The sequence below is a fragment of the Coregonus clupeaformis genome, chromosome 3 (assembly GCF_020615455.1).
Source record: "Coregonus clupeaformis isolate EN_2021a chromosome 3, ASM2061545v1, whole genome shotgun sequence".
NCBI classification, from domain to species: Eukaryota; Metazoa; Chordata; class Actinopteri; order Salmoniformes; family Salmonidae; genus Coregonus; species Coregonus clupeaformis.
Window position 1 is genome coordinate 43,534,952 of NC_059194.1, and position 58,753 is coordinate 43,593,704.

General features: G+C 44.2%; 1 protein-coding gene across 2 annotated transcripts; it reads right to left on the reverse strand.

Annotated features, from left to right (window-relative positions):
- Window positions 1-27,868: 27,868 nt before the first annotated feature.
- On the reverse strand, window positions 27,869-58,220 carry LOC121580111 (retinaldehyde-binding protein 1). 2 transcript variants are annotated; one of them, XM_041895163.2, is made up of 8 exons: window positions 58,132-58,220; window positions 57,182-57,222; window positions 53,666-53,794; window positions 48,349-48,553; window positions 42,927-43,105; window positions 42,257-42,415; window positions 40,643-40,753; window positions 27,869-29,242 (listed from the first exon to the last, which is right to left on the reverse strand). In XM_041895163.2, the coding sequence occupies exons 2-8, from the start codon at window positions 57,188-57,190 to the stop codon at window positions 29,096-29,098; spliced, it is 939 nt and encodes a 312-aa protein (XP_041751097.1). In that variant the 5' UTR covers window positions 57,191-57,222; window positions 58,132-58,220; the 3' UTR covers window positions 27,869-29,095. The 2 variants fall into 2 exon arrangements, with proteins under 2 accessions (XP_041751097.1, XP_041751098.1); XM_041895164.2 differs by having other exon boundaries at window positions 58,127-58,194.
- Between the last annotated feature and the right edge of the window lie 533 nt (window positions 58,221-58,753).

Below are 58,753 nucleotides of genomic sequence, written 5' to 3' on the forward strand. Positions count from 1 at the left end.
GCAGACTCTGGCCGTCTGAGGCGCATCGTAGGCCTGGTGCGTGGTGCCGGAACTGGAGGTACCGGGCTGAGGACACGCATCTCAGGGCTAGTGCGGGGAGAAGCAACAGGGCATGCTTGGCCCTGGGGACGCACAGAAGGCCTAGTGCGGAGAGCAGCAACAGGGCATGCTTGGCCCTGGGGACGCACCGTAGGCCTAGTGCGGAGAGCAGGAACAGGCCGGGCTGGGCTGGCGACGCGCACCGTATCCCTGGTGCGTGGAGTAGGAACAGGCCGGGCTGGGCTGGCGACGCGCACCGTATCCCTGGTGCGAGAGGCCGGAACAGGCCGGGCCGGGCTGGCGAAGCGCACCGTATCCCTGGTGCGTGGAGTAGGAACAGGCCAGGCTGGGCTGGCGACGCGCACCGTATCCCTGGTGCGAGTGGCCGGAACAGGCCGGGCCGGGCTGGCGAAGCGCACCGTATCCCTGGTGCGTGGAGTAGGAACAGGCCGGGCTGGGCTGGCGACGCGCACCGTATCCCTGGTGCGAGTGGCCGGAACAGGCCGGGCCGGGCTGGCGAAGCGCACCGTATCCCTGGTGCGAGTGGCCGGAACAGGCCGGGCTGGGCTGGCGACAGCGCACCCTAGGCTTCGTATGAGGCTCAGGAACAGGCCGGGCTGGGCTGGCGACGCGCACCGTACACTTAGTGCGAGGGCCGGAACAGGCCGTACCGTACTGGGGACACACACTACTGGCTGTACCTCGGGATTAGGAACGGGCCGGACCGGACTGGATACACACCTCAGTCTCTCACGCCGTGCCTCTACATCTCCTTTCCCTACTTTGGCCAGTGACCCCCTTAACCTGGTAGCCTCCTGAATCCGTCCCTTCTCTGCCTCCGTCAGCCCCCTTAACCTGGTAGCCTTCTGTATCTGCCTTGTGGCAGCCTCCTGCTGCTCAGTCGCCCAAGCCATGTGCCCCCCCCAAAAAACTTTTTGGGGTTGCCTCCCGTCCTTCCGACGATGGCCCTGCTGACGCGCGTTGCTCCTCTCGCCGTCGCCTCTCCACCGTCTCGCTCCATGGACGGCGATCCATCCCATCGAGGATCTCCTCCCAAGTCCAGGACCCTTTTCCGTCCACCAGTTCCTTCCATGTCCAGACCCTTTGTTCCTGGACGCGCTGCTTGGTTCCTTTATGGTGGGTTATTCTGTCACGATCGTCGAAAGGAGCGGACCAATACGCAGCGCGTGGAGTGAACATGATTACTTTATTTATTAAAGCAACCACGAAAAAACAACAAACAAATGACGAAGTGAAGTCCACAGTCGCAATGACTGAAACATGGAACAAAAACCCACAACCCACATGAGAACACAGACAGAATAAATATGGCTCCCAATCAGAGATAACGAGCCGACAGCTGACACTCGTTACCTCCGATTGGGAGTCACACGACACCACAATTAACACACCCAAAACACAACCAACCGAATACACCCTTACAACCAACCCCACAACAAATACCCAACAAAACAAACACACCCTGGTTCATTCACAACGTCCCGGAACCAGAGCGTGACACCTTCAAAAGGTTGGTGCTGGCTCATAAACTCAGTGACTCACAGATTAAGTGTTTAGATTAATTTACCCTCAACTTGTTAAACGAAAACAACCTTCAATCATTACTCATCGTCCGTATCTACAGGGGGAAATGGGAGCTCATCCAGAGATGGCAACTCATTAGTTTCACCATCGTCTGGAGGAGCAGAAAACATGATAGCTGCTGAAATCTTACCAGCCAGAGAGGCACAGATCTCCTTACAGCATGTTAATAACACTATTAAGCAAACTAAACAAAAAACACACGCTGCCGCCCATTGGCCAATTTGGGATCCCCAACTTCCAAACAGGGATTCCAACCAAGTAGCAACAGTTGCAATGTATTCGGCGAGATTACATTTTTTTACATTTACGTCATTTAGCAGACGCTCTTATCCAGAGCGACTTACAAATAGGTGCATTCACCCTATAGCCAGTGGGATAACCACTTTACAATATCTTTTTTTATTTTTTATTATTTATTTTTTTTTTTTGGGGGGTAGAAGGATTACTTTATCCTATCCCAGGTATTCCTTAAAGAGGTGGGGTTTCAAATGTCTCCGGAAGGTGGTGAGTGACTCCGCTGTCCTGGCGTCGTGAGGGAGCTTGTTCCACCATTGGGGTGCCAGAGCAGCGAACAGTTTTGACTGGGCTGAGCGGGAACTATGCTTCCGCAGAGGAAGGGGAGCCAGCAGGCCAGAGGTGGATGAACGCAATGCCCTCGTTTGGATGTAGGGACTGATCAGAGCCTGAAGGTACAGAGGTGCCGATCCCCTCACAGCTCCATAGGCAAGCACCATGGTCTTGTAACAGATGCGAGCTTCAACTGGAAGCCAGTGGAGTGTGCGGAGGAGCGGGGTGACGTGAGAGAACTTGGGAAGGTTGAACACCAGACGGGCTGCGGCATTCTGGATGAGTTGTAGGGGTTTAATGGCACAGGCAGGGAGCCCAGCCAACAGCGAGTTGCAGTAATCCAGACGGGAGATGACAAGTGCCTGGATTAGGACCTGTGCCGCTTCCTGTGTAAGGCAGGGTCGTACTCTCCGAATCAGTCATATTAGAAGAGTGATCTGGGAAAAAAGTACAACATTCATTGCTAATAATTGCACAAGTGCCCCCTTGACCTGCCAAAAGATAGTCAAGAGCCTCTCTGTTTTGCAAAGCCAATTTACACAATTATTTTAACATTGCCAATTTTCTCTACTTTTCTAGAGATCTCCCGAATTTGGTCTAGGGCACATGCATATTGACTTTCACAGGGAAGAGAGAGAGAACACATATTATAACAGTTTCACACCAACCTTGATAAGAATGAGATTGGGGCAAGGTTTGCCCAAGCTACAATCTAGTGGCTCTCCTCACAATTTAGGGGCATAGCTCTGTCTCTAGAAGCCTTGCCTTTCCAAATCAAAATATAACTATTGATAAATTATCCAACCCAAATTTAGAATGACAGTCCTTAGTGCTTCATGTTGGTTCTATCACTTTAATTTAAGACCCTCAACTTAGCACACACCGATGCTGGCAGAATGTACATTTATATTGATATACAGTATATTGATCTTATATCTTTAGCGTTAACTATTCTCATCACTTGTGGTAATGACAGATTGGTGTCTCAATGCATTCTCAGTCTAAATTACAATAAGTTGCGCAGTGTGCTGACCTCCACAATCAACCTGATACCCCAAATAAACAATTTTGGATAAGCCTAAATCAATTATGGGCACGGTTGACCACCCCCCTCACTCACGGAACTCATCCTTCTGCCGTTTCTTCATGTTCTTCTTCAGATAGTGTTTCAGTTCGTCCTCTCAATGGCACATGTTCAAAGTGGGTGGCCCTTGATAATGTCTCTCACCTGAGGCGCCACTGTCCTTTACAGTCCATTATGTCTTGTCCATTTTCCTACCAGTACACCAGCAGCATGAGAGAAGTTTGGATGGGATCTCTCTCCATGCTCATTCCACGTGGACTCATGTCGCACTCCTGAGAGAAAAGGCATAAGAGAAAAGGCAGTTGATAGCTTCGACTGGATGCTATGTACAGGTCGCTGGCTTGGACTCAGTTCTCAAGGTAGAAGTGGTGAAAGACCATATTGAACGCCATTTTCGCCATAACTTCAGCCGGTTAGGGGGGGTTGAGGTTCACACTGTTCTTGGTCAAATTATCCCTTCCATGCATCTAGATACCATCTGTGGTCATCTTCACCATAACCTCGAGATAGGACAGACCAGAACAACAGTTTAGTTTAGGGCATATCTGATTCAGGAAATCCAGACAAATGATTTACTGTATGACAAATTATTACCACTACCTGATTCAGGAAATCCAGACAAATGATTGATGTCCATCCAGTTTGCTTCTATATGCCATATCTTTCTAACTGTGCTCTTTCCCAAAAGCTCCCAACATACAACCTATATACTTATTATGGACACAGTATGCTTACATTATTAGTTATCTTGTTATTATTTGTTGTTATTTGTTATTAGTCCCATCCTTCAACTCCATTCAACACCTCCCATCTATCTCTTAACACCATCCATATAGGATTTATATTTGCCATATATATTTCAACTGTACTGTGATGTTTTACAAAAGTTCTGAACCTTTCTATTCTCATTGCTTCTACAAATTGTGAATTAAAAATAAACATTTTTGCTAAAAGTATTATTATATTATTGATTGTTTGATTATGACTTTTCAGATCACCCAGTAATGCTATCTGCAAGGTTAGCTCCAAGTAAATATTGCAATCCTTTAGCCATTCCTGGACCTGTGTCCAAAAACAAGCTACAAATGGACAGAACCAAAACAAATGATCTAATGATTCTGTCTCTTCACAGCAAAATCTGCAGAGCTGGGAAGATTGTATCCCCCATATAAATAACATTCTATTGGTAGCAAGAATTTTATATAATTTAAATTGAAAGATTCTAATTTTTGAATCCGGTGTCGTTTTGCGTGTCAGTTCATAAACACTATGCCATGGGATCGGTATGTCAAAAATCTCTTCCCAACTATTTTGCAATCTATATGGGACGGCTGTCAATCCTTTGGTCCTTAAATGAAACTGATATACTTTTTTTATTTATTACAGTGTTCCTTAACCAATTATGTTCTTTAATGCAAGGCCGACAGACAAGTTCCTTACTTTCTCCCCCTTCCACTTTTGTCACGCGTGCTGTAGGTGGGTGTAGTGGTGGAATCAAACGCAGAACACCGAAGGATAGTCCAAACAACTTTAGTAACTCTCCAAACAGGAAAAATGACAACACTTGCCCGAAGGCAAAAGTACGCACAAAGGCGAATAAGCAAAAAGCGCACTAACAGGTGCGTAACGCTCCAACGCAGTGGAGGAAAGCTCAACCGAGCGAAAGGGCGACAATAAGCCCAACACACGACAGACCAAAATCAATAACACACAACACTAGACAAACACAACGAGAAACTTATAGGACACTAATTACGCTAAACGAGAACAGGTGTGACAACAAACAGACAAAAGCAAACGAACATGAAACATACAACGGTGGCAGCTAGTATTCCGGAGACAACGAACGCCGAAGCCTGCCCGAACAAGGGAGAGAGGCAGCCTCGGCCGAAACCGTGACAGTACCCCCCTTGACGCGGCTCCAGACGTGCGCCGACCCGGCCTCGGGGGACGACCCGGAGGACGCGGAGCAGGGTGCGTCGGGTGCCCACGATGGAATTCCGTCAGGAGAGACGGGTCCAAAATGTCTCTCCTCGGCACCCAGCACCGCTCCTCCGGACCGTACCCCTCCCACTCCACTAGATACTGGAGACCCCCATCCGACGTCTCGAATCCAAGATGGACCTCACGGAGTACGCCGGTGCCCCTCGATGTCCAATGGGGGCGGAGGAGTCTCCCTGATCTCACTTTCTTGGAGTGGGCCAGCTACCACCGGCCTGAGAAGGGACACATGGAACGAGGGGTTAATACTTTTATATTCAACAGGTAGTTGTAATTTATAACACACCTCGTTCAACCTTCCCAGGACTTTAAATGGCCCTACAAACCGCCGGAGGGGCAGGTTTCTGGTAGAGCGCCAGACTCGATCACCAGGTGCGTACACCGGTCCCTCACTGCGGTGGAGATCGGCGCTCGCCTTATGACGTCGGAGGGCCCGCTGCAGGTGGACGTGTGCAGCGTTCCATGTCTCCTCCGAGCGCCGCGCCCACTCATCCACCGCAGGAGCCTCGATCTGGCTCTGCTGCCAAGGTGCCAGAACCGGCTGGTACCCTAACACACATTGGAAAGGGGTTAGGTTAGTGGAGGAATGGCGTAGGGAATTCTGGGCCATTTCGGCCCAGGGAACGACTTGCCCACTCCTCCGGCCGGTCCTGGCAGTATGTTCTAAGAAACCTACCCACATCCTGGTTCACACGTTCCACTTGCCCATTACTCTCCGGGTGGTAACCCGAGGTGAGGCTCACCGAGACCCCCAACCGCTCCATAAAAGCTCTCCAGACTCTGGAGGTAAATTGGGGACCTCGATCAGACACAATATCCTCGGGTACCCCGTAGTGCCGGAACACATGGGTGAATAGGGCTTCGGCAGTTTGCAGGGGCGGTGGGAAGGCCCGGCATGGGGAGCAAACGACAGGCCTTAGAAAACCGGTCCACAACGACCAGTATAGTGGTATTCCCCTGTGAAGGAGGAAGGTCAGTAAGGGAAATCCACCGAGAGGTGGGACCATGGTCGTTGTGGAACGGGCAGGGGTAGTAACTTACCCCTAGGCAGATGTCTAGGCGCCTTACACTGGGCGCACACCGAGCAGGAGGAAACATAAACCCTCACATCCCTTGCCAACGTGGGCCACCAGTACTTGGCACTAAGACAGTGCACTGTCCGGCCGATACCCGGGTGTCCAGAGGAGGGTGACGTGTGAGCCCAATAGATCAATCGATCCCGAACCTCGAGCGGAACATACCTCCGACCCTCCGGGCATTGTGGTGGACTAGGGTCGGTGCGTAACGCCCGCTCGAGCTCAGCATCAACCTCCCACACTACCGGTGCCACCAGACACGACTCCGGCAGTATGGGAGTGGGCTCCACGGACCTCTCCTCCGTGTCATACCGCCGAGACAGCGCATCTGCCTTACCGTTCTGTGACCCAGGGATGTACGTGATCTTAAATGTAAACCGGGTCAAGAACATATTCCATCTAGCCTGCCGAGGGTTCAGCCTCCTCGCTGCCCGGATGTACTCCAGGTTACAGTGGTCCGTCAAAATGAGGAAAGGGTGTTGAGCCCCCTCAAGCCAGTGCCTCCACACCTTTAGGGCCTGTACCACGGCTAACAGCTCCCTGTCCCCTACGTCATAGTTTCGCTCCGCCGGACTGAGCTTCTTGGAATAGAAGGCACAGGGGCGGAGTTTAGGTGGCGCGCCTGACCGTTGTGAAAGCACGGCTCCAATACCCGGCCTCAGACGCGTCCACCTCTACCTGAAATGGTAAAGAGGGATCCGGATGCGCCAGCACTGGAGCCGAGGTAAACAGGTCCTTCAGCCTCCCAAATGCCCTGTCCGCCTCGGCAGACCACTGCAGACGCACCGGGCCCCCCTTCAAGAGAGACGTGATGGGAGCTGCCACCTGTCCAAAACCCCCGGATAAACCTCCAGTAGTAATTCGCAAACCCCAAAAACTGCTGCACCTCCTTCACAGTGGTTGGTGTTTGCCAATTACGCACGGCTGACACCCGGTCTACCTCCATCTTCACCCCTGACGCAGACAACTGATACCCCAAAAAGGAGACCGACTCCTGGAAAAACAGACACTTCTCTGCCTTAACATACAGGTCGTGCTCCACCAGCCTCCGCAACACTCTGCGCACCAGGGCCACATGCTCGACACGGGTAGGCGAGTACACGAGAATGTCATCTATGTACACCACGACCCCCTGCCCCTGCATGTCCCTGAAGATCTCATCCACGAATGATTGGAAAACTGACGGAGCGTTCATCAACCCGTATGGCATGACAAGATACTCGTAATGGCCCGAGGTGGTACTAAAGGCTGTCTTCCATTCATCGCCCTCCCTGATGCGTACCAAGTTGTACGCGCTCCTGATATCTAATTTAGTGAAGAAACGCGCCCCATGCAAGGATTCAGTCATGGTCGCAATCAGCGGGAGTGGATAACTGTACTTCACCGTGATCTGATTGAGACCACGGTAATCGATGCACGGGCGTAAACCACCATCCTTCTTCTTCACAAAAAAGAAACTCGAGGACGCAGGGGAAGTGGAAGGCCGTATGTATCCTTGTCTCAGAGATTCGTCTATGTAAGTCTCCATAGCTTTCTTCTCCTCCTGAGACAGAGGATACACATGGCTCCGTGGGAGCGCAGCTCCTGCCTGGAGGTCTATCGCACAATCTCCCTGCCTATGGGGCGGCAACTGCGTCGCCCTCGACTTACTAAACGCAATAGCCAAATCCCCATACTCAGGGGGAACGTGCAATGCGGGCACCTGGTTTGGACTCTCCACCGAGGTAGCCCCTACGGAAACGCCTAAACATCTACCCACACACTGGGCAGACCACTCCATCAGAGCCCTCTCCTGCCACGAAATAGCTGGGTTATGGGTACTCAACCAGGGCATGCCCAGCACCACCGGATACGCAGGAGAGTCAATCAGAAATAGCTGAATCATCTCCTGATGACCCCCCTGCGCACACATCCTAAGTGGCGCAGTGACCTCCTGATCAAGTCCGCACCCAACGGATGGCTATCTAGGGCATGAACGGGAAAGGGACATCAACAGGAAGAAGGGGAATCCCTAAAGCTAAACAAAACTTCTTATCAATAAAATTCCCAGCCGCGCCTGAATCTACCAGCGCCTTATGCTGGGAATGAGGTGCTACCTGTGGAAAACTCACAGGCATACAGAAATGTGCAACAGAGAGCTCTGGGTGAGTGGGGCGCCTACTCACCTGGAAGGAATCCCCAGTGCGGGACCTGTCGTCCTCTCCCCTAGGAGGCCATCCCCAGCACCTAGCCGCGGTGTGTCCTCCCCGACCACAGTTGGTGCAGGGGGTGGACCCCCTAGTAAGCCGACCCCTCCTCTCTCTAGCGCCAGCGCCCCCGAGCTCCATGGGACACGGCTTGGAGGCGCTGGAGGGTGAAATGGACGGACCCCCTCGGGACGTCCGCGGGTAGCTAGTAGGTTATCCAGCCTGATGGACATGTCGACCAACTGGTCGAACGAGAGGCTGGTGTCCCTACAAGCCAGCTCCCGACGGACGTCCTCTCGTAGACTACATCTGTAGTGATCGACGCGAGCCCGATCATTCCACCCTGCATCTGCCGCTAGAGTACGGAATTCGAGGGCGAACTCTTGGGCACTCCTCCTCCCCTGCCGGAGGGAAGACCAGACGCTCCCCGCCGCTCTCCCCTCCGGGGGATGGTCAAACACCGCCCTGAAGCGGCGGGAGAACTCGTCGTACGTGATGGTGTCCGCGTCGATCTTCCTCCACTCCGCGTTGGCCCATTCCAATGCCTTCCCGGAAAGGCAGGAGATCAGGGCAGACACGCTCTCATGTCCCGAGGGCGCCGGGTGCACGGTGGCCAGGTACAGCTCCACCTGGAGAAGGAATCCCTGACACCCGGCCGCGGTTCCATCGTAGGCCCTCGGGAGCGAGAGTCGGACTCCTCAGGGTTCCGGTGCGGGAATGGGCGGACTGGCCGATGGTGCTGGCAGGGAGGGTGGCGGTGGAGGCGTTCCCCAGCCTCGGATGGTGGTGATCACCTCCTGCAGTGCAGTCCCCATCTGCAGGATCTGGTCCCGTTGTTCCCGGACCTGGTCCTCCAGCGTCGTCTGGGCTGCTGCGGCTCCTGCTGATTCCATTATTGGTGTGTTATTCTGTCACGCGTGCTGTAGGTGGGTGTAGTGGTGGAATCAAACGCAGAACACCGAAGGATAGTCCAAACAACTTTAGTAACTCTCCAAACAGGAAAAATGACAACACTTGCCCGAAGGCAAAAGTACGCACAAAGGCGAATAAGCAAAAAGCGCACTAACAGGTGCGTAACGCTCCAACGCAGTGGAGGAAAGCTCAACCGAGCGAAAGGGCGACAATAAGCCCAACACACGACAGACCAAAATCAATAACACACAACACTAGACAAACACAACGAGAAACTTATAGGACACTAATTACGCTAAACGAGAACAGGTGTGACAACAAACAGACAAAAGCAAACGAACATGAAACATACAACGGTGGCAGCTAGTATTCCGGAGACAACGAACGCCGAAGCCTGCCCGAACAAGGGAGAGAGGCAGCCTCGGCCGAAACCGTGACAACTTTCCTCTTCCATTTTTGCGGTAAGGCTGCAATTATTTGGTTGTAATTTTGGGTAGAGCAGACATTTCCATATGTTTTTGTTAGCTGCATGTGTGACATAACTCCACCAGTCCTACCGATGATATCATTTATGAAGATTATACCTTTTTTAAACATTTTGTCAAAAAATAAAGGTTTTTTGTCAATTAGTATATTTGAATTTAACCACAATATTTGTTGCATTATTTGTTCTGTCGTTTCTGGAGGATTAAATTAAAATTGCACCCAACTTTCTATGGCTTGTTTTAGAAATAGTGATATTTGGGAGATGATTTCCTTTTCAAATAACTGAAAATGAGTGGTTGTAATCTGAATAAAATAAAAAAGGACATTCTTGAATATTGGGTGATACAATCTTACTAATTTGCTTGAGAACCAGTTCGGATTTATGTATAACTTTTGTATGACTGAAGCGTTTAGTGATAGGTCTAATGCTTTAATATTTAATAATTTCTGTCCTCCGAATTCATATTCATTATAAAAATAGGCCCTTTTAATTTTGTCTGGCTTGCCGTTCCAAATCAAATTGAATATTTTTTTCTCATATAATTTAAAAAACTGCATAGGCAAGACCATAAGCAAATAGGTAAACTGGGATAATACTAAAGAGTTAATTAGGGTGATTTTTCCACAAATTGACAGGTATTTACCTTTCCATGGTAGCAAGATCTTATCTATTTTTGCTAACTTTCTATTAAAATTTATTGAAGTGAGATCATTTATTTCCTTTGGGATATGTATTTAGAGTATAGCTACATCACCATCAGACCATTTTATTGGTAAACTACATGGTCATGTAAAAATTGTATTTTTTAGTGATCCAATACGTAATATAGTACATTTGTCATAATTTGGTTGTAATCGAGAGAGATTAGAAAATGTATCTAGATCCTCTATGAGGCTGTGGAGGGATTCTAGTTGTGGATTTAAAAGAAAACATGAATCATCAGCATACAATGACACCTTTGTTTTTAAGCCCTGGATTTCTAATCCTCTGATATTATTATTGGATCTGATTTTAATAGCTAACATCTCGATGGCCACAATAAATAGATATGCCGATAGTGGACAACCTTGTTTCACTCCTCTTGACAGTTTAAAACTTTCGGAGAAATAGCCATTATTTACTATTTTACACCTAGGGTTACTATACATGATTTTGACCCATTTTATAAGAGATTCTCCAAAATTGAAATGCTCCAGGCATTTAAATATAAACTCCAGTCGTACTTTATCAAATGCCTTTTCGAAGTCTGCAATGAATAGCAGGCCTGGTTTCCCATATTTTCCATAGTGTTCTATTGTTTCCAATACTTGCCTTATATTATCTCCAATGTATCTTCCATGTAAAAAACCTGTCTGATTAGAATGAATAATATCCGACAATACCTTTTTAATTCTATGCGCTATACATTTTGCTAGAATTTTTGCATCACAACACTGAAGTGTAAGGGGCCTCCAATTTTTTTAATGGACTGGATCTTTATATTTTCCACTTGTATCCTGTTTCAGTAATAATGAGATCAGACCTTCTTCTTGAGTGTCAGATAATCTACCATTTACATAGGAGTGATTAAAACATGCTAATAACGGTCCTCTTAGTATATCAAAAAAGGTTTGGTATACCTCGACTGGTATGCCATCCAACCCTTGAGTTTTCCCGGACTTAAAGTCTTTAATTGCATCCAGAAGTTCCTCCTCTGTAATTTCACCTTCACATGAGTCTTTCTGTATGGCTGTTAATTTTACATTATCAATAGAATAAAATCTCTACAATTAGCTTCAGTTAGAGGAGATGGAGGCGACTGAAAAGAAAACATACAGTGGGGAAAAAAAGTATTTAGTCAGCCACCAATTGTGCAAGTTCTCCCACTTAAAAAGATGAGAGAGGCCTGTAATTTTCATCATAGGTACACGTCAACTATGACAGACAAAATGAGAAAAAATATTCCAGAAAATCACATTGTAGGATTTTTAATGAATTTATTTGCAAATTATGGTGGAAAATAAGTATTTGGTCAATATCAAAAGTTTCTCAATACTTTGTTATATACCCTTTGTTGGCAATGACACAGGTCAAACGTTTTCTGTAAGTCTTCACAAGGTTTTCACACACTGTTGCTGGTATTTTGGCCCATTCCTCCATGCAGATCTCCTCTAGAGCAGTGATGTTTTGGGGCTGTCGCTGGGCAACACGGACTTTCAACTCCCTCCAAAGATTTTCTATGGGGTTGAGATCTGGAGACTCCAGGACCTTGAAATGCTTCTTACGAAGCCACTCCTTCGTTGCCCGGGTGGTGTGTTTGGGATCATTGTCATGCTGAAAGACCCAGCCACGTTTCATCTTCAATGCCCTTGCTGATGGAAGGAGGTTTTCACTCAAAATCTCACGATACATGGCCCCATTCATTTTTCCTTTACACGGATCAGTCGTCCTGGTCCCTTTGCAGAAAAACAGCCCCAAAGTATGATGTTTTCACTCCCATGCTTCACAGTAGGTATGGTGTTCTTTGGATGCAACTCAGCATTCTTTGTCCTCCAAACACGACAAGTTGAGTTTTTACCAAAAAGTTATATTTTGGTTTCATCTGACCATATGACTTTCTCCCAATCCTCTTCTGGATGCACTCTAGCAAACTTCAGACGGGCCTGGACATGTACTGGCTTAAGCAGGGGGACACGTCTAGCACTGCAGGATTTGAGTCCCTGGCGGCGTAGTGTGTTACTGATGGTAGGCTTTGTTACTTTGGTCCCAGCTCTCTGCAGGTCATTCACTAGGTCCCCCCGTGTGGTTCTGGGATTTTTGCTCACCGTTCTTGTGATCATTTTGACCCCACGGGGTAAGATCTTGCGTGGAGCCCCAGATCGAGGGAGATTATCAGGGGTCTTGTATGTCTTCCATTTCCTAATAATTGCTCCCACAGTTGATTTCTTCAAACCAAGCTGCTTACCTATTGCAGATTCAGTCTTCCCAGCCTGGTGCAGGTCTACAATTTTGTTTCTGGTGTCCTTTGACAGCTCTTTGGTCTTGGCCATAGTGGAGTTTGGAGTGTGACTGTTTGAGGTTGTGGACAGGTGTCTTTTATACTGATAACAAATTCAAACAGGTGCCATTAATACAGGTAACGAGTGGAGGACAGAGGAGCCTCTTAAAGAAGAAGTTACTGGTCTGTGAGAGCCAGAAATCTTGCTTGTTTGTAGGTGACCAAATACTTATTTTCCACCATAATTTGCAAATAAATTCATTAAAAATCCTACAATGTGATTTTCTGGATTTTCTTTTCTCAATTTGTCTGTCATAGTTTACGTGTACCTATGATGAAAATTACAGGCCTCTCTCATCTTTTTAAGTGGGAGAACTTGCACAATTGGTGGCTGACTAAATACTTTTTTTCCCCACTGTATGCTTAAAGTACCTTGTTTCCTCCTTCAAAATATCATTTGGTGAATCATGGGTGACATTTGGTGACTCATGGGTGACTAACCAGTTTCATTAAATTATTTTTGGTAGCATTCCTATGTTGAAGATTAAAAATATTATTTTGTGCATTTTTACCCATATTCCATCCAGTTTGCTTTATTTTTATAATATATTACACTTGATCTTTCTTGAATAAGTTTCTCAATTTCTTTTTCCTCTAATTTATTCTGAGCCTCTATGTTACAGTTTTTATTGCCATCTATCTGTTCTGTTAGACTTTCTATTTCCTTTGTTAGTATAAACTCTTTTGACCTAAATTGCTTTTGTTTTCGAGATGAGTACTGAATTGCATGGCCTCTAAAGGCACATTTAAAGGTGTCCCATACAATAAGGGGAATTGCTGTACCTATGTTATGTCAGAAAAAGTCAGTTATAAATTCCTTTGTTCTAATTATAAATAAATGATCATCCAATAGGCTTTGATTAAATTTCCAATATCCTTGCCCACGTACCACTACCAATATTCTTAAAGATTTCTAAAACAAATGTAAAATAGAATAACAACACATAGTTGAAACCATTGTTGTTGTTTTTCCAAATGAGCTTATACTCCCCTATCATCTTGGCGATCTCACTGCAGAGTTACAGGGTCAGGGAGTCAGAGGGCTAATCCTTAGGGAGAAATCCCCACCATCCAGCAGACCCAATCTGGTGAGATTTGTTATTGAAGCAAGACAAAAACAAAGAAAAGAAAAGAAAATAACAACAGCAATACACATATATCACTCGAGGTGGGGAAAACTTCAATCCATTTGGAGTAACTGTCAACCATTACCAACATACATTACCAGGGTTTGGACACACCTATTCATTCAAGGGTTTTTCTTTATTTTTACACTTTTTTTACATTGTAGAATAATAGTGAAGACAACAAAACTATGAAATAACACATATGGAATCATGTAGTAACCAAAAAAAGTGCTAAACAAATCTAAATTTATTTTATATTTGAGATTCTTCAAATAGCCACCCTTTGCCTTGATGACAGCTTTGCACACTCTAGGCATTCTCTCAACCAGCTTCATGAGGTAGTCACCTTGAATGCATTTCAATCAACAGGTATGTGTCACGGCCGTCTACGGAAGGAGTGGACCAAAGCGCAGCGTTTGTAGCGAACATGACTTTATTAAAGTTAAAGTGCACGAACGAGAAAACAATAAACAATGACGGATAGTGAAGTCCTCAGTACACAGACTGAAACATGGAACAAAAACCCACACCCCTAAGGTGAACACTGACAGTTTAAATATGGCTCCCAATCAGAGATAACGAGCCGACAGCTGACACTCGTTACCTCCGATTGGGAGTCACATGACGAGACAAGACACTACAACCAAAACCAAACACAACCAAATGAACACACCCTATACCCAACACAACCAAATGAATACACCCTGGCTCAAACTACACAGTCCCGGAGCCAGAGCGTGACAGTACCCCCCTAAAGGCGCGGACTCCGACCGCGCCTACACCCAAAATAGGGGAGGGCTGGGTGGGTGTTGCTCCTCGGAGGCGGCTCCGGCTCGGGCTTGACCACCACCCCACTTCACTCCCCCGTAGTGCCCCGGTCCGATCTGACCCCGCTTGCTGGATCAGGACCTCCGGCGCGCACCCCTGGCTTGGCGCGTGAGGTAGGAATGAACCGGACCTGGCAGACGATACGCACCCTTTGCCTGGTGCGTGGAGCCGGAACAGGCCTCACCAGGCTGAAGACTCGCATCCCTGGCTTGGTGCGAGTAGCAGGAATGGGCTGGATCAGGCTGACGGCTCGCACCCTTGGCTTGGTGCGAGTAGCAGGGACGAGCTGAACCAGGCTGACGACTCGCACCCTTGGCTTGGTGCGAGTAGCAGGAACGGGCTGGACCAGGCCGACGACTCGTACCCCCTGGCTTGGTGCGAGTAGCAGGAACGGGCTGGACCAGGCTGACGACTCGCACCCTTGGCTTGGTGCGAGTAGCAGGGACGAGCTGAACCAGGCTGACGACTCGCACCCTTGGCTTGGGTGCGAGTAGCAGGAACGGGCTGGACCAGGCCGACGACTGTACCCCTGGCCGGGTGCGAGTAGCAGGAACGGGCTGGACCAGGCTGGCGACTCGCACCCCTGGTTTGGTGCGAGTGGCAGGGAAGAGCTGAACCAGGCTGACGACTCGCACCCTTGGCTTGGTGCGAGTAGCAGGGACGAGCTGAACCAGGCAGATGACTCGCACCCTTGGCTGGGTGCGAGTAGCAGGAACGGGCTGGACCAGGCCGACGACTGCGTACCCCTGGCTTGGTGCGAGTAGCAGGAACGGGCTGGACCAGGCTGGCGACTCGCACCCCTGGTTTGGTGCGAGTGGCAGGAACAGGCCGGGTCGGGCTGGCGACGCACACCGTAGGTTCTGTGCGTGGGGCAGGAACAGGCCGGGCTGGGCTGGCGACGCACACCGTAGGCTTTGTGCGTAGAGCAGGGACAGGCCGGGCTGGGCTGGCAACGCACCCCGTAGGCTTGGTGCGTGGAGCAGGGATAGGCCGGGCTGGGCTGGCGACGCACACCGTAGGCTTTGTGCGTAGAGCAGGGACAGGCCGGGCTGGGCTGGCGACGCACACCGTAGGCTTTGTGCGTAGAGCAGGGACAGGCCGGGCTGGGCTGGCAACGCACCCCGTAGGTTTGGTGCGTGGAGCAGGGATAGGCCGGGCTGGGCTGGCGACGCACACCGTAGGCTTTGTGCGTAGAGCAGGGACAGGCCGGGCTGGGCTGGCAACGCACCCCGTAGGTTTGGTGCGTGGAGCAGGGATAGGCCGGGCTGGGCTGGCGACGCACACCGTAGGCTTTGTGCGTAGAGCAGGGACAGGCCGGGCTGGGCTGGCGACGCACACCGTAGGCTTTGTGCGTAGAGCAGGAACCGGCCGGGCTGGGCTGGCGACGCACACCGTAGGTTTAGTGCGTGGAGCAGGAACAGGCCGGGCTGGGCTGGCGACGCACCCCGTAGGTTTAGTGCGTGGAGCAGGAACCGGCCGGGCTGGGCTGGCGACGCACACCGTAGGTTTAGTGCGTGGAGCAGGAACAGGCCGGGCTGGGCTGGCGACGCACCCCGTGAGGTTTAGTGCGTGGAGCAGGAACAGGCCGGGCTGGACTGGCGACGCACACCGTGGGCTTGGTGCGTGGAGTAGGAACAGGCCGGTCCGTACCGGGAACACACACCACTGGCCTTAACCGGGGATCAGGAACGGGCCGGACCGGACTGGTAACACACATCAGTCTCTCACGCCGTGCCACAACAACTTCCCTCCCTCTACTCGCCAATGGCTCCCGTAATCCGATAGCCTTCTCTCCACATCTCCCTGTGGCAGCCTCCTGCTGCCCAGCCGCCCAAGCCATGTGCCCCCCCCAAAATTTTTTTTGGGGTTGCCTCTCGTCCTTCCGACGATGGCCCTGCCGACGCCGTTGCTCCTCTCCATCCTGGGTCTCCCCCTTCATCGCCCTCCGGTACCGGACGGCCTCCTCCTGCGTAATATGTCCCCAGCCGAGGAGGACATCCACCAGCGTTCTCTCCTGCGGGTGTTCCTGTATACGCTGCTTGGTCCTTTTGTGGTGGGTTTTTCTGTCACGGCCGTCTACGGAAGGAGTGGACCAAAGCGCAGCGTTTGTAGCGAACATGACTTTATTAAAGTTAAAGTGCACGAACGAGAAAACAATAAACAATGACGGATGGTGAAGTCCTCAGTACACAGACTGAAACATGGAACAAAAACCCACACCCCTAAGGTGAACACTGACAGTTTAAATATGGCTCCCAATCAGAGATAACGAGCCGACAGCTGACACTCGTTACCTCCGATTGGGAGTCACATGACGAGACAAGACACTACAACCAAAACCAAACACAACCAAATGAACACACCCTATACCCAACACAACCAAATGAATACACCCTGGCTCAAACTACACAGTCCCGGAGCCAGAGCGTGACAGTATGCGTGACAAAGGGGGGGTATACAGAAGATAGCCCTATTTGGTAAAAGACCAAGTCCATATTTTGGCAAGAACAGCTCAAATAAGCAAAGAGAAATGACAGTTCATCATTACTTTAAGACATGAAGGTCAGTCAATTTCAAGAACTTTGAAAGTTTCTTCAAGTGCAGTCGCAAAAACCATCAAGCGCTATGATGAAACTGGCTCTCATGAGGACCGCCACAGGAATGGAAGGCCCAGAGTTACCTCTGCTGCAGAGGATAAGTTCAGTAGAGTTACCAGCCTCAGAAATTGCAGCCCAAATAAATGCTTCACGGAGTTCAAGTAACAGACACATCTCAACATCAACTGTTCAGAGGGGACTGTGTGAATCAGGGCTTCATGGTCGAATTGCTGCAAAGAAACCATTAGTAAAGGACATCAATAAGAAGAAGAGACATGCTTGGGCCAAGAAACACGAGCAATGGACATTAGACCGGTGGAAATTAGTCCTTTGGTCTGGAGTCCAAATTGGAGATTTCTGGTTCCACCGCCGTGTCTTTGTGAGAAGCGGTGTGGTTGAACGGACAATCTCCGCATGTGTAGTTCCCACCGTAAAGCATGGAGGAGGAGGTGTTATGGTGTGGAGGTGCTTTGCTGGTGACACTGTCTGTGATTTATTTAGAATTCAAGGCACACTTAACCAGCATTGGTTCCCACAGCATTCTGCAGCGATACGCCATCCCTTCTGGTTTGGGCTTAGTGGGACTATCATTTGTTTTCCAACAGGCTGTGTTTTTCAACCTCCAGGCTGTGTAAGGGCTATTTGACCAAGAAGGAGAGTGATGGAGTGCTGCATCAGATGACCTGGCCTCCACAATCCCCCGACCTCAACCCAATTGAGATGGTTTGGGATGCGTCAGACCGCAGAGTGAAGGAAAAGCAGCCAACAAGTGCTCAGCATATGTGGGAACTCCCTCAAGACTGTTGGAAAAGCATTCCAGGTGAAGCTGGTAGAGAGAATGCCAAGAGTGTGCAAAGCTGTCATCAAGGCAAAGGGTGGCTATTTTAAGAAAATATATTTTGATTTGTTTAACACGTTTTTGGTTAATACATGATTCCATAACTGTTATTTTATAGTTTTGATGTCTTCACTATTATTCTACAATGTAAAGTCAAAAATAAAGAAAAACCCTTGAATGAGTAGGTGTGTCCGAACTTTTGACTGGTATTTCTTCCTTTTATAGGCAGGCATGTGAACAAAATCAATTTGAATATTTACCAAAGGACCAGGGCCCACCAAAGGGCCAGGGCCCCAGGAGACTGGTAATTCCCTTTGGACACATGACTCACATCGTGATTCATGTGTCCAGTAAAACAACAACACTGCCTGTTAAATCAAAAATAAACAAGTTAGAATAACAAATCAAATTAGAATTACAACTCTTAATAACTCTATAAGGAAATAATTGTATCCCATTCGGTAATGGTAAAATAGACTAGAGACAGGTGTCCCTCATTCTGGGGCAGCACTCTCTCTCTGTCCTTCTCATGGTCCGAACCACACATGGGACTATTGATTAATTATAAACTTCTTCTAATTATTAGTGTTTACATAGCCCATTTAAATCTCACCCAATGTCTCCAGTCTTTCTAGTGAGGGTGATCAGGCCTCACCAGGAAGTCAGAACATAGGTCAGAGGTCAGTCAGCCCTATTAAGTGAGTGTTTGTTTTCCTGTACCTTAGACATTATTTAAAGATATTTCAAACATTTCAAACATTTTGTGTATCACGTTTACATTGGATTTTTCAGTACATTTCTCTAATCAAGAGAATTTACATGTGTGCACACAAAACTCTGACAATAGAAACTTCAGAACATTTCATTTGTGTACAGCATCCTAAAATAAAAATAAAAAGACCCCACACAATAAATCAAACAGAGTATTAACCACTAACAAATATTCATTAACAGGTGAGTTGTGTGTGGGTGCTGGCATGTATACAGTGCCTTGCAAAAGTATTCATCCCCCTTGGCGTTGTTCCTATTTTGTTGCATTACAACCTGTAATTTAAATTGATTTTTATTTAGATTTCATGTAATGGACATACACAAAATAGTCCAAATTGGTGAAGTGAAATCTAAAAAATAAATAACGGAAAAGTGGTGCGTGCATATGTATTCACCCCCTTTGCTATGAAGCCCCTAAATAAGATCTGGTGCAACCAATTACCTTCAGAAGTCACATAATTAGTTAAATAATGTCCACCTGTGTGCAATCTAAGTGTCACATGATCTGTCACATGATCTCAGTATATATACACCTGTTCTGAAAGGCCCCAGAGTCTGCAACACCACTAAGCAAGGGGCACCACCAAGCAAGTGGCACCATGAAGACCAAGGAGCTCTCCAAACAGGTAAGGGACAAAGTTGTGGAGAAGTACAGATCAGGGTTGGGTTATAAAAAAATATCAGAAACATTGAACATCCCACGGAGCACCATTAAATCCATTATTAAAAAATTGAAAGAATATGGCACCACAACAAACCTGCCAAGAGAGGGCCACTCACCAAAACTCACGGACCAGGCAAGGAGGGCATTAATCAGAGAGGCAACAAAGAGACCAAAGATAACCCTGAAGGAGCTGCAAAGCTCCACAGCGGAGATTGGAGTATATGTCCATAGGGCCACTTTAAGCCGTACATGCCACAGAGCTGGGCTTTACAGAAGAGTGGCCAGAAAAAAGCCATTGCTTAAAGAAATAAAATAAGCAAACACGTTTGGTGTTCGCCAAAAGCCATGTGGGAGACTCCCCAAACATATGGAAGAAGGTACTCTGGTCAGATGAGACTAAAATTGAGCTTTTTGGCCATCAAAGAAAACGCTATGTCTGCCGCAAACACAACACCTCTCATCACCCCGAGAACACCATCCCCACAGTGAAGCATGGTGGTGGCAGCCTCATGCTGTGGGGATGTTTTTCATCGGCAGGGACTGGGAAACTGGTCAGAATTGAAGGAATGAAGGATGGCGCTATATACAGGGAAATTCTTGAGGGAAACCTGTTTCAGTCTTCCAGAGATTTGAGACTGGGACAGAGGTTCACCTTCCAGCAGGACAATGATCCTAAGCATACTGCTAAAGCAACACTCGAGTGGTTTAAGGGGAAACATTTAAATGTCTTGGAATGTCCTAGTCAAAGCCCAGACCTCAATCCAATTGAGAATCTGTGGTATGACTTAAAGATTGCTGTACACTAGCGGAACCCATCAAACTTTCTGATGACCTAACGTGGTGAGTGATGAACATGAATTTCTCTGGTCCCCTCCTCTGCTAAAGCTGTCAAATCCTTCCACATGGTTCTAGTTTGACCAGCTGTTTTCAGCAACTTATATTTTTGAATTTGGTTGTCATATTGGCAGGTTTGCTAGCAACAAACTATTTAGCTAGCTTCTAACCTAGTGTTTGATATGCAATGCGATCTCCTCGTAATTAACAGTCAGTTTTGATGAGTGTCCTGACGAGAAGCCAAACATTTCTAGCCAGGAAAAATCTAGCATTATCAGCTCATTGTTATTGGTGTATCTAAATGAATGTCAATAGAAAACTACGTTGCTGTTATTAAAATCAAATCAAGCTTTATTTATACAGCACATTTCAGACATGGAATGCAACGCAATGTGCTTTACAGGAAAAAACTAATAAAAAACAATGAAAATAAAAGCGGAAATATTTACTAAACAACAAACATAAGATAAAAAAACATAATAATGACACAAACTGAATGACTAAAAAGCACCCTAAGGAAAAGCAAAGCTAAAAATATGTGTTTTAAGATCTCTTTTAAATATGTCCCTGCTTTCAAATATCTGGGCATCTGGATGTTTTTCATCGGCAGGGACTGGGAAACTGGTCAGAATTGAAGGAATGATGGATGGCGCTTAATAAAGGAAAATTCTTGAGGGAAACCTGTTTCAGTCTTCCAGAGATTTGAGACTGGGACGGAGGTTCACCTTCCAGCAGGACAATGACCCTAAGCATACTGCTAAAGCAACATTCGAGTGGTTAAAAGGGAAACATTTAAATGTCTTGGAATGGCCTAGTCAAAGCCCAGACCTCAAACCTATTGAGAATCTGTGGTATGACTTAAAGATTGCTGTACATTAGCGGAACCCATCCAACTTGAAGTAGCTGGAGCAGTTTTGCCTTGAAGAATGGGCAAAAATCCCAGTGGCTAGATGTGCCAAGCTTATAGAGACATACCCCAAGAGACTTGCAGCTGTAATTGCTGCAAAAGGTGGCTCTAAAAGTATTGACTTTGCATCTTCAAAGTGGTAGGCATCTTGTGTAAATCAAATGATACAAACCCCCCAAAAATCCATTTTAATTCCAGGTTGTAAGGCAACAAAATAGGAAAAATGCCAAGGGGGGTGAATAATTTCGCAAGCCACTGTACCTGTGCCTTCATAGATGGGATTGCCTGTGTCTGCGACGGCTGTGCTGACTCCATCTACGCTGACTCCAGCAGCGGCTTCGTCGGCGAGTTCGGCTCCTTTCCCTCTCTCTGGATCTGCCTGCTGTGGGAGCGTTGGACCTATTGTGTACGCTATCCTCCTTCTCGTGGGCCCTCCTTCTCGTGGGCCTGTGAAAGGTTCAACGAATTGTGTGAGGGGTAGGAATAGGCAGATTTCTCCATCCCCTTCTCCAGCCGTTGTATTGGGCAGTTCAATGGTGAGAAATGTCTCAGTCCCTGGAGCAAAAACTTTTTGCTATCCAAGAGCACGAGTACAGGACATCAATAAGCTGCTCCCAAACATTTTAAACCAGCATCAGGAAATGTAGTCTTTCATACACTGCTCAAAAAAATGAAGGGAACACTAAAATAACACATCCTAGATCTGAATGAATGAAATCATCTTATTAAATACTTTTTTCTTTACATAGTTGAATGTGCTGACAACAAAATCACACAGAAATTATCAATGGAAATCAAATTTATCAACCCATGGAGGTCTGGATTTGGAGTCACCCTCAAAATTAAAGTCGAAAACCACACTACAGGCTGATCCAACTTTGATGTAATGTCCTTAAAACAAGTCAAAATGAGGCTCAGTAGTGTGTGTGGCCTCCACGTGCCTGTATGACCCCCCTACAACGCCTTGGGCATGCTCCTGATGAGGTGGCGGATGGTCTCCTGAGGGATCTCCTCCCAGACCTGGACTAAAGCATCCGCCAACTCCTGGACAGTCTGTGGTGCAACGTGGCGTTGGTGGATGGAGCGAGACATGATGTCCCAGATGTGCTCAATTGGATTCAGGTCTGGGGAACGGGCGGGCCAGTCCATAGCATCAATGCCTTCCTCTTGCAGGAACTGCTGACACACTCCAGCCACATGAGGTCTAGCATTGTCTTGCATTAGGAGGAACCCAGGGCCAACCGCACCAGCATATGGTCTCACAAGGGGTCTGAGGATCTCATCTCGGTACCTAATGGCAGTCAGGCTACCTCTGGCGAGCACATGGAGGGCTGTGCGGCCCCCCAAAGAAATGCCACCCCACACCATGACTGACCCACCGCCAAACCGGTCATGCTGGAGGATGTTGCAGGCAGCAGAACTTTCTCCACGGCGTCTCCAGACTCTGTCACGTCTGTCACATGTGCTCAGTGTGAACCTGCTTTCATCTGTGAAGAGCACAGGGCGCCAGTGGCGAATTTGCCAATCTTGGTGTTCTCTGGCAAATGCCAAACGTCCTGCACTGTGTTGGGCTCATGGAGTCTGTTTCTGACCATTTGAGCAGACACATGCACATTTGTGGCCTGCTGGAGGTCATTTTGCAGGGCTCTGGCAGTGCTCCTCCTGCTCCTCCTTGCACAAAGGCGGAGGTAGCAGTCCTGCTGCTGGGTTGTTGCCCTCCTACGGCCTCCTCCACGTCTCCTGATGTACTGGCCTGTCTCTTGGTAGCGCCTCCATGCTCTGGACACTACGCTGACAGACACAGCAAACCTTCTTGCCACAGCTCGCATTGATGTGCCATCCTGGATGAGCTGCACTACCTGAGCCACTTGTGTGGGTTGTAGACTCCGTCTCATGCTACCACTAGAGTGAAAGCACTGCCAGCATTCAAAAGTGACCAAAACATCAGCCAGGAAGCATAGGAACTGAGAAGTGGTCTGTGGTCACCATCTGCAAAACCAGTCCTTTATTGGGGGTGTCTTGCTAATTGCCTATAATTTCCTTCTGTTGTCTATTCCATTTGCACAACAGCATGTGAAATTTATTGTCAATCAGTGTTGCTTCCTAAGTGGACAGTTTGATTTCACAGAAGTGTGATTGACTTGGAGTTACATTGTGTTGTTTAAGTGTTCCCTTTATTTTTTTGAGCAGTGTAGTTCATATGGGATTCAATTACATTATGAAGGGCAGCTCAGAACAGCTGAAGATGGATTTTAAAGAAGTGATTGGGTCTCTGCTTGACACCAACAAACGCCCCATAATATCTGGCCCTGTGCCCTCCCTAAATCGTGGCATTGAACGTTTCAGCAGACTTTTAGCCCTCCATAACTGGCTATGAGACTATTGCAGCTCTGTGGGTGTAATATTTATTGACAATTTTGATACCTTCTGGAAACAAAGCATTATTAGGCAGCGTTGAGACAATGAATTATCAATGACCCAAGCCCAGCTCAGTTAATCGCTACCATTGTGTCGCTTAGTTGTCATAATGCTTCAGCAAATATACATTATCCCAGGGGCGTTGGAAGAAACAATGTAAGGAACCTAATTTATGTCCCTCTAACTGCCCTGAATGCCTCTGCTGATCCTACAGCTATTGTATGCATTAATCATATCAAATCAAAATCAAATCAAATTAAATGTTATTTGTCACATGCCACAGGTGTAGACCTTACTGTGAAATGCTTACTTACAAGCCCTTAACCAACAATGCCGTTCAAGAAATAGTTAAGAAAATATGAATGTAAATAGTCAGGTGGCCATTTGATTAATTGTTCAGCACTCTTGTGGCTTGGGAGTAGAAGCTGTTAAGGAGCCTTTTGGACCTAGACTTAGTGCTCCGGTAACGCTTGCCGTGCGGTAGCAGAGAGAACAGTCTATGATTTGGGTGACTGAAGTCTTTGACAATTTTTTGTCCCTTCCTCTGACACCGCCTAGTATATACAGTGGGGAGAACAAGTATTTGATACACTGCCGATTTTGCAGGTTTTCCTACTTACAAAGCATGTAGAGGTCTGTCATTTTTATCATAGGTACACTTCAACTGTGAGAGACGGAATCTAAAACAAAAATCCAGAAAATCACATTGTATGATTTTTAGGTAATTAATTTGCATTTTATTGCATGACATAAGTATTTGATCACCTACCAACCGGTAAGAATTCCGTCTCTCACAGACCTGTTAGTTTTTCTTTAAGAAGCCCTCCTGTTCTCCACTCATTACCTGTATTAACTGCACCTGTTTCAACTCGTTACCTGTATAAAAGACACCTGTCCACACACTCAATCAAACAGACTCCAACCTCTCAACAATGGCCAAGACCAGAGAGCTGTGTAAGGACATCAGGGATAAAATTGTAGACCTGCACAAGGCTGGGATGGGCTACAGGACAATAGGCAAGCAGCTTGGTGAGAAGGCAACAACTGTTGGCGCAATTATTAGAAAATGGAAGAAGTTCAAGATGATGGTCAATCACCCTCGGTCTGGGGCTCCATGCAAGATCTCACCTCGTGGGGCATCAATGATCATGAGGAAGGTGAGGGATCAGCCCAGAACTACACGGCAGGACCTGGTCAATGACCTGAAGAGAGCTGGGACCACAGTCTCAAAGAAAACCATTAGTAACACACTACGCCGTCATGGATTAAAATCCTGCAGCGCACGCAAGGTCCCCCTGCTCAAGCCAGCGCATGTCCAGGCCCGTCTGAAGTTTGCCAATGACCATCTGGATGATCCAGAGGAGGAATGGGAGAAGGTCATGTGGTCTGATGAGACAAAAATAGAGCTTTTTGGTCTAAACTCCACTCGCCGTGTTTGGAGGAAGAAGAAGGATGAGTACAACCCCAAGAACACCATCCCAACCGTGAAGCATGGAGGTGGAAACATCATTCTTTGGGGATGCTTTTCTGCAAAAGGGACAGGACGAATGCACCGTATTGAGGGGAGGATGGATGGGGCCATGTATCGCGAGATCTTGGCCAACAACCTCCTTCCCTCAGTAAGAGCATTGAAGATGGGTCGTGGCTGGGTCTTCCAGCATGACAACGACCCGAAACACACAGCTAGGGCAACTATGGAGTGGCTCCGTAAGAAGCATCTCAAGGTCCTGGAGTGGCCTAGCCAGTCTCCAGACCTGAACCCAATAGAACATCTTTGGAGAGTGCTGAAAGTCCCTATTGCCCAGCGACAGCCCCGAAACCTGAAGGATCTGGAGAAGGTCTGTATGGAGGAGTGGGCCAAAATCCCTGCTGCAGTGTGTGCAAACCTGGTCAAGACCTACAGGAAACGTATGATCTCTATAATTGCAAACAAAGGTTTCTGTACCAAATATTAAGTTCTGCTTTTCTGATGTATCAAATACTTATGTCATGCAATAAAATGCTAATGAATTACTTAAAAATCATACAATGTGGTTTTCTGGATTTTTGTTTTAGATTCCGTCTCTCACAGTTGAAGTGTACCTATGATAAAAATTACAGACCTCTACATGCTTTGTAAGTAGGAAAACCTGCAAAATCAGCAGTGTATCAAATACTTGTTCTCCCCACTGTAGGTCCTGGATGGCAGGAAGCTTGGCCCCAGTGATGTACTGGGCTGTACGCATTACCCTCTGTAGTGCCTTACGGTCGAATGCCGAGCAGGTTCCATACTAGGCAGAGATGCAACCAGTCAGGATGCTCTTAATGGTGCAGCTTTAGAACGTTTTAAGGATCTGGGGACCCATGCCAAAGCTTTCCAGTCTCCTGAGGGGGAAAAGGTGTTGTCGTGCCCTCTTCACGACTGTCTTCGTGTGTTTGGACCATGATCATTTGTTGGTGTGGACACCAAGGCACTTGAAACTCTCGACCCGCTCCACTACAGCCCCGTCGATGTGAGTGTGTGTTCAGCCCTCCTTTTCCTGTAGTCCACGATCGGCTCCTTTGTCTGGCTTACGATAAGGCAGAGGTTGTTGTCCTGGCACCACACTGCCAGATTGCTGACCTCCTCCCTATAGGCTGTCGTTGTCGGTGATCAGGCCTACCACTGTTGTGTCGTCAGCAAACTTAATGTTGGAGTCGTGCTTGGCCATGCAGTCGTGGGTGAACAGGGAGTACAGGAGGGGACTAAGCACATACCCTTGAGGGGCACCGGTGTTGAGAATCAGCGCGGCAGATGTGTTGTTGCCTACCCTTACCACCTGGGGGTGGCCCATCAGGAAGTCCAGGATCCAGTTGCATAGGGAGGTGTTTAGTCCCAGGGTCTTTAGCTTAGTGATGAGCTTTGTGGGCACTATGGTGTTGAACGCTGAGCTGTAGTCAATGAACAGCATTCTCACATAGGTGTTCCTTTTGTCCAGGTGGGAAAGGGCAGTGTGGAGTGCAATAGTGATTGCGTCATCTGTTTATCTGTTGGGGTGGTATGCAAATTGGAGTGGGTCTAGGGTTTCCGGGATGATGATGTTGATGTGAGCCATGACCAACCTTTCAAAGCACTTCATGGCTAGCGACGAGAGTGATACGGGGCGGTAGTCATTTAGGCAGGTAACCTTCACATTCTTGGGCACAGGGACTACGGTGGTCTGCTTGAAACATGTAGGTATTTCAGACTCGGTCAGGGAGAGGTTGAAAATGTCAATGAAAACACTTGCTAGTGTTTTCATTTACACACAATACCACATGATGACAAAGCAAAAAAAGGTTTTTAGAAATGTTTGCAAACATTTTTTACAAATAGAATGAAATATCACATTTACACAAGTATTCAGACCCTTTCCTCAGTACTTTGCTGAAGCACTTTTAGCAGCCTCGAGTCATCTTGGGTATGACACTACAAGCTTGGCACACCTGTATTTGGGAAGTTTCTCCCATTCTTCTCTGCAGATCCTCTCAAGCTCTGTCAGGTTGGATGGGGAGCTTCGCTGCACAGCTATTTTCAGGTCTCTCCAGAGATGTTCTTCTGGCCACGGACGGCACAGAGAACAATACCCGTTCACATCTGAAAAATAAAGCAATGAGCGCTCCAAACAGCTGACTGACAAAAGCAAACAATGATAAATCAACGGATAAATCTAATGCATTGGAATAAATGCTATTTTTATCAAGTGTGCATGGCAAACAAATGGCGAAAATGAGCAAGTAGCCTACAAATAAAAATGTATGCGTTTAAAGGAGCTCAGCTGAGGCTGAAATTCAGCACTACTGAGTGGACAGTGCTGTGGACAGGGAGACAGTTTGTGCAGCCATGTAGAAATAAAGGGTTTAAACCATGACAGAGAGGTGGGGGTGTTCTTTCATTTGGAAGCTTTTATTTTCATATTTACCACTGTAAAACATATTAATCACTGCATTTTAAACAAATAGGAGGATGGTTAAATTAGCATTATTTAGAGACCCCCCGAAAGTTTGACTTTTGTTGCATTTAGGGGAGCTAATGTCTCACTCAGGGGAGCTAAGCCCCTTCTAGCTACCCCGTAATTCGCACCCTGCTTGTAAAGATAACATAAACAAACAATCTTTATACACATTTTATTGAAAATAGATTCTTAAAATGAGTCTAATTGATATTCAACAGGTGACAATGATCTATACTACAGAACATTAAATACCTTTCATCATTGTGAACAGCTGAGTTAATTAGTTTTAGTTTTTCATCAATGCTGTCTGTTGTCATGTAAATTCAGGAGTAGCAACTGATGCCATCAATTTGAGGCAAAGGGTCTGACAGAGAGGTGCAGTCCTAGCTAAGCACACCATAGGAGTTCCCATAGTATATAGACACTTCGGTTTACACAAAACATAATGGGAACAGGGGATTTAAGCAATGGCACTGTGTTAAGGAATTTACATATTTTCAATGGATTTTTTCACAGACCATCTATCATATTCTTAATGTTCTTCATAGTCAACTAGCTTGACTGGAATATATTCCTTTATCATTCTTCTATTACTAAATTCTATATATATCCTATATGTATTTTTTTGCAGTCTCAGGCTAGGCAATAGGCTCCTCTAGTAAAGTCACAGTGAAAGTAACCTTTAAGGCAAAGAACACCAATTTCACCTCAGACTGTTACAGTAATAAGCTGTTGGGTCATCTCATCCCCAAATGCTCCTAAATACAGTGGGGATCGTCTTGTTCCCTGTGCATCTTCAAAAGTGTAACTTCTGTATATGGAGGAGATCCACTTTTCTGTGCTGTAAAAAACAACAATTCATATTCTGTACTTTTACTGTCCATGTCCTCTATTCAACATTCCTATTCTTTCTTGCTTGTGTTCCTATTGCCCAGTCACAAATCAACCACTAGCCCCTAACCGAAGACACTCATCTTGATGCCCACTTGAAGAGCTGATAGAACTGAATACCCCTGTAGGAAACATGGCAGAAACTTCACCCCCACCTATTCTGCCTTTCCGATCTGAGGGAGGATCAAGTGTCCAGGGTTAGGCGCTAGCTGTTCGTTTTGGACTGGACCACAGTCTGTTCTAGCCTTCCTTCATAATGTGACAGTATGGTGGTTAGAGCGCTGTGTCCTCAGATCCAAACAGCTTGGTAGCGATGGCCTTGCAGTCAGTGATGGGGGCTTTCCCGTCGAAGTCTGTAGGCAGGATGTCGGCATCAAAGTCCTTCAGGTAGCCATCCAACTCATCACCGTGAACAAAGACCTGCCAAGAGGAGGAGCCGCAGACCAAAATTAGAGGAGAGGAAAAGGTAGGTGCACAACACATTCATAATTAACCATTTCAGAGACATGGTTGAATACCAACATTTCACACACTGAGTAAAAAATTCATGGTTACATGTTATATAGAATTGATAGGTGCACTCGAGGTGGGGTAGAAGTAACCTATTTCCTCAATAAATTACTTTCCATGAAGATTTCACCTGAGATTGTCCCTTTAGATTTTGAAGGTTTACTTTTTCTCATGTAGTTATTTTAATAAATAATTGATGAATGGTAACATTTACAGACCACCCAATGCCCCCAGTAGACTCGATTAACAATATTATCAACACTGTTAATTCAATGCATTGGTCAAATTAAAGTCATCTTATTAAAGATGACATTAATAAGAATTAGCTTGAAAAATCCTTTGCTAAGGGACAGATTGAAATTTAGGTTGGAAGGGGGAGTGTTGCTGCACAGCTATTTTCAGGTCTCTCCAGAGATGTTTGATCGGGTTCAAGTCCGGGCTCTGGCTGGGCCACTCAAGGAAATTCAGAGACTTGTCCCGAAGCCAGTCCTGCGATGTCTTGGCTATGTGCTTAGGGGCATTGTCCTGTTAGAAGGTGAACCTTAGTCCCAGTCAGGTCCTGAGCACTCTGGAGCATGTTTTCATCAAGGGTCTCTCTGTACTTTGCTCCATTCATCTTTCCCTCGATCCTGACTAGTCTCCCAGTCCCTGCCGCTGAAAAACATCCCCACAGCATGAGGCTGCCACCACCATGCTTCACAGTAGAGATGGTGCCAGGTTTCCTCCAGAAGTGACGCTTGGCATTCAGGCCAAAGAGTTTAATCTTGGTTTCATCAGACTAGTGAATCTTGTTTCTCATGGCCTGAGAGTCCTTTAGGTGCCTTTGGGTAAACTCCAAGCGGGCTGTCATGTGCCTTTTACTGAGGAGTGGCTTCCGTCTGGCCACTCTATGAAGGCCTGATTGGTGGAGTGCTGCAGAGATGGTTGTCCTTCTAGAAGGTTCCCCCATCTCCACAGAGGAACTCTGGAGCTCTGTCAGAGTGACCATCGGATTCTTGGTAACCTCCCTGACCAAGGCCCTTCTCGCCCGATTGCTCAGTTTGGCCGGGTGGCCAGCTCTAGGAATAATCTTGTTGGTTCCAAACTTCTTCCATTTAAGAATGATGGAGGCCACTGTGTTCTTGGGGACCTTCAATGCTGCAGCCATTTTTTGGTACCCTTCCCCAGATCTGTGCCTCGACACAATCCTGCCTCGGAGCTCTACGGACAATTCCTTCGACCTCATGACTTAGTTTTTGCTCTGACATGCACTGTCAACTGTGGGACCTAATATAGACAGGTGTGTGCCTTTCCAAATCATGTCCAATCAATTGAATCTACCACAGCTGGACTCCAATCAAGTTGTAGAAACATCTCAATGATGATCAATGGAAACAGGATGCACCTGATCTCAATTTCGAGTCTCACAGCAAAGAGTCTGAATCCTTATGTAAATAAGGTATTTTCTGTTTTCACTTTGTCATTATGGGGTATTGTGTGTTGATTGTGGGAAATCCATTTTAGAATAAGGCTGTAACGTAACAACATGTGGAAAAGGTCAATGGGTCTGAATACTTTCCGAATGCACTGTATATACACTACCAGTCAAAAGTTTGGACACACCTACTCATTCAAGGGTTTTTCTTTATTTTTACTATTTAAGGCAAAGGGTGACTATTTGAAGAATCTCAAATATATTTATTTAACACTTTTTTGGTTAGTACACGATTCCATATTTGTTATTTAATAATTTTGATGTCTTCACTATTATTTTACAATGTAATTTTCTTCTTTTTTTTTATAAAGAAAAAGCCTTGAATGAGTAGGTGTGTCCAAACCTTTGACTGGTAGTGTGTATATATATATATATATATATATATATATATATATATACACAGTGGGGAAAAAAGTATTTAGTCAGCCACCAATTGTGCAAGTTCTCCCACTTAAAAAGATGAGAGAGGCCTGTAATTTTCATCATAGGTACACGTCAACTATGACAGAAAAATTGAGAAGAAAGAAATCCAGAAAATCACATTGTAGGATTTTTAATGAATTTATTTGCAAATTATGGTGGAAAATAAGTATTTGGTCACCTACAAACAAGCAAGATTTCTGGCTCTCACAGACCTGTAACTTCTTCTTTAAGAGGCTCCTCTGTCCTCCACTCGTTACCTGTATTAATGGTACCTGTTTGAACTTGTTATCAGTATAAAAGACACCTGTCCACAACCTCAAACAGTCACACTCCAAACTCCACTATGGCCAAGACCAAAGAGCTGTCAAAAGACACCAGAAACAAAATTGTAGACCTGCAATAGGTAAGCAGCTTGGTTTGAAGAAATCAACTGTGGGAGCAATTATTAGGAAATGGAAGACATAAAAGACCACTGATAATCTCCCTCGATCTGGGGCTCCACGCAAGATCTCACCCCGTGGAGTCAAAATGATCACAAGAACGGTGAGCAAAAATCCCAGAACCACACGGGGGGACCTAGTGAATGACCTGCAGAGAGCTGGGACCAAAGTAACAAAGCCTACCATCAGTAACACACTACGCCGCAGTGCCAGACGTGTCCCCCTGCTTAAGCCAGTACATGTCCAGGCCCGTCTGAAGTTTGCTAGAGTGCATTTGGATGAGCCAGAAGAGGATTGGGAGAATGTCATATGGTCAGATGAAACCAAAATAGAACTTTTTGGTAAAAACTCAACTCGTCATGTTTGGAGGACAAAGAATGCTGAGTTGCATCCAAAGAACACCATACCTACTGTGAAGCATGGGGGTGGAAACATCATGCTTTGGGGCTGTTTTTCTGCAAAGGGACCAGGACGACTGATCCGTGTAAAGGAAAGAATGAATGGGGCCATGTATCGTGAGATTTTGAGTGAAAATCTCCTTCCATCAGCAAGGGCATTGAAGATGAAACGTGGCTGGGTCTTTCAGCATGACAATGATCCCAAACACACCGCCCGGGCAACGAAGGAGAGGCTTCGTAAGAAGCATTTCAAGGTCCTGGAGTGGCCTAGCCAGTCTCCAGATCTCAACCCCATAGAAAATCTTTGGAGGGAGTTGAAAGTCCGTGTTGCCCAGCGACAGCCCCAAAACATCACTGCTCTAGAGGAGATCTGCATGGAGGAATGGGCCAAAATACCAGCAACAGTGTGTGAAAACCTTGTGAAGACTTACAGAAAACGTTTGACCTGTGTCATTGCCAACAAAGGGTATATAACAAAGTATTGAGAAACTTTTGTTATTGACCAAATACTTATTTTCCACCATAATTTGCAAATAAATTCATTAAAAATCCTACAATGTGATTTTCTGGATTTTTTTCCCTCATTTTGTCTGTCATAGTTGACGTGTTCCTATGATGAAAATTACAGGCCTCTCTCATCTTTTTAAGTGGGAGAACTTGCACAATTGGTGGCTGACTAAATACTTTTTTTCCCCACTGTATATATATATATATATACAGTGAGGGAAAAAAGTATTTTGTACGTTTGCCCACTGACAAAGAAATGATCAGTCTATAATGTTAATGATAGGTTTATTTGAACAGTGAGAGACAGAATAACAACAAAAAAATCCAGAAAAACGCATGTCAAAAATGTTATAAATTGATTTGCATTTTAATGAGGGAAATAAGTATTTGACCCCCTCTCAATCAGAAAGATTTCTGGCTCCCAGGTGTCTTTTATACAGGTAACGAGCTGAGATTAGGAGCACACTCTTAAAGGGAGTGCTCCTAATCTCAGCTTGTTACCTGTATAAAAGACACCTGTCCACAGAAGCAATCAATCAATCAGATTCCAAACTCTCCACCATGGCCAAGACCAAAGAGCTCTCCAAGGATGTCAGGGACAAGATTGTAGACCTACACAAGGCTGGAAAGGGCTACGAGACCATCGCCAAGCAGCTTGGTGAGAAGGTGACAACAGTTGGTGCGATTATTTGCAAATGGAAGAAACACAAAAGAACTGTCAATCTCCCTCGGCCTGGGGCTCCATGCAAGATCTCACCTCGTGGAGTTGCAATGATCATGAGAACGGTGAGGAATCAGCCCAGAACTACACAGGAGGATCTTGTCAATGATCTCAAGGCAGCTGGGACCATAGTCACCAAGAAAACAATTGGTAACACACTACGCCGTGAAGGACTGAAATCCTGCATCGTCCGCAAGGTCCCCCTGCTCAAGAAAGCACATATAAAGGGCCGTCTGAAGTTTGCCAATGAACATCTGAATGATTCAGAGGAGAACTGGGTGAAAGTGTTGTGCTCAGATGAGACCAAAATCGAGCTCTTTGGCATCTACTCAACTCGCCGTGTTTGGAGGAGGAGGAATGCTGCCTATGACCCCAAGAATACCATCCCCACCGTCAAACATGGAGGTGGAAACATTATGCTTTGGGGGTGTTTTTCTGCTAAGGGGACAGGACAACTTCACCGCATCAAAGGGACGATGGACGGGGCCATGTGCCGTCAAATCTTGGGTGAGAACCTCCTTCCCTCAGCCAGGGCATTGAAAATGGGTCGTGGATGGGTATTCCACAATGACAATGACCCAAAACACACGGCCAAGGCACCAAAGGAGTGGCTCAAGAAGAAGCACATTAAGGTCCTGGAGTGGCCTAGCCAGTCTCCAGACCTTAATCCCATAGACAATCTTTGGAGGGAGCTGAAGGTTCGAGTTGCCAAACGTCAGCCTCGAAACCTTAATGACTTGGAGAAAGTCTGCAAAGAGGAGTGGAACAAAACCCCTCCTGAGATGTGTGCAAACCTGGTGGCCAACTTCAAGAAACGTCTGACCTCTGTGATTGCCAACAAGGGTTTTGCCACCAAGTACTAAGTCATGTTTTGCAGAGGGGTCAAATACTTATTTCCCGCAAATCAATTTATAAATTTTTTTACATGCATTTTTCTGAATGTATTTGTTGTTATTCTGTCTCTCACTGTTCAAATAAACCTACCATTAAAATTATAGACTGATCATGTCTTTGTCAGTGGTGAAACGCACAAAATCAGCAGGGGATCCAATACTTTTTTCCCTCACTGTATATACATATATTTTTAAAATATATTTTCCTTAATTATTTTCCCCTGACCCTACCACCCCTCCCCTAATTGGAGTAAACTAATGGACAACAACACTTAGGCTTCTACTTCCACCTTATACAGTTGAAGTCGGAAGTTTACATACACCTTAGCCAAATACATTTAAACTCAGTTTTCCACAATTCCTGACATTTAACCCTAGTAAAAATTCCCTGTCGTAGGTCAGTTAGGATCACCACTTTATTTTAAGAATGTGAAATGTCAGAATAATAGTAGAGAGAATTATTTATTTCAGCTTTTATTTCTTTCATCACATTCCCAGTGGGTCAGACGTTTACAGACACTCAATTAGTATTTGGTAGCATTGCCTTTAAATTGTTTAACTTGGGTGAAACGTTTTGGGTAGCCTTCCACAAGCTTCCCACAATAAGTTGGGTGAATTTTGGCCCATTCCTCCTGACAGAGCTGGAGTAACTGAGTCAGGTTTGTAGGCCTCCTTGCTCGCACACGCTTTTTCAGTTCTGCCCACAAATGTTCTATAGGATTGAGGTCAGGGCTTTGTGATGGCCACTCTAATACCTTGACTTTGTTGTCCTTAAGCCATTTTGCCACAACTTTGGAAGTATGCTTGGGGTCATTGTCCATTTGGAAGACCCATTTGCGACCAAGCTTTAACTTCCTGACTGATGTCTTGAGATGTTGTTTCAATATATCCACATCATTTTCCTTCCTCATGATGCCATCTATTTTGTGAAGTGCACCAGTCCCTCCTGCATCAAAGCACCCCCACAACATGATGCTGCCACCCCCGTGCTTCACGGTTGGGATGGTGTTCTTCGGCTTGCAAGGATCCCCCTTTTTCCTCCAAACATAACGATGGTCATTATGGCCAAACAGTTATATTTTTGTTTAATCAGACCAGAGGACATTTCTCCAAAAAGTACGATCTTTGTCCCCATGTGCAGTTGCAAACCGTAGTCTGGCCTTTTATGGCTGTTTTGGAGCAGTGGCTTCTTCCTTGCTGAGCGGCCTTTCAGGTTATGTCGAAATAGGACTCTTTTTTACTGTGGATATAGATACTTTTGTACCTGTTTCCTCCAGCATCTTCACAAGGTCCTTTGCTGTTGTTCTGGAATTGTTATGCACTTTTCGCAACAAAGTACGTTCATCTCAGACTTGTGGAGGTCTACAATTTTCTTTCTGAGGTCTTGGCTGATTTCTTTTGATTTTCCCATGATGTCAAGCACAGACGCACTGAGTTCGAATGTAGGCCTTGAAATACATCCACAGGTACACCTCCAATTGACTCAAATTATGTCAATTAGCCTATCAGAAGCTTCTAAAGCCATGACATCATTTTTGGGAATTTTCCAAGCTGTTTAAACTTAGTGTATGTAAACTTCTGACCCACTGGAATTGTGATACAGTGAATTTATAAGTGAAATAATCTGTTTGTAAACAATTGTTGGTAAAATTACTTGTGTCATGCACAAAGTAGATGTCCTAACCGACTTGCCAAAACTATAGTTTGTTAACAAGAAATTTGTGGAGTGTTTGAAAAACGAGTTTTAATGACTCCAACCTAAGTGTATGTAAACTTCCGACTTCAACTGTACATACTATATACATTTTACGGACACAATGTATTTTACAATAGTTATCTTTTGTTTGTTTTTAACCCCATCCTGAAGCCCATACAGTTTGATTTATATTTTTAACTGTTCTGAACATTTCTATTCTCATATTTTCTACAGATTGTAAATTAAAGATACATTTTTTTGCTAAAAGTATTATTATTTTATTGATCGATTTTCTATGACTTTTCAAATCACCCAGTAGTGATACCTGCAGAATTAGCTCCAGGTAAATGTTGCACTTCTTCAACCATTCCTGGACCTGCGCCCAAAAACTGCTTAGGTGGGATGGTTGTATCCCCCATATATTTATCATTATATTGGTTGCAAGAATTTTGTATAATAATTTAAATAGAAAAATTATACATTCTGAATCCGGTGTTGTTTTGCATATCAGTTCATAAACCATGTGCCATGGAATCGTTACATCAAAATTCTCTTCTCAACTATTTTGCAATTTAAATTATATGGCACAGCTGTCAATTTTTTGGTCCTTAAATGAAACTGCTATACTTTTTTATTCATCACAATTTTCTTTAACCAATTTTGACCTTTAATGCAGGGCCAACAGAACAGTTCCTTACTTTTTCCCCCTTCCACTTGCCTCTTTCATTTTTGCGGTAATGCTGCAATTAGATGGTTGTAATTTTGGGTAGAGCAGACATTTCCATATATTTTTGTTGGCTGCATGTGTGACATAACTCCACCAGTCCTATTTATGATATAATTTACAAAGATTCAACCTTTACTAAAAAAATTAATCATTATTTTATTTAGTATATTTGAGTTTAACCACAAGAATTGTTGTATTATTTGTTCTGTCTTTTCTGGTGGATTCAACTGAAATTGCAACCAACTTTTTATGGCTTGTTTTAAAAATAGCGATATTTTGGACATTATTTCATTTTCAAATAACCAAAAGTGAGAGGTTATAATCTGAATAAAGGGAAAAATGACATTCTTGTACATGGAGTGAGACCATTCTTACTAATCTGCTAGAGAACCAGTTCGGATTTAAATATAACTTTTGTATGACTGACGCCTTTAGTGAGAGGTCTAATGCTTTAATATTTAATCATTTCTGCCATCCAAATTCATATTAATTATATAAATAGGGCTGTTTAGGAGTAGGCAAGACCATAAGCAAATAGGTAAACTGGGATAATACTAAAGAGATAATCAGGGTGATTTTTCCAAAAATAGACAGGTCTTTTCCTTTCCATGGTAGCAAAATCTTATCTATTTTTGCTAACTTTCCATTAAAATGTATTTTAACAAGATAATTTCTTTCTTTCGGGAAATGTGTGTCCACATCACCGTCAGACCATTTTATTGGTAAACTACACGGTAATGTTTATGATCCAATAATTTGGTTGTAATCCAGAGAGGTTAAAAAAGTATCTAGATCCTCTTTGAGGCTGTGGAGGAATCCAAATTGTGGATTTAAAAGAAAGTATGAATCATCAGCGTACAATGCCACCTTTGTTTTTAAGCCCTTGATTTCTAACCCCTTGATATTACTGTTGGATCTGATTTTAATAGCTAACATTTCGATGGCCATAATAAATAGAAATGCCGACAGTGGACAACCTTGTTTTACTCCTCTTGACAGTTTAATAATTTCTGAGAAGTAGCCATTATTTACTATTTTACACCTAGGGTTCCTTAACATAACTTTAACCCATTTTATAAGCAATTCTTCAAAATTGAAATAATCCAGGCATTTATATATAAATTCCAGTCGTACTTCATCAAAAGCCTTTTCTAAGTCAGCTATGAATACCAGGCCTGGTTTCCCAGTACTTGTCTTATATTATCTCCAATGTATCGTCCATTTAAAAAACCTGCCTGATTAGGATGAATAATATCCAAAAAATACCTTTTTAATTCTATGCGCTATGCATCCAATAGGCTTTATTACATTTCCAATATCCTCGTCCACGTGGAAATTCTGTAAGAGTAATATATATGCCAATTATTTGACCGCATTCTGTCCCCTATCAACACTTTATCGAGAATGACATAAGAAAGTAATCAAGACGACTAGCTTGATTGAGCCTCCGCCATGTAAATCTCACTAGGTCAGTGTAATGTAGTGAACATAAAGTGCAGTCACAAGATGACAAAAAGACACAAAAACAAGACACCTCCCCAAGCTCTGATGATGATGATTATGTGTATGTTGTGTGTACACTACAGAAACCATCGCAACCACACATTCAAGTTACCATTATGAAAATTCACAGCACCAGTCCGCTCCAAGACTAACATGGTGGATACCACTTTCTATGTAATCAAAGGTGACTCTGGCTCACTACTTAGCTGTCAGACAGCAACAGAACTTGGACTTCTGAAAATAATAAACTCTCTGTCCACTCCAAGTGAACCAGCTGATGGTTCATTCATAAGCAAGCTCACCAACGAACACCAGGACCTCTTCCAAGGCATAGGAAAACTCAAAGACTTTCAAATGAAGCTGCACATTGATGACACAGTGCAACCAGCAGTACAACCACACAGGAGGATTCCTTTTCACATGAGAGAAAAAGTTCAACAGGAGCTTGACAGACTACAAAGCCAAGACATCATCGAAAAAATCAGTGGGCCAACGCCATGAGTATCCCCAATAGTGGTCACACCAAAACCCAAGACGCCTGATAAAGTTTGTGTCTGTGTCTGTCAGCAATACAACGTGAACGACACATCACACCAACGGTTGATGACCTCATCCATGATCTGAATGGAGCAGTGGTGTTCTCCAAGTTAGATATTAATGCTGGATACCACCAGTTTGAGTTACATCCAGACTCAAGGTATATCACAAACTTCACTACACATACTGGCCTCTGGAGATACACCAGACTGAACTTTGGCATAAATTCAGCTGCCGAGGTGTTTCAAAATGCAATACAGCAAGTGCTGCAAGGCATTCCCAACACCTCAAAATGTCTCAGAAGTTCGCAGTCTACTGAGTATGATACAATACTGCTCACGATTCATCCCAGACTTCGCAACAACTGCACAGCCTCTTCGCGAGCTCACAAGAAAAGATCACACCTGGTCATGGGGACCACAGCACCAGTCTGCAATTAAAAAAACTATTAAGAACACGTCTGATGTAGCACACGACTACAGCCTACTTTAACCCAGCAAAGAAGTCAACACTGTTAGCCAAGTTGGTTTAGGTGCCATACTAAGTCAGCACAACCCTACAAGTGACAAAGATGCCCATATTATCACATATGCCAGCCGAGCGCTTTCAGAGGTTGAACAGCGCTACTCACAAACCGAGAGAGAAGCTCACTTCACGTTCATCACAGACCATAAACCACTAGAGCTTATCTTCAACAACCCAAAAGCCACACCCCCAGCACGACTTGAGCGATGGAGACTGAGACTACGACCCTACAGCTAAACTGTGAAGTACAAAGCCGGTAAAGACAACCCTGCCGACTACATGTCAAGACATCCCATCGCAGGGGAAACACCACAAAAAACCTCTCGCATGGCAGAAGAATATTTGAACTTCATCATTGACAACACAGTTCTCAAAGCGATGACTCTAGAAGAGGTGTAAGAAGAAACAAAGAAAAACTCAGCTCTACAGAAGGTGCCTATTGTCCACAGGAACCTGGCAAGATTCAGCACGTGACACAGAAGATACTGATTTGCAAACATTAAAAGCACTCTTTCGCATGAGACATGAACTAACAATCAATGCATAAGCAAACATCATTCTGAGAGGAACACGGCTTGTTCTTCCAGCCACTCTTCATAAAAAAGCAATCAACCTAGCTCACACAGAACATCTACAGTGAGGGAAAAAAGTATTTGATCCCCTGCTGATTTTGTACAATTTTGTACGTTTGCCCACTGACAAAGACATGATCAGTCTATAATTTTAATGGTAGGTTAATTTGAACAGTGAGAGACAGAATAACAACAAAAAAATCCAGAAAAACGCATGTCAAAAATGTTAGAAATTGATTTGCATTTTAATGAGGGAAAAACTATTACTGTTTATTTGTTTATTATTATTTAATTGTTGTTATTATTATTAGAAAGTAGTTGCCATATTATTTTTGTTTCGAAGTATTTAAAAATATATATTTGTACACCTGCATCCTGCAAAATGTCAAATAAATAAATAAATATCTGGTATCTGTATGGAACTACAGAAAAACTATTACGCCAAATACATTGATTATGTTCCCTAATGCTGAGATCTTGTTGGAAGCTAAGCTAGAGTGCACAAACCTTGCCAAACAAGACAATGGAGGAGCCTGAAGGAGAAACAGGTAGCTTAGCGCCATGTAGCCTAGCGATTAAGACCATTGGGCCAGTAACCAAAAGGTTGCTGGTTCGAATCCCCGAGCCAGCTAGGTGAAAAATCTGTCGATGTGCCCTTGAGCAAGGCACAACCCTAATTACTCCTGTAAGTCACTCTGGATAAGAGCGTCTGCTAAAATGTTTAAATCAGACTGGCACACAGGCTATTTGCATCTCCTGCTGCCCTTCTCCCTCCTTTAACCTACCCCATCCCTTCTGTCATTCTCCTTTTCCTCCCGCTCACCCTCTGCCACCATCCCCTTGCACCTCTATTCATACCCTCCAACTCCCCCACTTCTTCCTCCTCCTTCTTACCCTCTCCAGCAGCTTGCTCTTCATGAATGGTTTGACCACGTTGTAAGTGGTGGTGAAGTACCAGGGCTGATGGGTCACGTGGATTGCCTTGAAACGGGCCGGGAATGAGTCCTGCAGTGCATACAACATAGAGACCAACACAGGCTGGGTCAGACTCACTTAGGCAATAAGCACATTTAGCACATCCAGAGAGACATTCCGAAAAGAATGCTGAACCACATAATACAAATAGTATCAGTGATCATATTGAGTGGTCTTCGTTTTCTGTTAGTGGGGAGTGGGACAGCTGGACTGATCACATACTGTACATTGATTTTTCTGTTTTGTTTGGACTGGCTGGTCTGATTAGATCTGAGTAGTTCCTAGACGGTCATGTTAGAATGGACGAATGGTCGTGATAACCACTGGTCTGATTAGGGCCTTGCCTTGTTCAGAAGGCATTCATTATTATAATTGTTTTAATGTACTGAAACAGATAGGCACTACTTGAACTGTAACACTTTACTTGACACCCAGTGTCATAACCTGTCATAATATGGTCATAACACTGTCAAGACCCATATATTTACACCTGTTGTGACATATATTGCATTATTTTATGGCTGGTTATGACACCTACATAAGAGTGTCAAAACCCACATTTATTCAAATTAGTTTTTTCCCTGCCAAGAAGTTTCCTTTCGTTTAAAAGTTTGTTTCTTAAATCCTTTGTTGTTGTAACGAATTATTTACAGTAATGTTTTTTAATCATATTTTAAATAACTTGTAGAAAATACACTTTATGACACTGTCATGAAGCATTATGATCATCCTGTGTCACTTTACTTGGACTAAGAAAATACACTTTATGACACTGTCTAGAAGCATTATGACCATCCTGTGTCACTTTACTTGGACTAAGAAATGTACTTTATGACACTGTCAAGAAGCATTATGACCATCATAATCATATAAGCCAGATAGGCCTTTCACGTACAGGCCCTTATATCAGTCATCAGTCATAAAGAGGGTGTCTTGTCCTGCTCCTGAAATCTGCTCCTGCATTCATCCCAGTCACCAGCAACAGAGCATTGGGTTAGGTTCATGTCTGACATCAATGTGTGCGCAATTACAATGATAATTTAATATGGCAAAGAAATAATATATATATATATATAACATAAACATACTGTTGACACATAGGCTATGGTGTAATGGAAAGTTTTGCCTTGTGTGGTAGGTTTTGTGGGTTTTGACACTCTTATGTAGGTGTCATAACCAGCCATACAATAAGGCAATATATGTCACAACAGGTCTAAATATGTGTCATGACAGTGTTATTACCATATTATAACAGGTTATGACAAGTAACGTCTGCTGTTATGACATATTATGACATGGTTATGACCGTGTCATAACGTGTTATGACGCTGGGTGTCACGTAAAGTGTTACCACTTGAACTGTCCCATTAAGAACGCCCATTTTCTTTTTTCGTGGCAAAATGTCTTGCTACATTGTGCCTTTACAGAACTTCATCCAGAACTAACAATCTATGGGTATAACTCTTTTCTGTGTGAGGTTGCCGCCTTCAAGTCTGACATTGTGTATTGATTTGTGTGTGTTGCTCCTCTGACCTGCATCATGTCCACCATCTTCTTGAGCTCAGTGGGTTTGATGCCAGAGGCGTGCTGCATGGTGAAACCCTTAAAGTTCTCTATCAGGACAAAACCATTGATCTGGGTCTCCTCATTCTCCAACAACTTCTCCAGGATCACACAGTATGCTCGCAGGGTCTAATACAGAGTGGGAGAGAGAGAGGAGGAAGAGGGAGAAAGGAGAGAGATTCATAAGGTTTGAATGTTTGTTCAAAGAGAAACTGCAGTGTGGCAAATGAAGTAGCTAAGTGCTTTTGGCTTTCAGTTTGTGAGGTAAGCTTTTCCTGGTAGTCCAGATCTTCTATAACACCTCTCTGTTTTTTTAAATTGTCAGGCCCAAAATATGAACTCTTTAGGATTGGCCTCATTGGTGGTAGTCTGAGTGCCAGTCTGTTTGTATAGCCCCTGGGTAGCCCGCCTCTGGTGCTGTGGACATGAGGACAAAATTGGCTACACAGAACAGATAATACAGAACCAGTCTGCTCTGTGGGTTTGGATGAGGATTACAACATTTTGGAAACTTTCCCAAAGTTACCAGGATTTTCAGAAATCCCAGTTGGAGGATTCCCTCCAATCGGGATTTCTAAAATAAATAAAAAAAACTACAAAAAAAATCTGGAATTTTGCAGCCGTAGTTTGTATACTCTACCTCATCGAAGGTGACCTCCTCCAGGTCCCAGTTCTCGATGTTGAAGAGGATCACTACACGGCCGTACTTGTCCCTGCTGGGCAGGACCACAGGGTAGCCCGCCTCGATGGTGCTGCGGACCGCCTCAGGGGTTAGGTTCTCAAACAGCTCAGGGTAGTCCCTCCTAAAGCGCACATAACCTGTGCAGAAACAGCCACAGATATGAAATCAATGAGGTTCCTCTTGAAGAGCACATATTAACATTGCCCTAACACCACCAATGTAGCCTGTTCCCAGATCTGTTTGGGCTCTTGCCTACTCCATTGGTGTCAGTTTGAAGCCAACATTGGCATGACAATGAGTGACATGGAGTTAGCATGATAGAATAAACAGAATCAGAAGTACATTTACACATACTCAGAATTTTACTTGGTGATATGGTGCTGCTAGTGATAGACAACATTTAGAGACAGAATACAGACAGAGGAATTTAGGCAACAAAGTTTACATACATTATATACAAACAGACTGGCACTCAGGCTACGACCAATGAGGTCAATCCTAAAGAGTTCATACATTAACCTGACTGAATACATTAACCTGACTGAAAACCCCAGCAAATGGGGTCAATGGTTTAACTACTCCTAACACCTGCAAATTCAGATGAATGAAGTCCTTTTTGAAGAACACATGAGGTCAGTACAGTTCATAAGGCTGACACCCCTATGCTCCAAGCAGCACCGAAGCACCACCGCAAAGCGTTATATTTTACAGAGAATGCTGCAGAAGAAGCGACTCTTTCAGCCGAGCACGCGCGCACACACACGGTTGGTTGTTTAAACCTGTCTGAAAAGAGCCTATACTGAGTATACAAAACATTAAGAACACCTGCTCTTTCCATGGCATAGACTGACCAGGTGAATCCAGGTGAAAGCTATGATCCCTTATTGATGTCACTTGTTAAATCTACTTAGATCAGTGTAGATGAATGGGAGGAGACAGGTTAAAGAATACTTTTTAAGCCTTGAGACAATTGAGACATGGATTGTGTATGTGTGCCATTCAGATGGTGAATGGACACTACAAAAGATTGAAGTGCTTTTGAACAGTAGTAGGTGCCAGGTGCACTGGTTTGTGTCAAAAACTGCAATGCTGCTGGGTTTTTCACGCTCAACAGTTTCCCGTGTGTATCAAGAATGGTCCACCACCCAAAGGACATCTAGACAACTTGAGGCTGTTCTGAGGGCAAAAGTGGGTGCAATTCAATATTAGGAAGGTGTTCCTAATGTTTGGTTTACTCAGTGAGCTGCAATGGCTTCTTCCGTTGCCTTCCTTGTAGACAAAATAAAACAGGGTTGGGCGGATTACTTGAAAAATGTACTAGCCTACTAACATTTTATTAATAAAGAAAAAACGTGCACATATTCAATAGCCTAGAAGAAACAAAGAAACCAAAAGATATGTTATTTTAACTTTGTAATAATTTTCTTTCAATTTGCTCTAGAATCTAATTATCAATAATAAAACTAGGCCTACAATATTTCCTTGAAAAGTAGACTCAAACCGCATATGTTGAATAGGAATTGCCTTGAACTTGTCAGCAGCACACCAAATCTCTCCAGACTCCATCGATTGGAGGAGTATTAGGCTACTAGTGATTGGCACCAATATGTAAAGTCTGCCTGTAGGCTATTAATAGGATACCAGTTGCATTTTTTCCGATATGATAAGAAGGCGGAATGTGACTGACCTGCACAGATAGGAAAGTGTCCAGACAACTGTGTGCTGATTGACCAGCAGGCTAGATTTTAATGTTCTGAAAGATTAAATATAATCAATCATCTGAATACTTTTAGAGCCCCCATTGACACCTGATTGGCCATCAGCGGGACAATTAGTCAATATCCCTAAATTGATGTTGGTCGTCTGCTATTGTCTGCTTGATTTAAAGCAGTGTCTAGTAACATTTAACAAAGAAAGCAAGGATGTTTCGAAACGGCATTCGTTTTTCCAAACTGCCCCCTGTAATTATTTTTCTTTCATTTAATTGAGTCTTATGATGGAAGCCTGGAGGTTTTTATTCTAGGCATGAAGATATTTCATCATCATGTCTAGATGTGTCACGGTCGTTGAGAGACGGGTCAGACCAAGGTGCAGCGTGGTATGCGTACATGTTTATTAAGACGAATAAACACTTGACAAAAATAACAAAACAAAGAAAACGTGAAGTCCTATGGGGTATACACAACAAGCCTAACAGGAACACAAATAAGATCCCACAACTAAGGTAGGCAACCAGGCTGCCTAAGTATGATCCCCAATCAGAGACAACGATCGACAGCTGCCTCTGATTGGGAACCACACCCGGCCAACATAGATATACAAAACTACATATACACATAGAAATTCACACCCTGACCAAACCAACTAAAGACAACTGGGCTCTCAAGGCCAGGGCGTGACAAGATGATAAAAGACTACACTGATATCTTGTGCTTGGCTGCGAAATGTATGTGTCCACATAATATTTAAATTGAGGAAGTGTTATCATAATCATTATTTTACATCCACGGTAGACGTCCCCTCCTAATGAAAAGGCCGCCCATCCTGCTGAAATGAGCTGCTGAACAGCGCACTTGCACTTGAGATGCATTCATGGATGAGATAGTAAACTTGCCATTTCCAAAACGTTTTCAATGTAGTCCATTCATATGAAATATGTGCACAGTACTTGATTATAAGTATCAATTCATCAAATCAGTTCTTGTTTTCTTGCTCTAACTGCAAGCAGCACCTGTCAAACTGTAATGTCTCGGAAAACACAGGGATGTCGTTGCGCACGAAACTCGTAGGCTATTATCATAGGACCTTGGAGTTTGCCAACAAACTGTAGGTTATTCTGTCTGGAATTGTTACTCTCCACCACGTATAAATTGCGATAGAAAGAGGCTAATAAGAAAGCTGATAATTTTGTGACTTGATGGTGAGAGCCTAATAATACATTCCCATGCAGTCCCTTTAATCATAGGCTATTGGTACTTTGTGCCTCCATTTCTATACAAATTGTATTTTTTTTACCAATGTCGGCCTTTTACCAGATCCGAATATTTTCGCATGAACTGTATAATCACAGTTTCTAAACCCAGAGACGCAACATCGCTAGACTTCTGGGAACGCTTGCGAAACAGACCAAACAGACCAGGCCGGGGTTTGAGAAGTCAGTGAAAGAAGTGAACAATTATTTCTTAGTTGTTAATTTTCGAATGGCACAACCTAGATTCGAGCCAATGTCTTAAGTAGTTGAACATCTTATTACTCCAACCTCGTGAAAGTGACAAACTGACACGTTTTCATTTTCGTCAAAAACAACTTTATATTGAAGGAGTGCATTTTGATTTAACGGTAAGCCACGGCTGCCACCTCTACAATATATTTTTTTAAGGTTCAAAATGTAACCCCTCCCATCACAAAAAGGTTCCGGTTTGAACCTTTACACAGGGGTTCCTCAAATACCCTTTTCAGAGGGGTTCCTCAAGGAACCTTTTTAAACTAGAAAGGTTCCGCAGGTGTGGCAACCCAAAAGGTTATTCCAGGCACCTTTACATCTAAGAGTGTAAAGTGCATAGAGGGCGAGTGTGCTGTGGGCTCTGTATACAGCTTTGGCCCCTCGCTGATGTCTTTTTCTCTACAAAAAGCAGCATAAGCCCCACCACTAGTATTTAGGACAGTTCGCAATTGTAAACATTTGTTGCTGTGCTTTCACATGGTGAGCAAAGACAATAACACCAGTGTTTCCCCCACCTCTCCTCTCCTGCCCTAGCCCCTTCATACTGCAGAACCAATTATCCTCACGGTGTGTGTGTGCCTCACCATATCCCTTTATACTGGACCACCAATTAACTCCAGAGAACAAGTGCATTCCTCTCTCACATTGAACCCACAAGGAAATCATGTGTGTGTTACATAATCATAGTATAATGCAATAAAAGTTACAACTAACTCATTTCACCTCTTTAGCGCAGTCCGCTGTAAGAGACGTGTGTTTATTTGCATGTCTCCGTAGCATGTTTATAGCCAGGTGTGTGTGAATGTGTGTGTGTGCATGTATATGGTTGTGTGTGGGTGTGTGAAAGAGAGGAAGAGGAGGGATGAAAGCACAGCCCGTCTCTGTCTCTGTTCCCAGCAGAACACTGCAGGCGTATAGGCTTAACAGACTTTCTGCCCTATTTGTGTATAAAAGAGCTCCTTTGTCCAGGGGACTTTGAAAACAACTAAGTCCACAATGAATGAACAGTATTCTCTCTGTCTTAGTGATGAGCAGGCTTCAGAGACTCAAAACAGAGCACAAAAGAGATTTGGCACTAAATTACTCAATCTATTACACAATGTTTATGGCAGAGAAAGCATGGGAGACCAGAGGTACAATATGCAGTGTGGGACAGAGAGATGCTATTTCATCTGAACACACATCAGGGTGAAGATGATGACAACAACACTACATATGATGAATATGATGTCTCCCCAATATTCTTCTCTACAATTCTTTGATTAATTGATTGATCATTTACCCCAGCTTGATTAAATGGATGGATGGGTTGGTGGGTGAGTGGATGGATGGTGGGAGGGAGAGATTAACGGATAGATTTGTGGGTGGGTGGATGGATGGATGGCATTTTTTTTCCTTTGAGGCCTCCACACCAGCCAATATTTGTCCTTGAGGCCTCCATTATTAGCCAGATATTGATCAAGTCAGACAGGCCCACTGGGCTGAAAATGGACCAGCCCAACTGGCCAATTCACTCCTGATGGATGGATTGAACTAGTCTGATCCTTCCGGCCATTGAGTGGTCCTCTGTAGCTCAGCTGGTAGAGCACGGCGCTTGTAACGCCAAGGTAGTGGGTTCGATCCCCGGGACCACCCATACACAAAAATGTATGCACGCACGACTGTAAGTCGCTTTGGATAAAAGCGTCTGCTAAATGGCATATTATTATTATTATTAAAAGGAGCATCATGCAGAAAACATGCATCCCTAGAACCGAAATGGATTCTTCAGCTGTCCCCATAGGAGAACCCTTTGAAGAACCCTTTTTGGTTCCAGGTAGAACCCTTTTGGTTCCAGGTAGGACCCTTTCCACAGAGGGTTCTACATTAAACCCAAAAGGGTTCTACGTGGAACCAAAAAGGGTTCTCCCTAGAACCAAAAAGGGTTCTCCTATGGTGACAGCCGAAGAACCCTTTTGGAACCCTTTATTTCTAAGAGTGTACACAGAGTAGGCACCCCCTCTACCTCTTATGCAGTTTTTCCAGAAATCGTGATTGGAAGATTCCAGAATCAGGAAGAAATCAGCAGAATATCCTCCAACCAGGATTAATGGAAAATTTGGGGAATGTTACTGGTATTTTTGCACACCTACTCTTACTATAGCCTTTCCCACTCACCCTTCAGGAGCTCGTGGGCTCTGGCCACGTCAAACTTGCGGGCTCTGATGAAGCGCAGCAGCAGGGAGTCTGGTTTGTCCCCGAAGCGCTCCTGCACCGTCTTAGCCAGGTCATCCCCCTCTCCCGCCTTTTCTTTCATCATGGCCCTAAGCTCCTTCAGAGACGACACTCTCCTTTCTTCCGTCTCGTTGAGTTCATCCTTCGCCTGGAAGAGACACGAGTGAATCTCATTTGGAAGGAACAGGCGCAACTCTTGCTGTAACTCAGGGTGTTTTCACATATAGTACTCTTTAAAAGAACCAATCTCAGTCTGGGGTAAAATAAATAGCAAAATAACTCAGTTCTCTTTGTATTCACACTGCCCTCTTCTTTGAATGAGGACTCAACTCTTTTGCCAGTTCAGTTCACCTATTTTGTGGTCTGAGTCCTCTTTGCATTCACATTGCTATGTTTAGAAAGGAACCAAGATCATTTTCCAACATTCACTCAATGCACTCTGGGTTTTTACAAAGGGACAGCTAAATATACCTACTTACATTTTGGAAGCTAATAGCTAAAGTATTCACACCCCTTGGCATTTTTCCTATTTTGTTGCCTTACAACCTGGAATTAAAATTGATTTTTTTGGGGTTTGTATCATTTGATTTACACAACATGCCTACCACTTTGAAGATGCAAAATAATTTTTTTTGTGAAACAAACAAGAAATAAGACAAAAAAACAGAAAACTTGAGCATACATAACTATTCACCGCCAAAGTCAATACTTTGTAGAGCCACCTTTTGCTGCAAGTCTCTTGGGGTACAGTTGAAGTTGGAATATTACAAACACTTAGGTTGGAGTCATTAAAACTAGTTTTTCAACCACTCCACAAATTTCTTGTTAACAAACTATCGTTTTGGCAAGTCGGTTAGGACATCTACTTTGTCCATGACACAAGTAAGTTTTCCAACAATTGTTTATAATTCACTGTATCACAATTCCAGTGGGTCAGAAGTTTACATACACTAAGTTGACTGTGCCATTAAACAGCTTGGAAAATTCCAGAAAATGATGTCATGACTTTAGAAACTTCTGATAGGCTAATTGACATCATTTGAGGCAATTGGAGGTGCACCTGTGGATGTATTTTAAGGCCTACCTTCAAACTCAGTGCCTCTTTGCTTAACATCATGGGAAAATCAACAGAAATCAGCCAAGACCTCAGAAAAAAAATTGTAGACCTCCACAAATCTGGTTCATCCTTAGGAGCAATTTCCAAATGCCTGAAGGTACCACGTTCATCAGTACAAACAATAGTACGCAAGTATAACACCATGGGACCATGCAGCCGTCATACCACTCAGGAAGGAGACGCGTTCTGTCTCCTAGAGATGAATGTACTTTGGTGCAAAAAGTGCAAATCAATCCCAGAACAACAGCAAAGGACCTTGTGAAGATGCTGGAGGAAAAACGTACAAAAGTATCTATATCCACAGTAAAACGAGTCCTATATCGACATAACCTGAAAGGCCGCTCAGCAAGGAAGAACCTACTGCTCCAAAACCGCCATAAAAAAGACAGACTACGTTTTGCAACTGCACATGGGGACAAAAATCGCACTTTTTGGAGAAATGTCCTCTGGTCTGATGAAACAAAAATAAAACTGTTTGGCCATAATAACCATCTTTATGTTTGGAGGAAAAAGAGGGATCCTTGCAAGCCGAAGAACACCATCCCAACCGTGAAGCATGGGGGTGGCAGCATCATGCCGTGGGGGTGCTTTGATGCAGGAGGGACTGGTGCACTTCACAAAATAAATGGCATCATGACGAAGGAAAATTATGTGGATATATTGAAGCAACATCTCAAGACATCAGTCAGTAAGTTAAAGCTTGGTCTCAAATGGGTCTTCCAAATGGACAATGACCCCAAGCATACTTCCAAAGTTGTGGCAAAATGGCTTAAGGACAACAAAGTCAAGGTATTGGAGTGGCCATCACAAAGCCCTGACCTCAATCCTATAGAAAATCTGTGGGCAGAACTGAAAAAGCATGTGCGAGCAAGGAGGCCTACAAACCTGATTCAGTTACACCAGCTCTGTCAGGAGGAATGGGCCAAAATTCACCCAACTTATTGTGGGAAGCTTGTGGAAGTCTACACGAAACGTTTGACCCAAGTTAAACAATTGAAAGGCAACGCTACCAAATACTAATTGAGTGAATGTAAACTTCTGACCCACTGGGAATGTGATGAAAGAAATAAAAGCTGAAATAAATCATTCTCTCTACTATTATTCTGACATTTCTCATTCTTAAAATAAAGTGGTGATCCTAACAGGGATTTTTTACTAGGATTAAATGTCAGGAATTGTGAAAAACTGAGTTTAAATGTATTTGGCTAAGGTGTATGTAAACTTCCGACTTCAACTGTATGTCTCTATAAGCTTGGCACATCTAGCCACTGGGATTTTTGCCCATTCTTCAAGGCAAAACTGCTCCAGCTCCTTCAAGTTGGATGGGTTCTGCTGGTGTACAGCAAACTTTAAGTCATACCACAGATTCTCAATTGGATTGAGGTCTGGGCTTTGACTAGGCCATTCCAAGACATTTAAATGTTCCCCTTAAACCACCCAAGTGTTGCTTTAGCAGTATGCTTAGGGTCATTGTCCTGCTGGAAGGTGAACCTCCATCCCAGTCTCAAATCTCTGGAAGACTGAAACAGCTTTCCCTCAAGAATTTCCCTGTATTTAGCGCCATCCATCATTCCTTCAATTCTGACCAGTCTCCCAGTCCCTGCTGATGAAAAACATCGGATGGTGTTCTCTGGGTGTTGAGAGGTGTTTGGTTTGTGCCAGACATTTTCCTTGATGGCCAAAAAGCTCAATTTTAGTCTCATCTGACCAGAGTACCTTCTTCCATATGTTTGGGGAGTCTCCCACATGGCTTTTGGTGAACACCAAACGTGTTTGCTTATTTTTATATTTAAGCAATGGCTTTTTTCTGGCCACTCTTCCGTAAAGCCCAGCTCTGTGGAGTGTACAGCTTAAAGTGGTCCTATGGACAGATACTCCAATCTCCGCTGTGGGGCTTTGCAGCTTCTTCAGGGTTATCTTTGGTCTCTTTGTTGCCTCTCTGATTAATGCCCTTCTTGCCTGGTCCATGAGTTTTGGTGGGCGGCCCTCTCTTGGCAGGTTTGTTGTGGTGCCATATTCTTTCCAATTTTTAATTATGGATTTAATGGTGCTCCGTGGGATGTTCAATGTTTCGTATATTTTTTTATAACCCAACCCTGATCTGTACTTCTCCACAGCTTTGTCCCTGACCTGTTTGGAGAGCTCCTTGGTCTTCATGGTGCCGCTTGCTTGGTGGTGCCCCTTGCTTAGTGGTGTTGCAGACTCTGGGGCCTTTCAGAACAGGTGTATATATACTGAGATCATGTGACACTTAGATTGCACACAGGTGGACTTTATGTAACTAATTATGTGACTTCTGAAGGTAATTGGTTGCACCAGATCTTATTTAGGGGCTTCATAGCAAAGGGGGTGAATACATATGCACGCACCACTTTTCCGGTATTTGTTTTTTAGAATATTTTGAAACAAGTTATTTTTTTCATTTCACTTCACCAATTTGGACTATTTTGTGTATGTCCATTACATGAAATCCAAATAAAAATCTGAAATATTTTGTTTTCTTCTCACACTATTCAAAGCCCACAATGAAATAAACTGTTCATGAAGCTCTCTTAGCCTGTAGATCACATATTGCAAACAAATAATCTGAACATCGTGTCGGTACAAAACTCCACAGATATTTTTGTATTTCAGTGCATCCTTGACAATCGCTAATAAATATTCAAAAACAGCAAATATTTTCTGTGAACCTGCTCATCATCATCTTCTCTCTTTTGTGGCACCAATGTGAGGGGTTATGGCAGGGGAAACTGTGTTGCAGTAGCCTAATGTGTGGTGCAGGAATAATGACAAGCGAACCTGGAGAGCTTTGTGTTCACATTGCCCTAAAAAAGGGAACCGGACCGCGGAATTCAAGCAAACTGAACTCAGACCACCTCTCGAGATGGTTTCAGTTCGATTCACTTCGGGGGCTCTTTTGAGGGATCTGAGTTCCTTTGGAGCATTCACACTGCACAAAAAAATTAAGCTAACTGCACTGAGTTCACAAATATTGTCTGAAATGGACTGAAAGTGTGAAAACACCCTCAATTGGCAAAAACAAAGATGACAGTGTCCTTACTGACAGAGGGAGGATACTTTTAGCTGCAATTGTTTCGGTATTCAACAATGCTATATTGCTCCCTTAGGGAGACATAACCTGTCACAAACCACAATCACGGGTAATGATATTGCTAACATTGATTACATACACTCAGTGGCCAGTTTATTAGGTACACCACGCCATTCACGAAAATGGTTCACTCCTCATGTGGCCGTGGATTGCTATATAAAGCAGGCAGACAGGCATCGAGGCATTCAGTTACTGTTTGATTGAATGTTAGAATTGGCAAAACTAGTGACCTAAGCGACTTTGAGCGTGGTATAATTGTCGGTGCCAGGCAAGCTGGTTCCAGTATCTCAGAAATGGCCAGCCTCCTGGGCTTTTCACGCACGACAGTGTCTAGGGTTTACCGAGAATGGTGCGACAAACAAAAAACATCCAGTCAGCGGCAGTCCTGTGGGTGAAAACAGCTCATTGATGAGAGAGGTCGAAGGAGAATGGCAAGAATCGTGCAAGCTAAGAGGCGGGTCACAAACAAGCAAATAATGGTGGTGCGCACAATGGCATCTCGGAACGCACAATTCATCGGTCCTTGTCACGGATGGGCTATTGCAGCAGGCGACCACACCGGCTTCCACTCCTTTCAGCTAAATACAAGAAGAAGCGGCTCTAGTGGGCATGCGATCACCAACACTGGATAATTGAGGAGTGAAAAAACATTGCCTGGTCCGACAAATCCTGGTTCCTGTAGCGTCATGCTGATGGCAGAGTCAGGATTTGGCGTAAGCAGCATGAGTTCATGGCCTCATCCTGCCTGGTGTCAATGGTACAGGCTGGTGCCGGTGGTGTAATGGTGTGGGGAATGTTTTCCTGGCACACGTTAGATCCCTTGATACCAATTGAGCAACGTGTCCATGCCCCGAAGAATTCAGGCTGTTCTGGAGGCAAAGCGGGTTCGACCTGGTACTAGATGGGTGTACATAATAAACTGGCCACTGAGTGTATGTGCAGGCAATACGTTGTTTTTTATAATACATATTTTATTGGGATTGAAAATGTCATAAACAACAATAGGATTTTTAAGGTGTTATAGGTATTACCTTCTGTATTGTGTGTACAGGCAGTTTGGGACAGGGTCCAAACACAGGCCCGTGGTCCTTCACAGTCAGATGCTCCAGTTTGGACCTCATGGCCTGCTCCTCCTCCGACACCATACGGAACGTTCCGGTCTAGACAGATGGACATAATCAGGGTTTCACTGATAGATGAAGAACCTGTTTGAATTCCTTCATTCTTAATTTCCTCCTTTCCTTGTGTAATCATTGATCCAACATGATTTAATCGGTGAAAGTAACGTTATTGAATCTTTGCTGTCATCTTTTTGGTGGCCCTATTTGAATACTTAAAAAAATTCATCACTCCATCTTTCCTTTACTTAACCTTTACGGGATCGGTGTCCCGTATACGGGATGGTTGAGCTAACGTGCGCTTATGTGATTAGCATGACTGTTGTAAGTAACAGCACACTTTCCAGGACATAGACATGTCTTATATGGGCAGAAAGCTTACATTCTTGTTAATCTAACTGCACTGTCCAATTTACAGTAGCTATTACAGTGAAAAAATACCATGCTATTGTTTGAGGAGAGTGCACAACAACAAAAAACTGGTTTGATACATTCATCTCTGAAGGTAAATAATGTACTTACATTCAGTAATCTTGCTCTGATTTGTCATCCTAAGGGTCCCAGAGATAAAATGTAGCATAGTTTTGTTTGATAAAATCCATTTTTATATTCAAATGTAGGAACTGGGTTCTACAGTTTGAACCACTGCTGTCTCTGGCTCCACACCCACCCCGCCCGGCCAGCTAGATCTATGAAAGTTAATGTATAAGCTAATGATCCACCATGTATCATGATCCACCCTCCTGTAGCTCAGTTGGTAGAGCATGGCGCTTGCAACGCCAGGATTGTGGGTTCGATTCCCACGGGGGGCCAGTATGAAAAAAGTATGCACTCACTAACTGTAAGTTGCTGGATAAGAGCGTCTGCTAAATGACTAAAATGTAAAAATGTAAATGTATGACATTCCTGGGAGTGTGTAAACTTACATTTTGTATTACCATATCATTTTATGTATGTTCTCTATAGTTATGTACTTGCAAATGTATCAATTGACCAATTTGGCACATTTGGGCAGACTTGATACAAAATAGTCCAGTATTGCAATGCTTCACTGGATCAATCTGAAACTTTGCACACGCCCTGCTGCCATCAAGTGGCCATATTCTAAATTGCGCCTAAACTGCAATATTATAATAATATAATAATAATATGCCATTTAGCAGACACTTTTATCCAAAGCGACTTACAGTCATGCGTGCATACAATTGTACGTATGGGTGGTCCCGGGGATCAAACCCACTACCCTGGCGTTACAAGCGCCGTGCTCTACCAGCTGAGCTACAGAGGACCACGGATTATATTGTGGCCTTTCTCTTGTATTTCAAAGATGATGGGCCCAAAAACATTTTTGGTTTGTATTATCTTTTACTAGATATAATGTGTTATATTAACATTAATTTAACATTTCCACTTCAAAGTGTTTCCTTTCAAATGGTATCAAGAATATACATATCCTTGCTTCAGGTCCTGAGCTACAGGCAGTTAGATTTGGGTATGTCATTTTAGGCGAAAATTGAAAAAAAGGGTCCGATCCTTAAGAGGTTAATTCATGGAAAGGTTATTGGAATGGGCAACCTCACTCTGTAAGAGGGTTTGGGTTCAGTTCCTTTTCAATTAATGTCAATACAGGGTGAATCTCAATGTCTACGGACAAACTGCAGGTGTAGACAGAAAAACATTTGAGAAATTCATACCAGCAGATACACACAGTCAAGCAAAGACACAAGCACACACAAACACACACACACACACACACACACACACACACACACACACACACACACACACACACACACACACACACACACACACACACACACACACACACACACACACACACACACACACACACACAGACAGACACAGACACAGACACACACACACACATTAATCCCCCTGCACTACATCCCAGGGACAGACCACAAATGATCCAGACCAGTGAGTGAATGGAGTGTTTAATCTGCCTCACATGATTATACAGAGGGCTGCTAAAGCCACCTCTTTGATTAGGAGGAGCCCATCCCAGATCCTGCATATTTTACATAGCAACAGAGTTAACCAGTGACGTATAGTGACATTCAAATGTCCCCCGAAAGGGCGAGGCTATACGAACACGTCTGGTGCCCAAATTGATGATGTATGTCGCGTGTAGATGAACAGATTCAGTTCAGTCAATCGTCCTAATGAGCCCTTCCCAGCTAGCTAGTTTATGCTTGTGGCTTAAAACTTCAGTGAGAATTTGAAACTTGTCTGCCAAAGTTGGGACTTGGGAAAGTGTTCAGAATCATTCAGTTTTTATCAGATACATTTTTTGTTGTTGTTTTTTTACAAAAATGTAGACGTTAATGCCGTAGTTGTACATTTTCGGTGAAAATCACTACAATAAATGTGCTTTAGCTGTCATCCTGGCCTGATATTGGCTCCAGGTGAAGGACACTGTGCCCCGTGTTGTTGTGTGGCTGGCTTGCAGCGCAAACTCTCCCCAATAAGCAGTAGACTGTATCACATCCAGATGTTTACTACCAATATTACAAGTTATATCTCATGTAGGCTGGAACAAATTGGCCACGTTAGCTACCACCGTTGACATGTGGTACAGGCGCCAAGTGGGAAGCAACTGCTGTCCAGTGGGAAACAACTCTTGTTGGCAAGCCAAGCACCTCGATACAGAGGGTACGCACTACAGAGGGTAGTGCGTACGGCCTAGTACATCACTGGGGCCAAGCTTCCTGCCATCCAGGACCTCTATACCAGGCAGTGTCAGAGGAAGGCCCTAAAAATGGTCAAAGACTCCAGCCACCCTAGTCATTGACTGTTCTCTCTGCTACCGCACGGCAAGCGGTCCCGGAGCACCAAGTCTAGGTCCAAGAGGCTTCTAAACAGCTTCTACCCCCAAGCCATAAGACTCTTGAACATCTAATCAAATGGCTACCCAGACTATTTGCATTGCCCCCCCTCTTTTACGCTGCTGCTACTCTGTTTATTATCTATGCATAGTCACTTTAATAACTCTACCTACATGTACATATTATCTCAATTACCTCGACTAACCGGAGCCCCCGCACATTGACTCGGTACCGGTACCCCTGTATCTAGCCTCGCTATTGTTATTTTACTGCTGCTCTTTAAATATTTGTTACTTTTATTTCCTCTTTTTTTTTTTGGTATTCTTTCTTAAAACTGCATTGTTGGTAAAGGGCTTGTAAGTAAGCATTTCACTGTAAGGTCTACACCTGTTGTATTTGGCGAATGTGACAAATACAATTGGATTTGATTTGATTTTGATACAACACCGTTGCACTGATAAAGCCAGACTTAGAGTGCCACTCTAGTTATAAAAGCCTTTAGAATAGTTCACTAGTTGGCTAAAGTATAAACAGACTGGCAACCAGGATAGTAACCTTTTGAATAGTTACTAAATTAACTTACAGCAGCCATTGTCACAGGGTCTTGCAGCAGCTTCACAGACACTGTGAAGAGAAAAGAGTTGGAACAGAGAATACAATGGGTTACTCTCCAGAACACTTCAATTACTGTGCCAGAGAGTCTCTTTCACATGAAAACAACAGTAAAGTTAAGTGATGAAAGAAAGATCATAGGATAAGATAATCCTATTTCATGCATCTTCTCTTGACTACAGGGCTACAATGAGGGGGCACTGGGAGCCCCACCCTTATGCACTCTGAATCAAAGCAAATGTTTTTCAATCAGTTTTGTAATCTGCCATGTATTTTTGACATACAAAATACATATTTAAAAAAATGTTTTTACCATGTATTTTTCACATATATTTTTTCACATTGCATTACAAATGTGGTGGTCAAAGCTCTCTGAAACAACACAGAAAATGTAAAGTAAAGCAGACTTCCTCTATCATCCACATAACAAAGATATAACACATAACAATTTATGTCAGATAGCCACACCCTGATAGTTATTCTGATCAACCAGCGTGTTTCTGCTTTAGGACATCGTTGTTTAATCCAGATATAGAACTACATGTGGAATTTTAAGAAGAGAGCGCATCACTGTTATATACAGCTAGACTTGCATTTGTCTATTTAAACTTTTTTTTAAATGTTTTTATATATATATAAATTTTATTGTGCATTCTTGATCAATTTTTTATGTATAAATGATCTCTAGAGGTGTAAAAATCATTTTTCGAGAGAGACCTGGCACAATGTCAGCAATGGAAAAATATTACAGGTGTACATTTAGCATCACTCCAGCATCCCTACAAACAGAATCAGACCTAAACGCCTGTGTTTTGAAACAGTGAAACTAGCTCTTCACAACTTTTTAGAATGTATCATCATCATAATAAACAGGAAGTCAACACAACACAACACGCTGAGCAGAGGCAGTACACACCTTACCTTAGTGATGGGGTTCTGGGTGCTGCACAGGCAGGAATGGAGTGAGTAAGAAAACAAGCGAGAGACCGGGTGGTAGAGGATAAGGCATGCGGAGTGAGAGAGGACAGCAGAAGGGCTGAAAGGAGGGGAGGAGTGATTTGTTGTGTCACTTTGAGAAGGATTAACCTGTCACACTACATTACTGTGACATAATTAACGAGAGAGAGAGAGAGAGAGAGAGAGAGAGAGAGAGAGAGAGAGAGAGAGAGAGAGAGAGAGAGAGAGAGACACGTCTGTCTGTCTGTGAGTCTCATCTTATCATCTATTCCCATTGACTGGAATGTATTGACATAAGCGTCAACCCTGTGATACTCTTTTTTCCCCATTGAATGCAATGTATTGACATCAGCGTCAACCCTGTGACAATCATCTTTTCCCATTGAATGCAATGGGAAAAGTTGACACTAATCTTTTCCCATTGACTGTGATGTATTGACATAAGCTTCAACCTTGTGGCACTCTTCTTTTCCCATTGACTGTCATGTATTGACATAAGCATCAACCCTTTGACACTTATCTTTTCCCATTGAATGCAATATATTGACAAAAGCATCAATTGGTTGATATTAATATTTTCCCATTG

Excerpts from the sequence above, each read along its gene's own strand:
- LOC121580111 (XM_041895163.2), bottom strand. Across the intron at positions 48,554-53,665 it reads CTGTACACACAATACAGAAG|GCGAAGGATGAACTCAACGA; the intron begins GTAATACCTATA and ends TGTCTCTTCCAG. Across the intron at positions 40,754-42,256 it reads AGATGGTGGACATGATGCAG|GACTCATTCCCGGCCCGTTT; the intron begins GTCAGAGGAGCA and ends TATGCACTGCAG.